A 72,089-nucleotide genomic window follows, 5' to 3' on the forward strand; every position below is an offset into this window, starting at 1 on the left:
GAAGAATATGTTTTACAAAGAGATCAGTGGAACCTTATAGTAATGCAAAATTTTATGTGATAAATTCGTAAATTAAAAATAGAATGTGCATATTTATCAGTATATAATTTTACTTTTATGCATTGACAAAAACATTTCTTTCTTCTAAGTTTGGGATTTTTAATTGCAATTTATTTAAATAATACCATAAAGAAACAAATGTAACGCGTGCTTTGTAATATTCTAGTAATATTCTAATAATAATAGTGCGAGATAATAAATGTAATAAAACCTATATATTTTCTTTCATAGAATAAAATTTATATATTTTTATACATTTTATTTATAGTTGGATTTGAGTTTTGGAAGAGATTATGCACAGAGCATGGAATCAGCCCAGAAGGAATCTTGGAAGATTATGCAATAGAGGGAACGGATAGAAAGGATGTCTTTTTTTATCAAGCAGATGATGAGCATTACGTACCACGAGCTGTGTTATTAGATTTAGAGCCCAGGGTTATTCATACTATTATAAATTTTCCATATTCAAAGGTAGTACGCATCTGGAATATGTATGTACATTTATAATTATGCATATATATGAATATGTATGTACATTTATGTTTATGCATATATATGAATATGTATGTACATTTATGTTTATGCATATATATGAATGTGTATGTACATTTATGATTATGCATATATATGAATATGTATGTACATTTATGTTTATGCATATATATGAATATGTATGTACATTTATGTTTATGCATATATATGAATATGTATGTACATTTATGTTTATGCATATATATGAATATGTATATACATTATGTTTATGCATATATATGAATATGTATGTACATTTATATGTTTATGCATATATATGAATATGTATATGTACATTTATATGTTTGTGCATATATATGAATATGTATGTACATTTATGATTATGCATATACATATATGAATATGATCATTATTGTTCAAATATGGTATAATAAATTTACAAGAAGCTATCACTGAAGCAATCATACCTATAATACAAAAATGCAGTCAATGTGGTAATGAAAATATATGTACAACTTTTAGAACAGGCGCGCATCTTTTTATAGATATTGAATTGTTACAATGGTCTAGCTACGCATATATGAATAATTATTCTGTTCGGCCTAAAACAATCATTCTTTCCGAAATTCCATTAAACATCACTTTTTTGAATTCCAATTATAAATTAATTTCAGCCATTGAATATGTCGATAAGCTTAATAATAATGACATCGATGCGTTTAGCAGTAATGAAACAGGACATTACGTTGCTTATTGCCATCGAAAAACAGGAAATTGGGAAATGTATGATGACTTAAAAAAATGTATAAATAATTGCACAACTATATCTGGTAAAGTGTTTGTGCGACAAAGAAAAATATCATTATTGGTTTTTATTAAGCAAGAGTAATATTTGGCTAATTCTTATAAATCAGTCATACTATGACTATAATCAAGATTGGACTATTTATAAGAATTTATACGTAGATTATACACCACATGTTCGATTTTAGATTTTATAAAATTGTTGGGTACATATCGAATGGTACATCACAAAAACTTTATAAGAGCGAGCATTAATATATGTATATTGTATATTTGAATCAATAAAGGGAATAATTGACTGTTCATGTAATATCAGTAAATTGATACTTATTCGCGACTACAGCCGTACATGGGAGACGCATCTTAGTTAGGTAGGATATTTACCAGGAAGAATAAGAACCTAAAATTTAACGACGATCATCGTATCTATCGTACATACGTACGTATTACGTATCTATCGCATGTGCCAAATGTGTGATCGGTAAATTTATTTTTAGTAAAAATTTACTACATACACAAAATCAGCGATGAGCTCGAAAAAGATATCGTCAAATAGAAATAATCATTTTTGACAAAAGAAAGATACATATGATTCAATGTTTTCTATGAGCTGCAAACTAAATGGTTGAGCAGAGGAAGAACTGAGACAGAGATTGTTGCTGATGCTACTTCCGGTGGTTGCAGAGTCTGGAATCCTCTGATGGAGAGCTGCAAGTTTGCATGAGCCACTGGAGGGTATCGTGCTGCCTTCAACATCCTACATAATAAATTAATATCTACAGCTTTTCAACAAATCAGATTTAATTTCATACATTGCAATGTAGCACAGCTAACGCAAAAGGTACGTATAAATCCGCTAAAATCGGTGATAACGGAGAGCCCATCGGACTGCCGAATATTTGTTCATAAAACTGTCCATCAAAGCTAAAGCTAGTTAAATCCAAAATCAATTCAATAGCATGTAAAAACTGAGCTAAATTAAATTTAGTGTTTTTTTCTATCTCATTCCATCGTTTTTTGATGGCATCGAGGACCAATTCTTTCGGGATGTTTGTAAATAATGAACTCACATCTAATGATATCATTACGTCATCATCATTAATCGGAAAGTCTCTAATGTTTTTGACAAAGGTCCAACCGTCATTAACATGTGAGTTTGGTTTTTTAATCGAATTGTATAATATGTTGTGAATGAAACTGGAAACATTGTATACCGGACTACCAATCGATGATACTATAACTCTTAATGGAAAGCCAGTTTTATGAATCGTCGGCAGACCGTAACATCGTGGCAGATTTCCGTTAGTACAATTTAGATGTTTGTAAGTAGCTTCATCAATCAAATCGTTATTACGCCAAGACTTGACTAATGTGTTTATCTTGTTTGTTAGTTGTTTTAACGGATCTTTCTTTAACAATTTATAAGTGGATTGGTCATTTAATAATAATTTCATCTTTTCATAATAATCTTTCTTATCCATGATGACAGTAGTCTGACCCTTGTCGGCTCTAGTAACCAATATATCCTTATTTTCATGTAAATATTTTTTAGAAAGTGTAAAAGACTTAAGGATGTATATCTATCTACATATTTGATGTGCTTCTGTTCACACAGAAACTTTTGAAGCAAATTTGCAACCGAAATTCTGGTTGGTTCAATAATATCTGTAAAAATATTACTGCAACTCGACTCGAATCCCTGACGTCTAAAAAACCTAATCTACAATGGCAGTAAGCAGTATAGAGTAAGCAGTAAGCAGTAAGCAGTATGAAATGGGAATTGCCCATTTCGTTACTCCCGATTTTTACATCCACTAAAAACAGTATACTCTCTATTCCTACAGCCTTGTTATTGCCATTGTATACTGTTTTTAGTGGATGTAAAAATCGGGAGTAACGAAATGGGCAATTCCCATTTCATACTGCTTACTGCTTACTGCTTACTCTATACTGCTTACTGCCATTGTAGACTAGGCTTAATACATAATTAGTCCGATTCTTTTTTTGGTGGTGTTGCAAAGGTAAAGCAAAGTTGTCACCTAAGCTTAAAAGGTCAGACACAGTATCAGGGATTTTTTTGCTACTAATATTTATCAACCATTTAGATTTGTCAATGTTTAAAAACGGATTTATACATCGATTGTATCTTTGTTTCAAATTATTGATTTTTTTTTGATTGCATTGTAAAGTTAAAGGATGTGATTCTCTAAAGCCTAGTCTACAATGGCAGTAAGCAGTATAGAGTAAGCAGTAAGCAGTAAGCAGTATGAAATGGGAATTGCCCATTTCGTTACTCCCGGTCTTTACATCCACTAAAAACAGTATACTCTCTATTCCTACAGCCTTGTTATTGCCATTGTATACTCCCGGTCTTTACATCCACTAAAAACAGTATACTCTTTATTCCTACAGCCTTGTTATTGCCATTGTATACTGTTTTTAGTGAATGTAAAGACCGGGAGTAACGAAATGGGCAATTCCCATTTCATACTGCTTACTGCTTACTGCTAACTCTATACTGCTTACTGCCATTGTAGACTAGGCTTAATGCGTGGTCTACAATGGCAGCAAGCAGTACGGAGTAAGTAGTAAGTAATAAGCAGTACGAAATCTCATTTCGTACTGCTTACAGCTTACTGCTTATTCTGTACTGCTTGCTGCCATTGTAAACCACGCATAATATAATTTACAACATGTTTTCTGAAAGTTTAATTTAGATTGATATATTAATCTTTACTGAAGATGTGCTATATAGTATATTATTGTCTACTATTATTTAATTAATTAAATATAAACAGCATATAGTAAATTATTATAAATAATTTTAGATTTAATCAAAGATCGGATTTTATTGCATTGAATTGTTGCATAAAAAATGGTGTTAACAAGTTTATATGCTTTATATAGAAGATAATAACCGTTTTTCGATAATCAATTATTACATTAAAGCCATGCATGCAAATATAAAATTCAAGTTTATAGTCACATAATTGTGAGATAATTGCTAAAATAAATGTACAAAAGTTTAAATAATTGATTTTCTGATTTTTTTCAATTATTTTTATATATTTTTCTTATAAAAATCTCTATCAATATTTTCTTATTTTATTATATACTAGCTTTGTATGATAGATATGCGTATGGGTGTGTATGGATGCACGTGTGTGTATGCATGGGTGGGTGCGTGGGTGAGGACGTAAAATTAAAAAAAAACCTCACAGCAGCCAGCCCCGAAAAATTTGGAACATTTTGGTACTAATTTCGAGAAAATCGGTCCACAAATGTGGAAGGAGTTCGCGGTCAGACAGACAGACGGACGGAACTTATATATATAGATATATAGATTTGTATAAATATTTATATATAGTATATTTTAATCTCATTTTATATGCATGGTAATTATATATGCGTATATAATATATATATGCATATATACAACATGTATTTATACATAGAAAAATAATGTTAGAATATTTTATTGGTACAGAAACATCTATTTTTTTTTAGAAATTTATATTAAAATACTACAAATATAAATTAATATATATTAAAACATATTTATTTATAAAATTCGTGCCTCGTGCACATGAATTAAAAATTCCAACGAAAAAATTAATTTCATTGGAAGCATACGTACTGACATCCACGTTTGGCTCGCATAGCCAATGTTATTTTCAACATTTATATATATATATTTATTTATATATTATATGTATATTTATATAGACATATGTTTTACAATCATATAATTTATTGTATTTATTTATTTGCATTTATTGACACACACATACACACACACACACACATATATATATATATATATATATGTCATCATGTGTAAATTATATATGTATATGTATATGTATAATATAAATTATTGAAGTTAAAATTTAAGATAGGCTTAAAATATTTCAATTCCACCATTTTTGGTCAACTTGGATCTCAGCCAATCGGCAATAGCTTACACGCCTTACACGACCAATATTTACGCACATATACATATCCAAATACACATGTATTATATGTATATAGTTATGAAAATGGCTGCCGTGGCGCTGTACTGGGTACTGGGTGCTGCTTCAATTTCACAATCGTGGAGAGTGGAAGGTGGAAGTAACGAATTGATGGCGGGAATATCAGCTCCTGCGATCGTGAAAGAGGAGCCGAGCGGAGCTGCTCCAAGCAGGACTCGCAACTCGCACCAGTTCTCCCAGAACAGGACTACAGGACGCGAACTGCGTCGAGGAGGAATACGGCGAGCAGCACATCGAGTGCACCACCGAGGGCCAGGAGAGCGAGATTCGCGCGTTCCTGTCAAGGTCCGCGTTTTACAAAGAGATCAGTGGAACTTTATAGTAATGCAAAATTTTATGTGATAAATTCGTAAATTAAAAATAGAATGTGCATATTTATATTTATCAGTATATAATTTTACTTTTATGCATTGACAAAAACATTTCTTTCTTCTAAGTTTGGGATTTTTAATTGCAATTTATTTAAATAATACCATAAAGAAACAAATGTAACGCGTGCTTTGTAATATTCTAGTAATATTCTAATAATAATAGTGCGAGATAATAAATGTAATAAAACCTATATATTTTCTTTCATAGAATAAAATTTATATATTTTTATACATTTTATTTATAGTTGGATTTGAGTTTTGGAAGAGATTATGCACAGAGCATGGAATCAGCCCAGAAGGAATCTTGGAAGATTATGCAATAGAGGGAACGGATAGAAAGGATGCCTTTTTTTATCAAGCAGATGATGAGCATTACGTACCACGAGCTGTGTTATTAGATTTAGAGCCCAGGGTTATTCATACTATTATGAATTTTCCATATTCAAAGGTAGTACGCATCTGGAATATGTATGTACATTTATAATTATGCATATATATGAATATGTATGTACATTTATGTTTATGCATATATATGAATATGTATGTACATTTATGTTTATGCATATATATGAATGTGTATGTACATTTATGATTATGCATATATATGAATATGTATGTACATTTATGTTTATGCATATATATGAATATGTATGTACATTTATGTTTATGCATATATATGAATATGTATATACATTTATGTTTATGCATATATATGAATATGTATGTACATTTATATGTTTATGCATATATATGAATATGTATATGTACATTTATATGTTTATGCATATATATGAATATGTATGTACATTTATGTTTATGCATATATATGAATATGTATGTACATTTATGTTTATGCATATATATGAATATGTATGTACATTTATGTTTATGCATATATATGAATGTGTATGTACATTTATGTTTATGCATATATATGAATATGTATGTACATTTATGTTTATGCATATATATGAATATGTATGTACATTTATGTTTATGCATATATATGAATATGTATGTACATTTATGTTTATGCATATATATGAATATGTATGTACATTTATGTTTATGCATATATATGAATATGTATGTACATTTATGTTTATGCATATATATGAATATGTATGTACATTTATGTTTATGTTCTGTTTTATGTATTTGAGTTAGAAGAATATGTTTTACAAAGAGATCAGTGGAACCTTATAGTAATGCAAAATTTTATGTGATAAATTCGTAAATTAAAAATAGAATGTGCATATTTATATTTATCAGTATATAATTTTACTTTTATGCATTGACAAAAACATTTCTTTCTTCTAAGTTTGGGATTTTTAATTGCAATTTATTTAAATAATACCATAAAGAAACAAATGTAACGCGTGCTTTGTAATATTCTAGTAATATTCTAATAATAATAGTGCGAGATAATAAATGTAATAAAACCTATATATTTTCTTTCATAGAATAAAATTTATATATTTTTATACATTTTATTTATAGTTGGATTTGAGTTTTGGAAGAGATTATGCACAGAGCATGGAATCAGCCCAGAAGGAATCTTGGAAGATTATGCAATAGAGGGAACGGATAGAAAGGACGTCTTTTTTTATCAAGCAGATGATGAGCATTACGTACCACGAGCTGTGTTATTAGATTTAGAGCCCAGGGTTATTCATACTATTATGAATTTTCCATATTCAAAGGTAGTACGCATCTGGAATATGTATGTACATTTATAATTATGCATATATATGAATATGTATGTACATTTATGTTTATGCATATATATGAATATGTATGTACATTTATGTTTATGCATATATATGAATGTGTATGTACATTTATGTTTATGCATATATATGAATATGTATGTACATTTATGTTTATGCATATATATGAATATGTATGTACATTTATGTTTATGCATATATATGAATATGTATGTACATTTATGTTTATGCATATATATGAATATGTATGTACATTTATGTTTATGTTCTGTTTTATGTATTTGAGTTAGAAGAATATGTTTTACAAAGAGATCAGTGGAACCTTATAGTAATGCAAAATTTTATGTGATAAATTCGTAAATTAAAAATAGAATGTGCATATTTATATTTATCAGTATATAATTTTACTTTTATGCATTGACAAAAACATTTCTTTCTTCTAAGTTTGGGATTTTTAATTGCAATTTATTTAAATAATACCATAAAGAAACAAATGTAACGCGTGCTTTGTAATATTCTAGTAATATTCTAATAATAATAGTGCGAGATAATAAATGTAATAAAACCTATATATTTTCTTTCATAGAATAAAATTTATATATTTTTATACATTTTATTTATAGTTGGATTTGAGTTTTGGAAGAGATTATGCACAGAGCATGGAATCAGCCCAGAAGGAATCTTGGAAGATTATGCAATAGAGGGAACGGATAGAAAGGACGTCTTTTTTTATCAAGCAGATGATGAGCATTACGTACCACGAGCTGTGTTATTAGATTTAGAGCCCAGGGTTATTCATACTATTATGAATTTTCCATATTCAAAGGTAGTACGCATCTGGAATATGTATGTACATTTATAATTATGCATATATATGAATATGTATGTACATTTATGTTTATGCATATATATGAATATGTATGTACATTTATGTTTATGCATATATATGAATGTGTATGTACATTTATGTTTATGCATATATATGAATATGTATGTACATTTATGTTTATGCATATATATGAATATGTATGTACATTTATAATTATGCATATATATGAATATGTATGTACATTTATGATTATGCATATATGAATATGTATGTACATTTATGTTTATGTTCTGTTTTATGTATTTGAGTTAGAAGAATATGTTTTACAAAGAGATCAGTGGAACCTTATAGTAATGCAAAATTTTATGTGATAAATTCGTAAATTAAAAATAGAATGTGCATATTTATATTTATCAGTATATAATTTTACTTTTATGCATTGACAAAAGCATTTCTTTCTTCTAAGTTTGGGATTTTTAATTGCAATTTATTTAAATAATACCATAAAGAAACAAATGTAACGCGTGCTTTGTAATATTCTAGTAATATTCTAATAATAATAGTGCGAGATAGTCTGTACAGACTGAAAGCATTTACTTTAAAAGGTCAAAAGAAAAAAACAATAACACTCATGATCAGCAGAAACAGTAAATCGCTGAAAGCATAACGTAAAGCACTCACTGAGCCATTTCCTCTGCTGAAAGCAGCCTATACAGTTGTGTGTGGTTTTTTCGTATCAAGAAAATAAAGTGATTTATATTTGAATTGTTAGAACGTTAAAATGCCAAGCGAGGTGATAACTTGGCCAATGTGGCAATCAAAGTATTACATGTTATTTTGTCTCATATAATATAAATCCTTTTCATGTTTTATAATTTTTTGATACAAATGCTACGATATTTCCAAACACTTGCAAATATGAAAATAACGAATATCTTTATCGTCCTTTTTTTTACATTATGCTTCAATTTTACAAACTTAAAATTTCTCTTTTATTATAATTTGTAATAAAACCTATATATTTTCATTCTTAGAATAAAATTTATATATTTTTATACATTTTATTTATAGTTGGATTTGAGTTTTGGAAGAGATTATGCACAGAGCATGGAATCAGCCCAGAAGGAATCTTGGAAGATTATGCAATAGAGGGAACGGATAGAAAGGATGTCTTTTTTTATCAAGCAGATGATGAGCATTACGTACCACGAGCTGTGTTATTAGATTTAGAGCCCAGGGTTATTCATACTATTATGAATTTTCCATATTCAAAGGTAGTACGCATCTGGAATATGTATGAATATATATGAATATGTATATATATGAATATGTATGTACATTTATGTTTATGCATATATATGAATATGTATGTACATTTATGTTTATGTTCTGTTTTATGTATTTGAGTTAGAAGAATATGTTTTACAAAGAGATCAGTGATTTCCGTTAGTACAATTTAGATGTTTGTAAGTAGCTTCATCAATCAAATCGTTATTACGCCAAGACTTGACTAATGTGTTTATCTTGTTTGTTAGTTGTTTTAACGGATCTTTCTTTAACAATTTATAAGTGGATTGGTCATTTAATAATAATTTCATCTTTTCATAATAATCTTTCTTATCCATGATGACAGTAGTCTGACCCTTGTCGGCTCTAGTAACCAATATATCCTTATTTTCATGTAAATATTTTTTAGAAAGTGTAAAAGACTTAAGGATGTATATCTATCTACATATTTGATGTGCTTCTGTTCACACAGAAACTTTTGAAGCAAATTTGCAACCGAAATTCTGGTTGGTTCAATAATATCTGTAAAAATATTACTGCAACTCGACTCGAATCCCTGACGTCTAAAAAACCTAATCTACAATGGCAGTAAGCAGTATAGAGTAAGCAGTAAGCAGTAAGCAGTATGAAATGGGAATTGCCCATTTCGTTACTCCCGATTTTTACATCCACTAAAAACAGTATACTCTCTATTTCGATTTTTACATCCACTAAAAACAGTATACTCTCTATTCCTACAGCCTTGTTATTGCCATTGTATACTGTTTTTAGTGGATGTAAAAATCGGGAGTAACGAAATGGGCAATTCCCATTTCATACTGCTTACTGCTTACTGCTTACTCTATACTGCTTACTGCCATTGTAGACTAGGCTTAATACATAATTAGTCCGATTCTTTTTTTGGTGGTGTTGCAAAGGTAAAGCAAAGTTGTCACCTAAGCTTAAAAGGTCAGACACAGTATCAGGGATTTTTTTGCTACTAATATTTATCAACCATTTAGATTTGTCAATGTTTAAAAACGGATTTATACATCGATTGTATCTTTGTTTCAAATTATTGATTTTTTTTTGATTGCATTGTAAAGTTAAAGGATGTGATTCTCTAAAGCCTAGTCTACAATGGCAGTAAGCAGTAAGCAGTATGAAATGGGAATTGCCCATTTCGTTACTCCCGGTCTTTACATCCACTAAAAACAGTATACTCTCTATTCCTACAGCCTTGTTATTGCCATTGTATACTCCCGGTCTTTACATCCACTAAAACAGTATACTCTTTATTCCTACAGCCTTGTTATTGCCATTGTATATTGTTTTTAGTGAATGTAAAGACCGGGAGTAACGAAATGGGCAATTCCCATTTCATACTGCTTACTGCTTACTGCTAACTCTATACTGCTTACTGCCATTGTAGACTAGGCTTAATGCGTGGTCTACAATGGCAGCAAGCAGTACGGAGTAAGTAGTAAGTAATAAGCAGTACGAAATCTCATTTCGTACTGCTTACAGCTTACTGCTTATTCTGTACTGCTTGCTGCCATTGTAAACCACGCATAATATAATTTACAACATGTTTTCTGAAAGTTTAATTTAGATTGATATATTAATCTTTACTGAAGATGTGCTATATAGTATATTATTGTCTACTATTATTTAATTAATTAAATATAAACAGCATATAGTAAATTATTATAAATAATTTTAGATTTAATCAAAGATCGGATTTTATTGCATTGAATTGTTGCATAAAAAATGGTGTTAACAAGTTTATATGCTTTATATAGAAGATAATAACCGTTTTTCGATAATCAATTATTACATTAAAGCCATGCATGCAAATATAAAATTCAAGTTTATAGTCACATAATTGTGAGATAATTGCTAAAATAAATGTACAAAAGTTTAAATAATTGATTTTCTGATTTTTTTCAATTATTTTTATATATTTTTCTTATAAAAATCTCTATCAATATTTTCTTATTTTATTATATACTAGCTTTGTATGATAGATATGCGTATGGGTGTGTATGGATGCACGTGTGTGTATGCATGGGTGGGTGCGTGGGTGAGGACGTAAAATTAAAAAAAAACCTCACAGCAGCCAGCCCCGAAAAATTTGGAACATTTTGGTACTAATTTCGAGAAAATCGGTCCACAAATGTGGAAGGAGTTCGCGGTCAGACAGACAGACGGACGGAACTTATATATATAGATATATAGATTTGTATAAATATTTATATATAGTATATTTTAATCTCATTTTATATGCATGGTAATTATATATGCATATATAATATATATATGCATATATACAACATGTATTTATACATAGAAAAATAATGTTAGAATATTTTATTGGTACAGAAACATCTATTTTTTTTTAGAAATTTATATTAAAATACTACAAATATAAATTAATATATATTAAAACATATTTATTTATAAAATTCGTGCCTCGTGCACATGAATTAAAAATTCCAACGAAAAAATTAATTTCATTGGAAGCATACGTACTGACATCCACGTTTGGCTCGCATAGCCAATGTTATTTTCAACATTTATATATATATATTTATTTATATATTATATGTATATTTATATAGACATATGTTTTACAATCATATAATTTATTGTATTTATTTATTTGCATTTATTGACACACACATACACACACACACACACATATATATATATATATATATATGTCATCATGTGTAAATTATATATGTATATGTATATGTATAATATAAATTATTGAAGTTAAAATTTAAGATAGGCTTAAAATATTTCAATTCCACCATTTTTGGTCAACTTGGATCTCAGCCAATCGGCAATAGCTTACACGCCTTACACGACCAATATTTACGCACATATACATATCCAAATACACATGTATTATATGTATATAGTTATGAAAATGGCTGCCGTGGCGCTGTACTGGGTACTGGGTGCTGCTTCAATTTCACAATCGTGGAGAGTGGAAGGTGGAAGTAACGAATTGATGGCGGGAATATCAGCTCTTGCGATCGTGAAAGAGGAGCCGAGCGGAGCTGCTCCAAGCAGGACTCGCAACTCGCACCAGTTCTCCCAGGACAGGACTACAGGACGCGAACTGCGTCGAGGAGGAATACGGCGAGCAGCACATCGAGTGCACCACCGAGGGCCAGGAGAGCGAGATTCGCGCGTTCCTGTCAAGGTCCGCGTTTTACAAAGAGATCAGTGGAACTTTATAGTAATGCAAAATTTTATGTGATAAATTCGTAAATTAAAAATAGAATGTGCATATTTATATTTATCAGTATATAATTTTACTTTTATGCATTGACAAAAACATTTCTTTCTTCTAAGTTTGGGATTTTTAATTGCAATTTATTTAAATAATACCAAGAAACAAATGTAACGCGTGCTTTGTAATATTCTAGTAATATTCTAATAATAATAGTGCGAGATAATAAATGTAATAAAACCTATATATTTTCTTTCATAGAATAAAATTTATATATTTTTATACATTTTATTTATAGTTGGATTTGAGTTTTGGAAGAGATTATGCACAGAGCATGGAATGCTCAGAAGGAATCTTGGAAGATTATGCAATAGAGGGAACGGATAGAAAGGATGCCTTTTTTTATCAAGCAGATGATGAGCATTACGTACCACGAGCTGTGTTATTAGATTTAGAGCCCAGGGTTATTCATACTATTATGAATTTTCCATATTCAAAGGTAGTACGCATCTGGAATATGTATGTACATTTATAATTATGCATATATATGAATATGTATGTACATTTATGTTTATGCATATATATGAATATGTATGTACATTTATGTTTATGCATATATATGAATGTGTATGTACATTTATGATTATGCATATATATGAATATGTATGTACATTTATGTTTATGCATATATATGAATATGTATGTACATTTATGTTTATGCATATATATGAATATGTATATACATTTATGTTTATGCATATATATGAATATGTATGTACATTTATATGTTTATGCATATATATGAATATGTATATGTACATTTATATGTTTATGCATATATATGAATATGTATGTACATTTATGTTTATGCATATATATGAATATGTATGTACATTTATGTTTATGCATATATATGAATATGTATGTACATTTATGTTTATGCATATATATGAATGTGTATGTACATTTATGTTTATGCATATATATGAATATGTATGTACATTTATGTTTATGCATATATATGAATATGTATGTACATTTATGTTTATGCATATATATGAATATGTATGTACATTTATGTTTATGCATATATATGAATATGTATGTACATTTATGTTTATGCATATATATGAATATGTATGTACATTTATGTTTATGTTCTGTTTTATGTATTTGAGTTAGAAGAATATGTTTTACAAAGAGATCAGTGGAACCTTATAGTAATGCAAAATTTTATGTGATAAATTCGTAAATTAAAAATAGAATGTGCATATTTATATTTATCAGTATATAATTTTACTTTTATGCATTGACAAAAACATTTCTTTCTTCTAAGTTTGGGATTTTTAATTGCAATTTATTTAAATAATACCATAAAGAAACAAATGTAACGCGTGCTTTGTAATATTCTAGTAATATTCTAATAATAATAGTGCGAGATAATAAATGTAATAAAACCTATATATTTTCTTTCATAGAATAAAATTTATATATTTTTATACATTTTATTTATAGTTGGATTTGAGTTTTGGAAGAGATTATGCACAGAGCATGGAATCAGCCCAGAAGGAATCTTGGAAGATTATGCAATAGAGGGAACGGATAGAAAGGACGTCTTTTTTTATCAAGCAGATGATGAGCATTACGTACCACGAGCTGTGTTATTAGATTTAGAGCCCAGGGTTATTCATACTATTATGAATTTTCCATATTCAAAGGTAGTACGCATCTGGAATATGTATGTACATTTATAATTATGCATATATATGAATATGTATGTACATTTATGTTTATGCATATATATGAATATGTATGTACATTTATGTTTATGCATATATATGAATGTGTATGTACATTTATGTTTATGCATATATATGAATATGTATGTACATTTATGTTTATGCATATATATGAATATGTATGTACATTTATAATTATGCATATATATGAATATGTATGTACATTTATGATTATGCATATATGAATATGTATGTACATTTATGTTTATGTTCTGTTTTATGTATTTGAGTTAGAAGAATATGTTTTACAAAGAGATCAGTGGAACCTTATAGTAATGCAAAATTTTATGTGATAAATTCGTAAATTAAAAATAGAATGTGCATATTTATATTTATCAGTATATAATTTTACTTTTATGCATTGACAAAAGCATTTCTTTCTTCTAAGTTTGGGATTTTTAATTGCAATTTATTTAAATAATACCATAAAGAAACAAATGTAACGCGTGCTTTGTAATATTCTAGTAATATTCTAATAATAATAGTGCGAGATAGTCTGTACAGACTGAAAGCATTTACTTTAAAAGGTCAAAAGAAAAAAACAATAACACTCATGATCAGCAGAAACAGTAAATCGCTGAAAGCATAACGTAAAGCACTCACTGAGCCATTTCCTCTGCTGAAAGCAGCCTATACAGTTGTGTGTGGTTTTTTCGTATCAAGAAAATAAAGTGATTTATATTTGAATTGTTAGAACGTTAAAATGCCAAGCGAGGTGATAACTTGGCCAATGTGGCAATCAAAGTATTACATGTTATTTTGTCTCATATAATATAAATCCTTTTCATGTTTTATAATTTTTTGATACAAATGCTACGATATTTCCAAACACTTGCAAATATGAAAATAACGAATATCTTTATCGTCCTTTTTTTTACATTATGCTTCAATTTTACAAACTTAAAATTTCTCTTTTATTATAATTTGTAATAAAACCTATATATTTTCTTTCTTAGAATAAAATTTATATATTTTTATACATTTTATTTATAGTTGGATTTGAGTTTTGGAAGAGATTATGCACAGAGCATGGAATCAGCCCAGAAGGAATCTTGGAAGATTATGCAATAGAGGGAACGGATAGAAAGGATGTCTTTTTTTATCAAGCAGATGATGAGCATTACGTACCACGAGCTGTGTTATTAGATTTAGAGCCCAGGGTTATTCATACTATTATGAATTTTCCATATTCAAAGGTAGTACGCATCTGGAATATGTATGAATATATATGAATATGTATATATATGAATATGTATGTACATTTATGTTTATGCATATATATGAATATGTATGTACATTTATGTTTATGTTCTGTTTTATGTATTTGAGTTAGAAGAATATGTTTTACAAAGAGATCAGTGATTTCCGTTAGTACAATTTAGATGTTTGTAAGTAGCTTCATCAATCAAATCGTTATTACGCCAAGACTTGACTAATGTGTTTATCTTGTTTGTTAGTTGTTTTAACGGATCTTTCTTTAACAATTTATAAGTGGATTGGTCATTTAATAATAATTTCATCTTTTCATAATAATCTTTCTTATCCATGATGACAGTAGTCTGACCCTTGTCGGCTCTAGTAACCAATATATTCTTATTTTCATGTAAATATTTTTTAGAAAGTGTAAAAGACTTAAGGATGTATATCTATCTACATATTTGATGTGCTTCTGTTCACACAGAAACTTTTGAAGCAAATTTGCAACCGAAATTCTGGTTGGTTCAATAATATCTGTAGAAATATTACTGCAACTCGACTCGAATTTCTGACGTCTAAAAAGCCTAATCTACAATGGCAGTAAGCAGTATAGAGTAAGCAGTAAGCAGTAAGCAGTATGAAATGGGAATTGCCCATTTCGTTACTCCCGATCTTTACATCCACTAAAAACAGTATACTCTCTATTCCTACAGCCTTGTTATTGCCATTGTATACTGTTTTTAGTTAGGATGTAAAGACCGGGAGTAACGAAATGGGCAATTCCCATTTCATACTGCTTACTGCTTACTGCTTACTCTATACTGCTTACTGCCATTGTAGACTAGGCTTAATACATAATTAGTCCGATTCTTTTTTTGGTGGTGTTGCAAAGGTAAAGCAAAGTTGTCACCTAAGCTTTAAAGGTCAGACACAGTATCAGGGATTTTTTTGCTACTAATATTTATCAACCATTTAGATTTGTGAATGTTTAAAAACGGATTTATACACCGATTGTATCTTTGTTTCAAATTATTGATTTTTTTTTGATTGCATTGTTTTTGTTTTTAAAGTTAAAGGATGTGATTCTCTAAAGCCTAGTCTACAATGGCAGTAAGCAGTATAGAGTAAGCAGTAAGCAGTAAGCAGTAAGCAGTATGAAATGGGAATTGCCCATTTCGTTACTCCCGGTCTTTACATCCACTAAAAACAGTATACTCTCTATTCCTACAGCCTTGTTATTGCCATTGTATACTCCCGGTCTTTACATCCACTAAAAACAGTATACTCTCTATTCCTACAGCCTTGTTATTGCCATTGTATACTCCCGGTCTTTACATCCACTAAAAACAGTATACTCTCTATTCCTACAGCCTTGTTATTGCCATTGTATACTGTTTTTAGTGAATGTAAAGACCGGGAGTAACGAAATGGGCAATTCCCATTTCATACTGCTTACTGCTTACTGCTAACTCTATACTGCTTACTGCCATTGTAGACTAGGCTTAATGCGTGGTCTACAATGGCAGCAAGCAGTACGGAGTAAGTAGTAAGTAGTAAGCAGTACGAAATCTCATTTCGTACTGCTTACTGCTTACTGCTTATTCTGTACTGCTTGCTGCCATTGTAAACCACGCATAATATAATTTACAACATGTTTTCTGAAAGTTTAATTTAGATTGATATATTAATCTTTACTGAAGATGTGCTATATAGTATATTATTGTCTAATTTTGGCTTTGTTGGTAGTTTTGGAACTCTTTTTTTGTAAAGAATTTTTGTATTTACAGAATTATGAATTCTGTTATATAGATGTTTCTGAAATAACAAAAATAATTTTATTATTTAATGTTAGACAAAATATTATAAATATATAGAGAAAGTTGCATAACCTATTATACAGGGTATTTTCTCTACCTTAAATATTTCACAAACTACATGTCCTTAATAATAATGTTTCAGACAAAAGTTCTAAGATTTTATGAAGGATATTAAATAGTGCTATTGGTTTGATCTTGGATAATCTTTTGAAAGTCAAATTAATAAGGTAAACTAGAATTTTTTAAATAGAACTATTTTTTATTACATATATTAATTTCACTCATCATTCTGCGCATAAAAATGTTGAGGTGTGATCATCGTAAAATAAATACTTTACGAGTTATTTTAGTTTATTCTAATACTTTTCGGCTTAAAATGAAATATCAGCGTGAAATATCTTGTAAAGTATTCATTTTACGATAATACTTTTATGCATAGATTGGCGGGAAGAATCAATTGTTAATACTAATATTTGCATATAGTTAGATTGTAATTGCAAGTTGCAGTGGAATTTTTATAACTTTTTTACATTTTCAAGATCATACTAATATCACCATTATATGTACTTCTCCTAAACCTCCGAAACCTAAAACGTTGATTTTTTCGATATTGATTAGTTTTCGAGATGAATTTTCTACTGTTGCATTTACAGTGGGGCATCTTGTATACGAGATATCTCTAGGTAAGTGCCGTTTGAAATAATTGATAAATCAAATTGCTTAATTAAGTAGAATTGGATTTATATTTGGATAATCTAATTAGGGGTGTTTGTTTTAAAATGTGCGCATATAAGTCTCATGTTTTTTACTTACTTTTCTTTAAGATGAAATTGCTTTTATGCAGTTATCATAGGGTAGATTGCACATTGGACATCTTTTATGTATTAAATTATTGCTGCAGGTGCTACACGCACATAAATGTCCGCATGGTACAAATATATATAATGCTTTTTGACTTAAGCATATAATGCAGTTACCTTCTGGTCGTGGCTCATTATTGTCGTCAATAATTTTTTGTATATCATTTTATGATATGTTATTTCAGGTGATGTAAGACTCTCATCCAAAAAGGAGTAATCATCCTCTGGTATTCTGTAAATTTCTTCATCGTCTATAAGAAAATATCAAAATATTTATAAAGATGTAAACAAAATTACTTATATGGAAGTAAATATTATTTATACATAATGTATTATGCGATAAGATATTTATATGTAAATAAGTTGGTTTGTATATGAAAATTTATCAAAATTCTAGTTCTCTATTCAACTCAATAAAAATATGCATTTGCATAAAATCTGCAATCTAGTAATTGTACAGGGTATCTGTTTTAAGTGATATAGCAAAATATGTTCTCAGTGATGCATTGTAGAAAAAAATGCTTCCAACAAAAGTTGTAGAGTATAAAGCAATATATTTAGTCATGTTAACAGTTTTATCGTGGGTTGCATCACTAACAATAAGATTAGATAAAGGTCAACTTTGATTTTTTAAATAAGAACTTTTATTTTTTATAACACAAATTTATTTTACTTGTCACTCTTCACACATGTAAAAGTATTAAAATAAAATCATTGAAAAGTGAATACTTTATAAAATATTTAATTGTGATACTTTTTAGCATAAAATGTAAAATATTTTACAAAGTACTTTTGCTTTTCGACAACCTTACTTCAATATTCTTATTATGATGGAAAGAATCAATTAATGATAAAAACAAAAATATTTTTAAAAATTCGATTGTATTTTGCAATTACATTGATCTAACTATATGCAAAAAATGTATCATCAATCGATTCCGCTTCCGCCCCATTCTATGTATAAAAGTATTAAAATAAAGGTATCGGAGTATTACTTATGAGATATTACTCATTTATATCAAAAAATATCAGAATAAAATGTGAAATATCTCATAAAGTATTTACTCTTCGATAATTATCTCAACACTTTTATATGCAGAATAATATAATGAATAGAAAAAATCAATTTGTAAAATAAAAAATAAGAGTTCCTACCCAGTCAGCAAAATGTTTACAAATTGCGCGCAAATTGGCATCAAATTGGATCAAAATTCCACACCAAATCCATAGCCATCTGTGTCCACATTAAGCTCGTAATTTGTTGACAAACTTTGCTGACATAACCTGACAGCAAATTGGTGACAAAACCCGAGCAAAGCTTGCTGACATGGTTTGATGTCAAATTGTTGGCAAAATCCGAGCAAGATCTGCACGCACAATTTGACGACAAATTGTCAACAAAAATCGAACAAACTTTGCCGTTCCAAAGCCATTTAAATTTGACGTATATATTCTACTATTATTGATCTTTTTAATTTACTTTTTTTTAAATAATTGAGATTATATAAATAAAATCTGATTTTATTTTATTAATACAAATTTTTATATAATATAAAACAATTTATACTATAAAGTATAAATATTAAAACTTATTATTAAAGTTTACAATATTTTACTAATATAAAATCGCGTTTACAATTTAAATATGTGAAATATTTACAAATAAATCATATTATACTTATATAAATATATATAATAAAAGTAGAAATATTTTAATATACAGATTCATGTTTTAAAATGAAGTGGACATATTTCGTCTTTGGAGATAAAAAACCAAAAATGCTAATTGGTTCTCTTTTTTTACATAAGCGGGAAAAGAAAATGCATTATACATTTTCGGCAGCCGGCCCTTGTGAAAAAAACCAATTGACACTTTGGTTTTTTATCTCAAAGATGAAGTATATCCACATTTGAAAATATGAATCTGTATATTAAAATATTTCTACTTCTATATTATACTTTCTACTACTAAAAAACTTTTCCCTGGTGGCAACTACTTTACGGCTTGCCTACCGGGAATTCGGGAATTGTCACAGGAACTTCCCGAAATCCAATAGCAGCTGTAGTATCTATACATTCTACGTAATCCTCTATTTTTATCCAATAACCTATCCACCTGCTAATTATGATTTCTTTTTCCTTCTTTTGTCCATCCATTGCAGGTATCCTTGACATTCGGATTTCCTAGAAATTAAAATGTTTTTATACATTAATTACAGCATTTCAAATTTTAAATATACGCATTTAATAAATGAGGTATTCCGTTAGCACACATCTTAATTGGACATTATCACTCATATCAATTAATGCTTATATATAGAGATTTTCATTACACCATGATTAAGAAATCAGGAAAATTGTATCCAATCAAAACAGAAACGGAACAAAATAGAAGACACACACATACACAAATTTGTCATTAAGTAATATCTATTGACTAACCTTAAAATTAACAATTTTTAAATATCCTCGTTAATCCTCGTTAATCCTCGTTAATCCTCGTGTGATTTTGCTCATCGTTCCATAAGTCTCGGTTGATGATTCTTTCTTCGATCGTTATTCATTGTCCGCGTGAATCATGTATCCTGTGCTTCATCTGTCTTTCGCCATTCGGAGAGCTTTTCGAAACTGTACTTGGAATTCCTAACAAGTCGGTTTTTCAAAATACTGGTTGAAACTTGAAATAGTCTCTAAAAAATAGAAAGCAAGCTACATTATTATTAATAGGATACGAAATATAATTACAACAGTTGTAAAGAAATAGAAAAGATGGTACCATAAATATTCATAATAAGGCCAGTGTTATGCAAGTGTTGTTGTCCTTCCTCACAGCTTCACTACGTAAATAATTGACCTAAAACAAGGTAAGTAAAAATTTATTTTATTTACATTATAAAAATATTATTAAGAGCATACACATTTTTTGTTTTACTTACGATGTTAGAATAATCTTTCGAATCTATTTCTGTTAAAGATGATATAATGGGAGGATATTTGGCTTTTGCAATGGATGGCTGCAATCCTGCATTTTTAAATTTTTTTCAGCAAAGTAGTAATTCTACAAACAAAGAATTAATCAATTTTCTAGAAATGTTATAACAGCGTAAGTGATGTCACATGTGTTGATAAATATGTTACATATCTGACACTTCAATTCTGCCTCCATATGTTCTACACAATTGTACGTCGTTCTGCAAAGATGAAATGTACACAGAGGTAAATATATAATACTATAATTTTTATTATTACACAACATTAAATCAATTCTTATTATCTTATATTTGTTTGTTCAGTTCTCCTCAAATCACTGATGTCTCCGACAATTGCTGATGTGATGTTCCTTCGTTTAAGACTTTTATCTAAAGAAGTCGTTTGGTTGTACAATGGTTTTGAAATTATGCGTTTCGAACGCGTTTTTATCTGCAAATCCCTGTAAATCAAAAAACATAGTAAGTGATAAATTTTATATAATATGTATAACACATGTATTTTGTGCTAGCTATACTCAAATATATGAAAAAAAGTTTTAAATACATTCATCTATAAGATTTTCTAAGAAACTTAAGTATTTTATTAATTGCTAAATTTCTAGTGTTTGAAAGAGAAGCAATATATTCATACAAATTATGAATACTATATATATATATATATAGTATTCATAATTTTTTTCTCTTCAAAAGTAGTTTATAAATGCATATATAAATATAAATATAACTTTTTTTTTTTTTTTTAAAGTCAGGAAATTCACTAGTGTTGAACACCCTCCACCTTGGGGGAGGCTTCAGGTAGTGTGAGGTTAGATGAACTCCAAAGTTCCAACCCGACTCACTAAAACCTGACTGTGGCATCCTATTGCACTACGAAGTAGTGTTCCCCACCTGAGAAACGCTTGCATATATTTTCCAGATAATATAACTTAATATATAACAGAAATATTTTATACAATAACTCTTATCGCTTTACAAGAATATTTTATGCAATAATTCTATTGTTTATCTCTTTTTGCAAATCCATGTTTACAGATTTTTGTTGCTTTAAGTAAACTTATAATCTATCTACAAAATGCTTCTCAATATCAAATGCAATTCAACAAAGAATGGATTATCAAGAGAAGTTAAAAAATAAGAAAAAAATCATACATCATAGTGAGTTATGCAGAGTATTGTGAAGAATATACAATACAATGAGATATAGATAAATATTATCTATGCAATGTAAGGAAATAAAGAAAGGTAACAAGACCATGAAAGAACTACAAAAATAAAAATAAGAATGATATAAAATTATGAAAACTATAAAACTATGAAAAGAAGATGTATAAGAAAAAGTACACATTCTGTGGCAATTCCTGTAAAAATAAAAATTAAAAGTTTATAGCATTGACACAAATTACATCTTCTCGCTATGTATAATTACAGCAACAATGTATTGCGACGTTTCCAAATTATTTTCTTCATCACTGTCGCTATCATCTGTCGAGGTGTTGTTGAAAAAAGGCATCCTATAACATTTTGCATGAACTTGATCTGGATGAACATACAATATTTCGTTGTTTAATGTAGCACACTTATATATTTGAAAAACAGAAGATACCAAGCCAGTATCATAAAAATCACGAACTTCTAAAAATTTTTTCACACCTAAACGAAAGGAGTTATTATCCTTAATAACGTAGAAGACAACACAGATTGATCCATCACGTAAAATACAACAACTGTCACGTACATCATCTATACCTAATAATATGTTTCTAATTTGAATTTTACGATATTGAAGACAATTACTATCATTATTATACGGCACAGATACATGGATAGACGAATCAACATCGTGATTATTGCTTGTTCCATGAACTTCTAGCTCCGCCATTCTATTGGAAAACTGTTGAAGAGGTAAACCTGGTTTCCTACAATACTTACGGAAAATCGACATATTATTTTCATAAGGAAATGCGGAAAATGAATCTAAACAACCAAAACGTCTTACATCGCTGGTAAGATGAAGAAGACCATGGACATTGTAAGTGTTGAATGTCGGACCATAAAGATTTTCACTTCTATGAACAAATTTTTGTAGTGCAAGTTCTGCAAAGCTTAAGTGTTGTCTTAACGATGAATTAGAAACCAAGACCCTTATTGCTGCATGTAAGAATAAAAAATGCTTGTACAATCGTTCATCTAGTATACCGTACATTACAACTGGGCCTGTATACAACAAAAATTGGCGAAATTCTGTTGCTTTATATTTGGAGCATATATCAAGAGATCTGGGGCGCCTTGCGAAATCCGAGGGACAATATTCTTTAAGATTATTTAATCTTGTACAAATAATATGGATGGATCTTCCTGACAACTTAGAGAGACGTGAATATTTACCATATACCCATGCAGACAAGAGTTTCTTCATTACACCTAAGCATACAAGATGCATGTACTCAAAAGGAACTTGCGAAACCATACCTATCGGAAGCATTGATAATGGGCTCCTACCTTCTTTATGATGATCCTCATCTAAACACCTGATATATTCTTCATCTGTGCGAAAAGAATGATTAGTGCCATTGAAAACATAACGACCTTCATGACGTATCCCAGAAACTTTACACTTGGAACAAGGCTGACAAGAAACATGGCTACGATGATTCAAAATGAAAGCTCGAGCTGGTGCATCAGCTATAAAACATCTCAAACGTATTGGTATTTTATTACCATGAAAATTAAGACCTCCACTAGATATAATTTTTATAACATCTACAATGAATTTTTCCAGGAAAATATTAGGATCGCATGGTTTTTTTACACCTTTATAAATACCAACTACTATTGGCCTTGCGTGCTGTATATTTGCAATTCTACATTGGATGGGCCAGAGTTGAATGCTACCAGATTTATCTAAACTACATCCGTCTACATTAAAATCTAGTTCCAATTGATTAACATGATGAATAGATGCGATGGAAATATGTGACAGATGTTGAATAATCTTTGTTTCTACATCAAAATGAATATACTCTCCTGGTTCTACATTTGACACAACAGTACATACACGTGGTGTATCAAGAAGTGTTCTAACGTCCTTTGGTAATATATTAAAACAGGGATGAGTTCGAAGAACAGATAATATGCTATTACCTTGTGCATGCGTAAGATTGTTATTGACAAAGCAAGCTGCTAAACTTTCGCGGAAAAATTCCATGGAAGTAATTTTACAGAATGATGAAATTACATCACTAGCATCAGAGACGGAAGAAGAAGAAACCTTATCGTCTTCCACAACATTGTCCCTATAATTGCAAGTGTCATTTATATTTGAAGTAGAGCCATAAAATTCGGTTATTGTCAGACCAGGAATATCTTGAATATCACACCGATTATTAGACTCTGTAATAGCAACAGTTTTGCATTTTAAACGATATTGCAAACGTAAATTTTTTCTAATTTCCCACATAATTCTACTTCGTTGCCTTCTGGATAAACTGGACATCGATTTTCGCGATATACTTAATTTTAACTTTCTTTCCATATTTACGTGTTTTCTCGAACGTGATACACCACACTGCTGCAAGCGACGTGTCCACTCTACAGCTCCTTATATCCTCAGTGTCCTTGAAAAAATATAACTCGATCTCTAATTTTCTTAAAAGGTATATTCTTCGTTCACCACTGCTTCACTCGTTAATATATAACCTGCTGTTACAACTGAACTCAAAATGATCAGGGCTGGCGCTCTGCCGCTCTGTGCACAATATAACGATAAATCTTCGAGCAATAACGAACAATATAGCACAGCCTTTCCGAGAATAACGTTTTGGCGGTATAATGTCTCGCCATTTTTATCTTGGCGAGATTGCGAAAACAAAAACGGATATATGGTCAGTGTTGTGAGACGGGCCGGGTTTTCTCGCGCATGCGCGGCCATAATGGCTGTTAGCAGTGATGTATCTATCTGTAGTGAAGAGGTGGTAGGAGATAGGGCGCTGACGGTTGACACTCTTGGCGGGAGAAATATGTAATATATATTTAATAATACAATATATATGTATATATATAATTGTGCATATGTATGCTGTATTATTAATTATATATTACAAATTTTTCCTTATATTACAAAAAATTTTGCAGAATTATGTGATCATGCTACATCTTTTTATCTGTACATATACCTCACTGATGCTATGTCCGCCGCGCATGCGCGAGAAAACCCGGCCCGTCTCACAACACTGGTTACAGTGTCGTGTACTAACGAACGAAGCAGTAGTGAACGAAGAATTATATATTTTAAGAGAATTAGAGATCGAGTATTTTTTCCGATACTGAAGATACAAGGAGCTGAGTGGCTACGTCGCTTGCAGTGGTATCACGTTCGAGAAAATGTAAGAAAACAATAAAATTAAAATGAGTAAGCTATGTCGCAAAAAAATCACTGTAGTTTTCACAATGGCTTAGAAAAAATTATACAAAAGTAGGAAAAATGTATGTTTGCAACATTTGTTTCACTGTAAAAATCATACAGAGTCGAATAATGATATTTAATGTTCCTGGTCGTTTTCTTCAAATATAAAAGATATGATACTTTCAATTTTATATGGATGTAGTTTAGATAAATCTGGTAGCATTCAACTCTGGCCCATCCAATGTAGAATTGCAAATATACAGCACGCAAGGCCAATAGTAGTTGGTATTTATAAAGGTGTAAAAAAGCCATGCGATCCTAATATTTTCCTGGAAAAATTCATTGTAAATATTAGAAAAATTATATCTAGTAGAGAGGTATTAATTTTCATAGTAATAAAATATAATACAATAAAGATGTTTTATAACTGACGTACCACCTCTAGCTTTCATTCTGAATCATCGTAGCCATGTCTTGTCAGCCTTTTTCCAAGTGTAAAGTTTCTGAGATGCGTCATGAAAGTTGTTATGTTAATGGCACTAGTCATACTACTCTTCGCACAGATGAAGAATACACGAAGTGTTTAAACGAGGATTACTAACAATAACTTAAGCTTTGCAGAACTTGCACTTTATAAAAATGAAAATCTTTATGGTCCAACATTCAATATTTATAACATCAACGGTTTTTCTTTATTTTACCAACAATTGTGATTGTTAAGATTTATTTTCCTCATTTTGTTATGAAGATATGTCAATTTTCAGGAAATATTATAAGAAATTAGCTTTTTCACCAGTTTTCTAATAGAATTGCAGTTAGAAATTCATAGACCAAAGTAATAATTACGACTTCGTCTATTCATGTATCTTTACATAATAATGATAGTAATTGTCTTTCATATATAAAATTCAATTTAGAAACATTTGGTATAGATATATGTGACAATTGTTGTATTTTACGTAATGGCATGATCTATATTGTCTTCAACATTGTTTTTGATTTCTTTTGTTGTACAAAAACATTTTCAGAGGTTCATGATTTTTACATTGTTGGAATGGTATTTTCTGTTTTTCAGATATATCAGTGTGCCACATTAAAAGTGAAATTTTTTTATGTTTATTCAGATCAAGTTCATGCAAAATATTACAGGATGATTTTTTTCAACAATACATCAACGGATGATAGTGACAGTGATGAAGAAAATTCGGAAACGTTGCAATACATTATCGCTGTAATTATACACAGCAAGAAGATGTAAGATATGTGTCTATGCTGTAAACTGTTAATTTTTATTTTTATAGGAATGGCCATGGGACGTGTGTTCTTTTTTCTCAATCTTTGTTATATATTTTTCTCTCGTTTGCTTTCTAATAACTTTGTCGCTCTTACATGATCTTATATGTCGTTTTCTATTACTTTTCTCCTTAAATACATATTTATCATCTGAATCTTGTTATATATTGTATGTTTCTCACCATAATCTGCTTGATAACTCACTTTGACGTTCGAATTTTTCTTCTTTAAATTATTTTGTAATATCTTTTTGATAATTCTCTTTTTTGTTAAATTGCACTTGACATTGAAAAGCATGAGACATTTTTTAGATAAATTACAGATTCATTTGAGACTATACAAATATATGTTGATTTGCAAAATTAAATGAACAATGGAGCATAAAATATTTCTGTGGAATGATGAGTTATTGCATAAAATATTTCTATTCTAATAAGATATAATATATATATATGTATGTATATATATATATATATATATATATATATATAATAAATATTGTAATGTCCCGGTATAAATTTTATTGTATATTTATATATAAATCATATATAACAATATAAAATTATATAGACGTATATAAAATTCTGTATAATATGTATAATTATATATATATATATATATAATTATACATAACTTGTACAGAATTTTATAATTTTATATTATTATATATATTACCCAGATAGCACAGTGAATTCACAAAGTATTCTTAAAATTTTCTTCTTTTCTGAATTGTAATTATTTAGGAATTCATAGAAGAATACGATAAGAATTATTGAGGAAGTTACATGCACCATAATTGGAGTTCTTGAAAATTTCTTAAAATATATATATAGTATTCTTAAAATATTCATATAGTATTCTTAAAATATTCATATAGTATTATTTTCCATTTCAACAGATGTAAACTTTATGAATTCAAGAAGAATAGTGTTTAGAACAGATAAAGAAAATTACAAAGGGTGCTTTTATTTATTCCAGCAAGGAACACAGACGGCACAGTGTGACACACTGATCTATGTTCCTTGCTGGAATAAAGTACCCTTTGTAATTTTCTTTATCTGCTCTAAACACTATTTTTTTTAATTCATAAAGTTTACATATAGCTATACATACTGTTATAATACTGTCGTCTTTCAAATAAAATACGTTTATAATTTTACCTTATCAGGAAAGATATTGTGTAAAGGAAAAATAAATACAAAAGTGTATTACTTCAATTTAGTTGTATATATTTTTATATATTATTTTATTATTACAGAATTATAAAATTTATAAAATAAAAAATATGCCTCATATGCAATATTATTCATTGTAATAATAACTGTAAATATGTAATGAATACTGTAATTTAAAATAAATTAACACTGCGGAAACTAATAAAAATTACAGTTTACAATACCATGTAATAATGTTTAAAAAAAGAAAGACTTAGGTGGCTACGGTTAAGTATATTATTACGTGCAGTTCAATAATTCTTATCAAAGTTGTGCATCTGGAATAAATTCCATATAATGTTATATACCAAAAATGATATCCTGGTAAAAAAATTATATATTTTCAGAATTTCTCATAACAATTTTTTAGATTTCTTTTTCTGAACATTTCTAGAAAATGTGTCAATTCGTATAAAAATTCTAAAACTTTCTCAGAAAATTTAGGATTTTTGATACAAGTTGACACATATATCTTTCAGAAATGTTCAGAAAAAGAAATTTAAAAAATTGTTATAAAAAATTCTGTAAATAATTTTCACCAGGGTATGTCCTCTTTATATTTTTACATTTATCATAGCATTTAAATTATTTCAAATGTACAATAAATGCGGCATATACGAATCAACTTTTGTAGCACTGAAATGTTCGAAACGTCATAATTGGAATCACTTATATACTTCTAGAGGTAAAATCGTATAAGCGATCAAGTAATTAAAATTCTAATAAATAACTCACGATGATTCTCTTTTTTTTCTGCTTTCTTTTTACGATCTGATGCGTGATTCAGCCACGACTGTATGGCATCTTCCATCATCTTCATATTCGTAGATGTATGTAGAGAAGCAACAGAATCTGTTAACAGATTAAATATTATTTTACATAGAATAAATCATTTTGCAGGGAAAAAATGTACGTGAAAAAAAGCGTTGAAGTAATAACACTATAACAAATTTTTAATTATTATAATTAGTAATTATTAATTTTGGAAAATGTGTTATGTACGTACATACAAAATTGACAAAAAAGTCTACATATATATATATATATATATATATATATATATACACACACGCATATACATATATGTATACATATAATCATATTTAAATTGTATGAATATATTATAGTTTTTATATGACTTACTTAAAATAAGTTTTGAAATAAGTAAATCTTTAAATCGAATAGTATTTTTTTGTCCACTCCAAGAATATTGCAAAGCTAAATTGTCTGTCATTATCCTCTTCATTACTCGTCTTATGTGGTCCCCAGCATTTTTTCCGCCTTCTTGTTTTATAACAATTTTCTATATAATTAAAAAATTTATTTAGGCTTTTCTAAATAAACAATTAAATGAGAAAAACGTAAAATATAGTTTTTCAATAACATCCCAGCAAACACATTTTATAATCATATTATAACGGTTACATAACTCAGTGTAACAAAACATAACAAAATTGTAACATGTAATACTCTCATTCCTTGTAATTTCCCACTCAAAGAAGGAGTAATGTTATATAAAAAATTGTTATATATTTAATATATTTAATATTATAACAATTATATAACGTAATATTTTTGTTACATTAAGAACATAATTGTAATAAAATCAAGATATAACAGCTGTTATTTTAATTTTTTATTCCAATGTTATATAATTGTTATAATGTGTTTGCTATATATTATATAGCAATAGTAAAGAGATGGTATATAACAACTATATAATAAAGATATAACGCGTTATATTTATTTTTTACTCCAAAATGTTATATAATTGTTATAATATGTGTTTGCTGGGATTGTATTAATTATACAGATTGATACTTAATTGATGAACATTATTATTAATGTAGGATTTTTTATTAGGATGTTTAAAATAATTTATTATTTTATAGAAAATAAATTTATTAGAGATCTTGTTAAATTTACAAAAAAGAAAAGGGTCTCGGATCGAAGTCGAAATCGCTCTCTAATACTCTCGCGCAATGTTTCGCTAATCGGTCTTACTCGCACGACGGCTTTTTAACGACAACGACTTTTGTTCGTATTAAATTCGGTCTCGCCTCGCAGACGCAAACGAAAAACATACCCGGTCAAAGACAACGGACGTCGTTCGGCAACTAAAAATGTATACATAAAACAGCGCGCGCGATCAACAAAGATCCTCGTTCGGAATAATAAAGTCAGAGTCAGAACGAAAAACAATTATAATATACAAAAAAAAAACGACGGGTAAATTCGAATATTAAGATATTAAATAATTCGAGAATAGAAATATCCTACATTAATGACATGTATAATATTAATATTGTATAGGTATATGTCGTTCTATCTAATCGTCGTTAATATGTTATTATGTGTTTATACTTACTAATTGTTCTTGTTTTTCTGCATCATCCACAAGTGATTTTTCTAGTGCCTCTAATTCTTCTTTTGTTTGTAGTTGTAGAAATTCAATATTTTCTTGTCTTGCATTATTTTGTTTATTAATATCTGTTGATTTCAAGATATGTAATATCATATCTAATTTTCTATTTATCTTACCTAAAAATTGCCAAAACTGATTATATATTATCTTTTAAAATTAATATAATCTTTTGTTGAAAATCAACATGAATACAAATATTTATAATTAAAAATAAATATGACTATATAAGAGTCTCTTATATAGCCATATTTATTTTTAATTATTGTTTTCAACGCGAGTCTTTACAATTATATACAAATATTTATATTACTAAAATATTTTAATATAAAAGCGTGTGTAAGTGTTTACAAATATACCTATGCAAGAACAACAATTATTCATGCATCCTAATACGTTAAATTTGTTATTAACAGTTTTTGTAGTATTTGATGTTTCCATAACTCTTCGTGATGTACCTTAAATAAATATAACTTAATATTATCATAATAATTATTAACATTTTAAAGAAATGCATACATTATTTAGAAGAATTTAATTATACAAATAATTGTGCGGATACTTTATTTAAAATAATTTGGCATTACTTGGGCCTGCTTCACAAACGTTGGGAATGTTATTTCTGTTATTGTCATCATTATTCATGTCAAATGTAATGTTCCCCGTATCTAAGATATCTAAAATTAGAAAAATATTGATATCTTATTACACTCTACTATTTTGTTTTTTTTCTTGCTCAATGTAATAAGCATATTTTTTAGATTGTTATATTACTATTCAGATATAAGTATTTCATTATTACAATTTAGCGTTAAAATATAAATTTTACTCAATTAATACATTTTACATCTTGTATATGTATTGTATAATTGCATTAAAATATTTTATAGATTGAAATAAATAAAAGCTTCGGTGAAAATCATACATCTTGTATATGTATTGTATAATTGCCTTAAAATATTTTATAGATTGAAATAAATAAAAGCTTCGGTGAAAATTATTTTCAGAATTTTTCATAACAATTTTTTAGATTTCTTTTTCTGAACATTTCTGAAACATGTGTCAATTTATATAGAAAAAATCTTAAAATTTTCTAAGAAAGTTTTAGAATTTTTATACGAATTGACACATTTTTCAGAAATGTTCAGAAAAAGAAATCTACAAAATTGCTATGAGAAATTCTGAAAATAATTTTACTTACTAGGGAGAGCTTACATTTGAGAAAGTTTATGTTTCAAAGTGTAAATTGGATCAGAATATATTTTTTAATTACTAATATTAACTTTTATTGTATTTTATTTTCAAAGTCAAGAGTATTTATTTTGCAATATATTTTATAAGTAATAATATGTTCCTATATCTGAATTACACAATATAACATTTCAGTGTTACCTCGGTCAGTAAGTGAAATAAATATCGCCGGCTGATCGTTAGTGTGCACATCAGATGTAGGCAACACTACTGTTTGTTTTTCCAAATAGAAATCGTCATCTACAAAGATTTAAACATGATGGAACATGTACAAACATAATACAGCATAATCATTTTTTTCAATATCTTAAATTAATATTATTGCATGTGCACCTTTATCAATTGTGTTATTTTTGTTACAAGCTTTTTTTGTGACACTATTAATACATTTCGAAGTTTTGTTATCGATGACATTATCAGATGTTGATGTAAGTTGTTTTGATCTTGGTACAGCAGTCATATTTGAAGTTTTTTCTGTTATCGGATCTACAAAATACGTTAATTAGAATAAGAAAATTTATATAATAATGAAAAAGTAGTCCTAAATAATTATAATCAAGGTACATATTTCTTAAACGACCAATAATAATTATATTAAATAATACCTAAATAATTATATTATTAAATTACTATTAAATTTTTTCATATCAAAAATGATAAAAAGGCAATATTAAAACAGAGAATATATTATTATATAGTTATTATATAGTTTAATTATTATATAGTTTACTTCTCTCACCAATGCATACAAAATCTGATTCCGATGGTAATGATTGTAGTTTTGATGTATTATTAGTGTATTTAGTCTTTTTTATTGGTATATCATCTGTGAATTAAGCGTACATAAAAATCATTGTGATACAAAAGATATTATAAGCAATATTTAAATAGTTACAAATTGTTTTAATACTACAAATGTAGATAAAAAATTATTGTACTTTAAATACTTGTCAATCAATTTGATAAAAATATTTAATTAATATTAAGATAAAAAAGTATTATAAATACATATTTAATAAAAAGTAATATATAAAAATAGACTTTAATAAAGATATAAAACTATTAAATAATTAAATAAATACACATGCATTTAATGCATTATAATTGTGAATATTATGTTTTACACAGTTATATATTATTTTTATAATCTTATTTGTTAAATTAAAATGTTCATTATAAAAAAACTAATGTCGATATACACGCACAAACACACACACACACACACACGCATACACACACACATATTATATATATATATATATGTATATATATTCCTGTATAACATTACCTTCAGATTCCGAAGATTGCTCATCACTATCTGTAGTTTCCTCGTATTTCGGATTTTTTTTTCGATGTCGTTTTTGGGACAACTCATTATTTTTTGTGTATTGCTCATACAATATTTCATCCTGGGAAGAATATCCTGTGCACTGCTTTTCGAAATTTTTGCAATTATTATAATCTTCTACCAAAAATTAAAAAAAATAATAATTTAGAAAAATTTATAAGACAAATTATGGAGAAGAATGCAGATTTTATAAAACCTTCGAGTTAAAAAACTTTTAAATTATTACTCACCAAATGGTCCAAACAAACAATCATAACTATATACTTTCCAATCAGATTTGCGCGGTATTTGTTTTTTTATCCACATTGTGATTACGGAATTCTTTTCATTAGGCCAATGGGCAATTTTTTTTTCTTTATCCAACCAGTTTTCTGGGGGGATCGTTTGAAACCAAGTTTCAACATGAACGACATAAAACATCTATAACCATTTGCACATTTTATAGTATCCTTATATTATGTAGATAAAATAAATATGTAGAAGAACAGGATAATATAAGAGAAAATTTCACATTTTTATTTATATCATTATTACTAAATACTTTAATAATTATTTTGTTACAAGTTTAGTTTCACTTATAAAGTAATAAAAAAACATGAAACAATAAATAAAATATCTAATGTAAGTAAAAACATCTGAATATCTCGTATATTTATTAAGATTTAATCTTGTTAGTATTAAAGAATAAATAACGGAAATATAATGAATTTTATTCATTATCAGTATTAACTGTAACAAGTTATTTTTTTTAAAGAACAGTAACAGTAATTTATAACTCTTACAAAATAATTTTTCCAATTCTGATTATCACATATATATTATATATATATATATATATATATATATATATATATAATTTGTATAAATATATTATTATATAAAAGCGCAATATATTATATACGTAATTTCTAATTTACTCTGCATTCATATAAATTCATATTCTCTTTCTTCTCACAATCAGTATAAAAACATTGTGTAAAATAAGACACAACACAACTTTCCACAATAGAATAGTAAATAATAAGAAATAATTGTTATAAGTAATAATATACGTTTAGAGATTCTTTTAATTCAACATAACATATAATGCTTGTTTAATTCAAATAAAAAATCAAAGTTTAAAAATGTAAAAATGGCAATATAAATGCGGAATTTTGTAACGTTATTTTTATACCTTTTCTTTTGATGTGATCAACTGTAAATCTCTCTAATATTTTATTTTCATTTTTTATCAAATGTACATCTAATTTATTAAACTCTAGTGGATAAAAGGGTACATCAGAAACTGTTACTTTGTATCCTACGCAGAAGATGTTTGAATTAAATGTTGCGATATATTTTACATTATATATACTGCCGTCTTGTAAATAGCATATATTATTTGGTGTTGTTGTACGTAAAGTAAACTTTTCAAATACTAACTCTTCATAAGAGCTATCATGACAAAACGGAATAGTCAATTTGGTCTTACTTTTATATTTTAATATTGGATACATTGTTTTTTCTACAGTCTCATTTGAAAGTGAGGTTTCCTCTGATATGCGTTTAAAAATTTGTGATAATGGTTTATCATGTTTACGTAGATATTTTTTTATCTTCTTCATTTCATTCTCGAATGGAAAACAACTAAAATTATCCAGTGGCATTTGAAATGTATCTACATCATCAGCAAGATGTATCAAATTGTGTATATTATATACGCAACTTTTTGTACCATACAAACTTTTAACATTCTGTACAAAGCACAGTAATAATTTAGAAGCATACTCTTTATTACGTACGCAGTTTAAAGGATCGCATAAAATTCTAATAGCGCAATGAAGAGCAAAATAAAAGGAGCTAAATATAAAAGAAAAAAACGAAATTCCGTAGCTTTCCATCTGTGAAATTCATTAAAGTCTGATCTCGGTTTTCTCGATATTTCGAAGGGTACATTTTGATTTAAACATAATCACTCGTTAAGAACTATAATTACGGCTGCTAATGCGACATTTTTTGACGCCTTTTGTCCACAATAACATTAACCTTTTCGTTACTCCAAGCAAGACTAAGTGCATGTAATCGAGTGGAAAAGCACTGACCATTCCAATTCCAAGTCTTTCAAATGGGGAAATTCCAGTATGATGATAAGGATCAAGTTTATTTTTAAAACTGTGGTCAGTTCTTCGTTCACAATTACAATCTAGAAATATTACTTTATCCTCATATTCCCCTCTTACTATACAACGTTCACATCCATTATAACCAGTAGAATATTTAATGCATTTCACAAATGAACGAGCAGGAGAGTCACATATTACTGCTCGAATTCGGACAAAATAACGCTTACTATCCCATTCAAAACCTTCATCTCGCAAAATACAGTATTCATCAACGAATTCATTCAAAAATTCTTCAACAGAAGAAGGTTTTGACATGCCATGGTAGATTCCAATAATAAAAGGCTTATCTACATTGATGAATCTACCTTGAATTGGCCATAATTGCCTGTTTGTACTTTTAGAAATTGGTAGTCCATCAATATTTATGTCAATTATTATTAAATTATTGATTAAATGAGACGTGTTTCGCTTCAAATGTTTGAGCAGAACTTTTTGAAGACCTAAATAGATAAATTCTCCATCACCGCATGTTTTAATGATACATTTTCTCGGTGTATTTAGAAACGCTCGAGCATCATTTGGAATCTCTTCATTATCATGATATTTTTTATATAATTTTAATAATTATGATAAAGCATAATTAGAAATATTATTTGTAATAGCCCAGAATTGTAATTCTGATGCAAATGTTTTATTATGCTCTACAAAATTTGTTGTGTTAATTGCCTCATAATTATTATTCACTATATTTCCGATTAATTTAATTTCTTCTTGTACATCTACATTATTAGAATGATTTGAATCGGAATATTGCAGGATATCACTAATATCTGTGCATTCAGAATGTGATTGAATACACAGATTTTCCATTTCATAATTTTCAATAATTTGTTTGTTACTTGGGATGGCTATATCTATATTTGACTTCTCTTCAACATAATTTTCAAAAATAACTGATTCGTCTATATTTAGACGTAAACGTCTATTTTGTTGCCATCTCGATAATTCATTGAATGGTTTTACTCGACGTTTCATTGTGTAAATTATAATTTAAAACATATAGAATTTACTTTTTTATTTTATTTATTCTCTAGTGTGTTGCTTTTTAATTTTCGTGCAGCTTGGCTAATTTTGATAAATCTGCAATAAAAAATATATATATATGAATAAATTATGTAACATAATTATAAAAAATGTATAGAAATATAAAAGAATATAGGAAATTTTCAATAGAGATAATAATCGACAGAACATAAGCCAAAAATATATAGACACTGCAGGAGATGTCTATATGAATTTATACACATTATTCTGATCGAATTTATCGCCGCAATTTATTGGCAGACTGCTAACAAATATTACTTACTGAACAATAAAAATAAAGAATCATACACTGCATATGATTATATGCAGTGTATGATTCGAGGTTATGTAATAAAGCAACTTATAAAAATAATATTCAATTCAATCGTATATACTTACTAATTTTGTTTACAAGATTTCTGCACTTTGGAGTTAATTATAACATACATATATTGTATTTTTTGTAGACAAAAATGCACCTTTTAACACACACTGTAACACACGTTGTACGTTGTACGCAAAACAATATGAGATAAAATTACGGATATCCGCGCATGTGCGATGGAATAGCAAAGTGTACTTCTTTATAAATTCGCAAAGTATTCACAATTCTGAGTCACAAAGTATTCATTATTATGAATTTTTTAGGAATACTTCCAAATCAACTGATTATGGTTAATTCTTCAAGAATTCTTAAGATATTCATTTCTCTAAATCCTTAAGTATTCTTTAAAATGAATTCTTTATGAACTTATATTCACCTTTGTGCTATCTGGGTATACATAAAAAATTTTTTACATGAATATATTGTAAAATAAAAGAGTAATGTATTTATAAGCTTATACTTTTGAGAGAAAAAAGTAATCATGAATATTGTAATATTGCTTCTCTTTTAAAATGCTAGAAAGTCAGTAATTAATAAATATTTAATAAGAAAATCATCTTATACATATATGAATTTATTGAAAATTTTTCATATATCTCACTATATAGCTACTAAAAATACATTTGTTACATATTACATAAAATGTATCACTTACTAATTATGTTTTTTATGTACAGAGGCTTGCAGATGGAAACCCGGCCGAAGCGCAATATTGCAAAACCGTTGCGCTATCAGACGACTTCTTCGGATGAAAGTCCAAAACGAAGGATTACATCTCAGCAAGCCAACATTGAAGATATCGATGAGGACATCGATGATTTAAGAAGAACTACGCAAACGAATATGGAAATAAATCAAACAAACTCTTTTACTCGATCACTCACACAAAATCCAACATCTCGCACACACACATACATTCCAAATCAAACAAATGAATCATACACAAACAATGAACACAATCAATCACAAGATATGTATCAAGTATACAATGAAACACACAATCAAGCACACATATCAGATATTCGATCGCACACAAAAATTGACGCACACGACATAAACAATAAAACATACACAAACCTTCAACCGCCAAAAAATACTCAAATACATAATACAGATATTCAGTCGCAGATTAAAGCACACGACATAAATAGTCAAACACACATACACAATCAACCACACTCAGACGCAAACGTTCAATTATACAACACAAACAATAATGTAACACACACAAATTTCCAACCAAACAAAACATATTCACGTACATCTCATAACACTTATGCCCGTTCCAATGTATTACAGACTAATACGTTACATACATATCCTACACACAATTATATATCACAAACAGAAACTGATGAAAGGTATGAAGGAAGTCAAGACTCAACTCATGATCGGCATTCTATGACACATATCGACGTAATAGATAATAGGTAAATTTATAGATATTTGTATAAAATAGATGTAATTATACATTTTTAATAAAAACGTATATATTTAATAAGAATTATTTATCTGATTTTATGTAATAGTATAAAAATTATAGTAATAATATTTACCTCTGTACATGCTATTTACTCTTATTTGCAGAAAGACGCACAATTGTGAACGTGTGGAGGCAGAACTGAAGTAAGTCAAATATGTATCGTATTTATCAATACATCGTATGACATCTTTGTTATAACATTTCTGTAATACTGATCTCTTGTTTGTAAAAGAATGAATACTTTGCTGCAGAAAATATTGAAATGTGTGCAGATTCGCCGTTATCCAGTGCAGAAACCAGACATCTTTCCAATATCTACTATAAGAGAGATGGAGAGATTTGAAAGGATTGATGAGGAAGATTATACTAATGTCGTAAGTGAAACAGAAAACGTATGATTTTAATAATATTATATATATATATACATAATATAAAATTTTAATTTATAATTTTTACTTACCTTGTTTTAGATCAATTATTTCAGATATATCGGCGGCTTTAATTTGAAGGAAGCTATAAATCTCTGCTTCAAAGAAGCTATTAAAGATGAAATAACGCCATCGTTCACTTGGTGGGGCCGCGAAGAAGAACAACGGCCTTTGTATAACGCTCGCCTTACTATAGCTATTTATGGTACTCTCTTTTTCATTTTTTTTCATAACTTGTAATTAAATATTGGGTGCTTTTTATTTAATGACTAAGGTCAATCAAGGTTTGCTCTTTTAGCTGTACTCCTTCCAATGTGGAAAAAGATAAACTCTGAAGTAGTGTAACTAAAAAGAACAGATCTTAGATTTGTGCTGACTTATGTCATTAAATGTAAAACACCCATTATTGCGTGTCTTAATAATAATGTAATTTACGTTCTTTTTTTCAGAGGCTGTATGTTCCAATGAGCATTTTGAAAAACCGACTCGTTCGGAGTTTCAAATGCAATTTCGAGAAGTTCTCCGAACGGCGAAAGAAAGATTAAGGCATAGAGTACGTGATCCACGTGCGCGAAATAATCGTGGAAGAAGAAATATTGACCGTGATTTATGGAGAGACGAGCGGCCAGAGGAAACGAACGAGCAGCCAGAGGAAATGGACGAGCTAGACGACGAGAATTAAATGTTTAAATAGTTATATCTATAAAATGTACAAAGTTTTTAACTTATATAATTATATAAATTATATGACAAATATAATATTACTTCAAAATAATGCTGACTTCAGTATTTATTTTAGAATAATATATTTGTCGTATAATTAATATAATATCAATAAAATGTTTGTCATTAATTTATTGTTTACTTAAATGATACAAACTTTGTACATTTTATTGATATATAATTATATTAATAATAATTGCATTTATTTATTGTATAAATACTGCGATGCGCGGAAATTTAATATTGCGATTTTTTTAATTGTATGGAACAAAAATATATTATATTTTTATATAAAATATATATTTATTATATATTTTATTAATACGAGTACATATTTTATATTGTACTTTATTTTTTGTTTAATATTTATATATAGCCTTCAAATAATGTAAACGCGAAATTTCTATTATTTTTAATAAATTTATATAATTTAATATATTATATAATATAAACTAAAATTATTGTTTTTACATAATTTCAGTTATTTCAAGAAAAAAAATTAAAAGATCAATATATATCTCGATTATTGCAGTGTAAAATGACAAATTTAAATAGCTTTGGAGCGGCAAAATTTATTCGATTTTTGTTGACAATTTGTTGTCAGATTTCTCTGCGCAGATCTTGCTCGGATTTTGCTGTCAATTTGACATCAAGTTATGCAATAAGCTTTGCTCGCTTTTTGCGCCCAATCTGTTATTGAGTCTTGTCAACAAGCTTTGCTCGGTTTTTGTTGTCAACTTGACGTCAGATTTCACGCGCACTGATCTTGCTTGGTTTTTGTCGTCAATTTGACATCAAGTCATGCAGTAAGCTTTGCTCGCTTTTTGCTGCCAATCTGTTGTCGAGTTTTGTCAGCAAGCTTCGCTCGGTTTTTGCTGCCAATCTGCTAGCTTAATCAAGTAATAATAATTCTTGTAGCCAAATTGTAGCCTTTTTGTTAACAACAATTTGTTGCAAGCATTTGACAAAATCTGTTCGAACAGACTTGGCTGACTGGGTATATTAAAGAAACCAAAGTGTGTATGTGTTGACCTTGATTTGATCTTAGTAACCTAACCTAACCTAACCCAAATTCAAAATTTTAATACGACTAACCCAGACAGCACAGTGACGTTTTAAAAACGTATTAAAAATGTACATATTGGACGTTTTGTACGTATTTATAACATCCATATTAGAGCCTTCGACATCTTTAGGACATTTTAGAAATGTCCAGTGTTACTTTTCTGGACAACCGAAACATGTCCATTTTAAGGATTAAACGAACTAAAATTGGACCTGCTTCGAACATTGAACGTATATTTTATAGTAGATAGGTATAGGTATATATGTAAATTTATATGTTTAGAGTTTAGAGTACTGAATATACCTATTTTAGTACACATACAGCATCAAAAAATTGCAGAAATCTTGTAAACATCCAAAAGAAACAAGAAAAAAAAATTGTTGAAACTGTGCAAGTTCATTTTGTTTATCCGTAATACTTAGATATTCGCGTATTATATAATCTTAATATTCAATATTTGCAAGCTTTATATATAATTCTCATAACAAATCTTAAATACGGGAAAGATAGCGCCTCGTGCGTCACATAGCGGTAAATAAAAGAACTAATGATTAATGAATACTGTTTTTATAATATTTTTGGAATGTTACAGTAATATTTCGTTTAAAATATTACAGTTACATGTTCTTATAATGTCTCTCCAATATTACGTTGCAACTTGTAAGATTATAATATTGCTGCAATGTAAATGAAATGTTCTGTGCTGTACGTAAAATGAATGTTTTTAAAACGTCTAAATATAATATACTTTGAACGTCTAATAATGGATATTCTTAAAACATTCATATTATATCCATGGACATTTGGACTAAATAAAAACCAAAACTGGACGTCCATTGGATATTCTGTGCTGTCTGGGAAATACATTACTTTATACCATGAAACTTTTGTCTAAAATTTTTTTCTAAGATATGTACATACATTATAGAAGAGGTATTTTGGTATATACCCAGCAAACACAGAACATTGCGGCAATGTTGCAATATTGCTGTAATGTTGCTACAATGTTGCAACATTGCCACAATGTTGCTGCAATGTTCTGTGTTTGCTAGGTAATTACAAATTTGGCACTTTGTATATTGCATTGCTAGTACAAGACTATTGTAACTAAGAGAATTTAATTTCTTAATTACAAAAATATAAAAATTTCTTATGTTTAAATACAAATAGCTGAGATATAGATTTAAAAATTTTTTTACTGTTAAAATATTTATGAATTTGACTTGAATTTGCAATAAATGTAAAATAAGATAATACAGCGTCAAAGAATATCTTTTATAAAATATTTAGTGGAAAAGTTATATTTATATCATGATTTACTTTAATTGTCCAATCTTTAAAATTATTCATTTTCTTTGAAATGCAATTTTACCTGAAGATTCAATGGATGGAGAAATTTCCTCTTGCCTTGATAAACTATTGCGAGAACGATGTTGTCGTCTTCGATTAAAATTTTGAGTGTGTCTAGTTTCAACTAAACATGGAATAAGATAAAAAGATTGTAATTTATTACTCAAGCTGTATCTATGTGTGTACACTATAATTGTTATACTAATTATAAGCTAGATAGTTCATATTGACCTGATTCTGGAATTCTATCTGAAAGTAAACTTGCATCTATTTCTTCATGATCATTGGCTGCAATCAATAAAGTATTACATATAATTTAAGTTTTTATAAATTCTAGAAAAAAATTAGAAGATATTTTAAAATCTATTTAAAATATGAATATACATTTTAATAAAAAAGTTATATTAATATTTACCTTCAGGCAGTAATTCTGGTTGCTGATAATGTTGATTAAAGCGTGAAAACATATGCAAAAAATGTTCTAAAGAAATATCTCCATTTATAAGAGCACTTTGTCCTTCTTTAATTTGAATATTTTTTTGTTTATTAGATCGTGTGCGTGGTCGTCTAACACGTATATTATTTCGCAAGCGAGAATAATCAATTTCTTGGTTAGTTATAATTTCCGACAAGTGTTCTACAAAACAAAATGATCACTGTACATGCAACATATGTATGTAAAAATGTGAACGCAATATAAGCAAACTGTCAAAATATATATGTATTATGCAGAAGAAAATTTTAAAAATATATATATACATATACCTAAAAATACCCATAGATTTGGATGAACTGTACCAACTTTTTGATTCACAATGTGGTGGAAACTTTCCACTAAGTTATTTGTACGAACAGGACAATTATGTACAGACACTTTGGATGCTATAGGTAACCAAGTGTTACGTAAATAAGCCATGAATAATAATACATTTGGATAAGTTGCAGAAACGCGATCTGCAACATTTTGCATAAGATTCAATGAATCCAAAAATAAAGAACTAGGTGCTAATGCCATAGATATGGCCATGGATAACAATTCGGCAGGTGCACTATTTAGCTGTAGGCGTCGCCATTTTCTATAAAGCGCCTAGAACACAGAAGAAAACATTTATTATTAACATAATGCAACATTAAACATTTGTACTTTTTTTTAATTAAATATACCTGTGAATAGTGAAACCAACAATGAATAGAAGCAGCTGGAAATTGCTGATTCATTATTGTTATAGCTGCCTTTTCATAATCCATCATAATAAATTTTAGATTTTTACTTAGACCAGGTACAAGTAAAACGATTTTTTCCCACATTGCCTTATACAGAGAAGCAGAACGTACCTCACATAACACAAAAACTACCGCTATGCCCTATATCAATAAAATAGTTTATAAAATTCACATGTTCATAGGAAGAATTCAGATAAAATTACTAACGCAATCGACTATTTGGTCGTTTGCGCTGAGCGCGAAACAAAAAAAGGAAGTAATAAAAACAAATAAAGAAGTTAAGGTAAAAGTACGAATTCCTGAATACATTTGTTCCTATTCCTGGACACTTTTGTAGTTTTAATCTTTAAATAATAACAAGATTTCTAATATACTAGAAAATAATAATAATAATACATATTCTCTTTTCTTGCATCTTAAAGTTTTAGTTATATAATTGTAAACTTGTTGTTCTTATTTAAAGATTAAAATTATACAAAAGTGTCCAAAAATAGGGATATGTTAAGAAGTTAGTACTTTTACCTTATATTATCCTATTTTCTTTTGGTGACAATGATGCTTAGCGTAAATGGTCTCTCTCAGATAGCAAACTACATTAATAACTTTATCTAGGCTTGACATACATTTTTCATACATATATTACGATTTATACATATTTCATACATATATTACGATTAAAAATTTTTTAGTAAAACATACCATATCAGCATACATGTATACTGTACAATTGAGTAATATTTGGTTTTTTTGGCACAATCTATAAATATGTACATGTATATTTGTAAATATTATAAAATAATAAAAATATATGTGATAATGTATGTATTAATTAATATATTTTATTACGTATACATATATATATATATATATATATATACACACACATATATACTATGGGTGTGTAATACTTACAGAAAATGTATCATCTACAAATATTTCACTTGCTTCAGAGAGTACATTTAATAATACATCATTACTAAAGATAAGCGCTATTTTGTTATCAATTGATATTGCACAGCCTTTATAGATACTTTGTGTAGGTTCATATATTTCTAATTGTTGGTGCAAAGAATATAAATCATTTGGAATCTTTGGGCGTGATTTTGCTCTTTCACGACTCAATACGGTTTTAATATTATTATATGAAATGTATGCACTAGCTAACAAATTAGTGCGGCAAACTGTATCAAATATAACTTTGAAAGGTTTTGTTTCTTTGCTTAATTTAATCATTTCTCTTTTCATATTGCCAATTTCTATAAAATATGGCTCTTCCGGATGATTGTGCAATACATCCAAAAATATTAATTCTCCTTCTTTCCGCAAGACCGCAGAACATTTCTCAGTTCTGCGTTTTGAGCACCGATAAATATGATCATATCTATTGTCCCTACAATAGGTATAATTCTTATAAACATACAATTGAGATCCATTTTGTTTTCCTTCTATAATTTCCATCTGGAAACATAATAAATAAAAATATAAGTACTCTGATCACGCTTAGCAAAAATTAGTGCCTAATACATTAATAATTAATTATATTTAAATTCAGCAAAAATTTAAAAGTTAGGGATCAATTACATTAATGAGTAACTAAGTGCTTATTAAAGCATTGATTTCTGCTCAATCTCCAATTATTATTTACTGAAAAAAAGATTATTTTCAATAATATCTTCTTTCTAACCCAATATTCTTAAAATGAAATATGAAAATTTTTTCATGTCGTAAAAAAATGTTCAAAACAATAATACAAGAGGTATGCCAAAAAGAACTAAAGTAAAATTAAAAAATACATATTTTAAGGGTCGGCAGGCGACCCAGGCAAACTCCGAATTGATGTTGGAGACCTCGCGCGGTGACAACGCGAAACTCCGGTTTCAGTGTTACCAACGTTGAAAAACCAATTTCAGGTTCTATGTAGTGGTGTATATCCGTACACGTACACACTATTGCATTGCTCACGCGGACGCACGGTAGAGAGACAAGAATCGATAATCACGTTATCCTTGTTCCTCTACCGTGCTAATCACGTGACATGCTACACGCGAGATACGGCCTGAAAATGCTTTCTGGCCTTCCGTAGCAGAAGGCAGGAATGTAGCAAGGCTAATAAGCACCCACTTTTTGTAAATTTTATATATGCTTATGCACATATGTGCGTATATATAACAAATAGTATCAAAAATTTATATATATGTCTCCAAATTGTACAATGATAAATAATAATGATAAAATAATAATTCGCAGATTGAACTAATATACAACAAGTAAGACACGGGCGCTTATTAGACTTGGCAATTTATTGCTTTTTTACTTCTATTTTTTTATCGATATTTTATATATCGTCAGCGCGATAGAGAGACAAGGAGAGAACGAGTATTTTAATTCTTGTCTAACATGTAGTGGCAATTGGAGATTTATAGGCTAACAAATATGTATTACTTAATTACTTTTTGATTATATTGATGTTACTGTATAAGAATACTTGCTCCATATAAATCGTGATGTAAAGAACATACGAGTAACATATTATAAATAGCTCAATGCAAGGTGTTCGGTCTGTCACCCTGAAAAAATAGGTCTTTAGCGGACAATCCTACTGATTAAGAATATTGCAAATTTAATGAGATTCATTCAGTATTTTGGCTAAAATCTGGATTATACGAATCCGTAATTCCCGGCCGGCCGAAAGGCGTCTCCACCGTGTCGCCTGCCGACCCTTAATTTTAAGTCATATAAAACAACACATTTCTCAATTTACTTCATATACAATATGCAACATATTTGCAAAAAATTGTAACAAATAAAATTTACAATAAAATAGAAGACTGGTGTTAAGTATTACAAACAAAATAATATAAACATGCATGCTTCTCATGACCCTTAAAACTATTTGCGCACAACTTATCGCACTAGGCTCTTAATTAGCATAGTACGCAAATATTTTTAAGGGTCATGAGAAGCATGCATGTTTATATCACCTATTATGCATATTTGTCTTATATATAATAAAGCAAATTTTTTCATCTATTTTACAATTATCTTTATCTAATCTATTGCTGAAGATGGTCCGAAATTAAAACCGAAACGTACAAAATAAACTAAACGTTAACAACAAAGAGATATTTGTGCACAACTTACAGCGCTAGACTTATCAGTCATCAACAGGTAAACAGAGTTTAATACTTAATGAGTGTGAAAATAAGAGAATGAGGTATACTTTAAAATCGTTTTAAGATGAGAAATTCAAAAATAGAACACAAAACACGTGTGACGCGTTCAAAATCGTCCGATCCCGTCCACGTCCACATAGTCCACAAACGGCACGAATTCATATATACAGGCCTCTGCGTCTGCGCAAGCATCATACAATCACTTTTAACAGTGTTGCCAGATGGCTAAAACTAAATTTCTCCAACTTGTTAATAAATTTTCCCAAAATTTATCATATTTTAGAAAAATTTACCAAAATATACATAATGTGTGTTTATATCTAAAAATAATATGCTTATTTTAACAAATGTCACGCTTGCTCTGGGATACACACGCACACGCACGCGCACGCACACGCACACGCACACACACACACACACACACACACACACAAAATACACGCCTACATAAGTTAATGAAGTGTAGGATCTACTAGACGCTGCAAATGCTTCGAAGCGGCGTATAGACCAATCACAGTCTTTCTTTCAATGCTTCTAAGCGTTTGTAACTTCAAATAAATCCTAAATAAATATAAAAAAATAAGGTTTTTTTTCTGAGACGGCACGCGGGGCGCGATACTCAAAGAATTGTATATAGAGCAGCCAGTACCGGCAGTAAACGAAAAATCGTTGTTATTGGCGCGTAATGTAGTGCGGTAATATATAATGCTTTAATTTATAATTATAATGTTTTAATTGGTACTCATTTTTGCATCAAGAATATATTCAAAATAAAAAAAAAGTAATACGTATATATATGTATATTTGTTTATTAATATTTTTATAATCCCATGTTATTTCAATTGTTCTGATAATAGAAAATGAACTAAAATAGAGTTAAAATAGACTTGATTAAATTTTGAGAGATCCATAGTTATAAAATTTTATATAAATAACAAGACTATTTTTTAATCAATTTTAAATGAATATGACTTGTAGCAACAGTACAGCGAAAACAATACAGAGATTTGAACAAATGAAATATATTTAATTGACGTAAACATCCTCATTTGTTTTATCCAGTTAAGATTAGTCTATATATAGACTATACAGACTATAAGCTTGGGATTCAATATGTGTGTGGTAATAAAAAATTATATAAGTATAATTATATAATATATACTATATCATAGATAAAAATCTCTCTTGAAACATTCACTCACCGTTGGATGACGTTATGGAAGCAGCTCGTAATGTTAGAAGTTCTGGTCTCACAAATCTGATTAGTTATACAGATTGGACAATTTTTATTACTCTCCTTGGGCTCTATCTTGGATATTATTTTATTATTCTCCTCTACTGTAAGATTGCATTGATTTTTTTCTACTATAACAAAAATAAATTATATAAATATATATATTATATAAATTTTTTTAAAAAGAACACTCAACATACAAAATCAATTAAAGCGAGTAATTGTTTAAAGGAGTCAGTATAAATTTTAAATTAATATTATTTTCTCTTAATTTGTTGTGTGAGATACAATTTGGGAAAATATAAATAAAAGTTACAATATAAATATTACAATATGTTTATCTTTTATGTTCATAAATTTCATTTGACAGATGTCTAAATTTTTAGTACTCACTAATATTCGTGGAACAAGTAGTTACATCTTCTTTAATCAATGATTCAATATCTTTTGACCATAATGCTGTATTTTACTGTCTTACGAACAAGTATTTTGGTTTACCAAGTGTGTGTAGTACTTTCCGCTTTACTTGACAAATTCTCCTCACTAGCTGCCATCAAAACTGTCATTCCGGTAGCTACCATTACTGAAAGTATGATATATCTTTACACAACTTATTTATAATATTACTGTAACACATTATTACAAGATTATATTTTTTAAATGATCAAAATTGAGTTTTTATAACCTTTTAGAAAAATATAGAGAGATTCTCCTAACTGACTTATCAGTTTTAAAACAGTTTTAAAGACACAATATATATTGCAGTTAAGTATATGTATCAACATATGTGATTTTGAAGAGCAATAAAAAAATCATACAATTGCTATAAGAAATACATTTTTCAATATTAAATAGACAATGGCTTAAGACCGGTGTGCCGGACATGTGCATTTACACGTGCATACCAAGCCTTTGTTCCTGACCTGCCCCGTTGCCGTGTACGTGATTGAGTTCTCTAATTAAGAACCTTACACTACTTTTATTAAGTAACTGTGATAACTTAGTCATAATATGCGTCATCTCTATGTTACGTTCTCAATTGTCCAACAATTTCTTTCGAAAGTTTTCCAAGGTAAAGTAGTGGCCATAGCGCAAGGAAACTCATATTAATTCATATTAAGTGAATAAAAATTGTTAGCCATTGTCTATTTAATATTGAAAAATGTATTTCTTATAGCAATTGTATGATTTTTTTATTGCTCTTCAAAATCATATATGTTGATACATATACTTAACTGCAATATATATTGTGTCTTTAAAACTGTTTTAAAACTGATAAGTCAGTTAGGAGAAAATCTCTATATTTTTCTAAAAGGTTATAAAAACTCAATTTTGATCATTTAAAAAATATAATCTTGTAATAATGTGTTACAGTAATATTATAAATAAGTTGTGTAAAGATATATCATACTTTCAGTAATGGTAGCTACCGGAATGACAGTTTTGATTGCAGCTAGTGAGGAGAATTTGTCAAGTAAAGCGGAAAGTACTACACACACTTGGTAAACCAAAATACTTGTTCGTAAGACAGTGAAATACAGCATTATGGTCAAAAGATATTGAATCATTGATTAAAGAAGATGTAACTACTTGTTCCACGAATATTAGTGAGTACTAAAAATTTAGACATCTGTCAAATGAAATTTATGAACATAAAAGATAAACATATTATAATATTTATATTGTAACTTTTATTTATATTTTCCCAAATTGTATCTCACACACAACAAATTAAGAGAAAATAATATTAATTTAAAATTTATACTGACTCCTTTAAACAATTACTTTAATTATCCTGATTTTGTATGTTGAGTGTTCTTTTTAAAAAAATTTATATAATATATATATTTATATAATTTATTTTTGTTACAGTAGAAAAAAATCAATGCAATCTTACAGTAGAGGAGAATAATAAAATAATATCCAAGATAGAGCCCAAGGAGAGTAATAAAAATTGTCCAATCTGTATAACTAATCAGATTTGTGAGACCAGAACTTCTAACATTACGAGCTGCTTCCATAACGTCATCCAACGGTGAGTGAATGTTTCAAGAGAGTTTATCTATGATATAGTATATATTATATAATTATACTTATATAATTTTTTATTACCACACACATATTGAATCCCAAGCTTATAGTCTGTATATAGACTAATCTTAACTGGACTCTTTCTCGAGACCTTCATGGCAACCTCGACGACCTTGATGCTCTTCCTTGAAGTCGAAGATTGATTGACGAACAATATTTTCTATGCTTCGCAGAAAGCGATGGCAGCACAGCAGCAACGACAGACAGTTACATCAACCGGCATCTTCAACCACGAGAAACACATGGCATTAAGCTCGCAGTCAAGCATCGTGTCCAAGTCTGGGGTGAGCGCATCCAAGTCCATGATCAGCGCGGCGAGTGTGGTGAATCAGCTGATGAACGGTATGCGGACGCAAACAGCCGAGGACGAGCTACTGTCTTTGCCATTGGACGATCTCGACCTGCTGTGCTCCAAGTCGAATCCGCAGGACGTGGACTGCGCGATCGCCAAGTACTGCGGCCTGGTCGACAGCTTCGTGGAGCGATTGAAGGCGAGCGCCGATGGTGGCAAGAGCTCCGGCGGTGGCAGCAAGGCGTCACAATTGCTGAATAGGGTGAACGAGATTATCCGGAAGGCTTGGGCGGTACCGACGCACGGCCACGAACTGGGTTACACCTCGTGCAACACCCTGAGGACGCGCGGCGGTCTCGATCTTCTAATGTCAAACTGCGTGGCGAACGATCACTGCAAGCTGCAGTTCTCATCGGCGAGGCTGCTGGAACAGTGTCTGACTACGGAGAATCGTGCCCACGTGGTGGAGAACGGCCTGGAGAAGGTAGTGAACGTGGCGTGCGTGTGCACGAAGAACGCCAATTCGGCAGATCACTCGCGCGTCGGCACCGGGATCCTCGAGCACCTGTTCAAGCACAGCGAAGGCACGTGCAGCGACGTGATCCGGCTGGGCGGTCTGGACGCGGTGCTGTTCGAATGCCGGAAGAACGACGTGGAGACGCTGCGACATTGCGCGGGAGCGCTCGCGAATCTGTCGCTGTACGGCGGCGCCGAGAATCAGGAGGCGATGATCAAGCGTAAGATGCCGATGTGGCTGTTTCCGCTCGCCTTCCACAACGACAACATCAAGTATTACGCCTGCCTGGCGATCGCCGTGCTGGTCGCCAACAAGGAGATCGAGGCGGCCGTGCTTAAGTCCGGTACCCTCGACCTCGTCGAGCCGTTTGTCACGTCGCACAACCCGTACGAGTTTGCTAAATCGAACCTGGCACACGCACATGGCCAGAGGAAGAATTGGCTGGAGAGGCTCGTACCGGTCTTGAGTTCGAAGCGGGAAGAGGCCCGCAATCTGGCGGCTTTTCACTTCTGCATGGAGGCAGGGATCAAGAAGCGACAGGGCAACACCGAGATATCCCGTACGATCGGCGCAATCGAGCCGCTGAAGAAGGTCGCCAGCTGTCCTAACGCGTCCAAGTACGCGGCTCAAGCGTTACGATTGATCGGCCAGGAAATTCCGCACAAACTCAGCCAACAAGTGCCTTTGTGGTCCACCGAGGATGTACGCGAGTGGGTGAAGCAGATCGGCTTTGCCGAGGTCGCCCCGAATTTTGTGGAGAGTCGAGTGGACGGCGATCTGTTGCTGCAGCTGACGGAAGAGAATCTGCGAGAGAACATCGGCTTGACGAACGGTATCATGCGCCGCAGATTCGCGCGAGAGCTGCAGAATCTGAAGAAGATAGCCGACTATAGCAGCTGCGACACCGGTAACCTGAACAGCTTTCTACAATCAATCGGCCAAGAATTCTCCATCTATACGTACAGCATGTTAAACGCCGGCGTGGACAAGGACTCGATACGCAATCTCTCGGAGGATCAGCTGTTGACTGAATGCGGTATCGCCAACAGCATTCATCGGCTCAGGATACTCGACGCCATCAAGAACATGCAGCACAATCAATTCAGCTCGTGCGAGTACGAATTTTAAGACGAGCCAAAAATTCATCGATTATACATTTTAATAGTACATTGATTACAGAATCTTTTGGTACCAAGCAGACAACAGCATACAAACTTTTTCATTTGCTATACATAAATTAAGGATGCGTCGCATAGGATCAGTGGCATAAATGTATTAATTTCTAATATTTTAAGACGAGCCAAAAATTCATCGATTATACATTTTAATAGTACATTGATTACAGAATCATTTGGTACCAAGCAGACACCAGCGTACAAATGTTTTAACTTGACATACATAAAATAAGGTTGCGTCGCATAGGGTCAGCGGTAAAAAAGTATCGATTTCTAATATTTTAAGACGAGCCAAAAATTCATCGATTATACATTTTAATAGTACATTGATTACGGAATCTTTTGTACCAAGCAGACAACAGCGTACAAACTTTTTCATTTGCTATACATAAATTAAGGATGCGTCGCATAGGGTCAGCGGTAAAAAAGTATCGATTTCTAATATTTTAAGACGAGCCAAAAATTCATCGATTATACATTTTAATAGTACATTGATTACAGAATCTTTTGGTACCAAGCAGACAACAGCGTACAAACTTTTTCATTTGCTATACATAAATTAAGGATGCGTCGCATAGGGTCCGCGTCAAAAAAGTATCGATTTATAATATTTTAAGACGAGCCAAAAATTCATCGATTATACATTTTAATAGTACATTGATTACAGAATCTTCTGGTACCATGCAGACACCAGCGTACAAATTTTTTAATACGATAAACATAAAATAAGGATGCGTCGCACAGGTTCCGCGTCAAAAAAGTATCAATTTCTAATATTTTAAGACGAGCCAAAAATTCATCCATTATACATTTTAATAGTACATTGATTACAGAATCTTTTGGTACCAAGTAGACAACAGCGTACAAACTTTTTCATTTGCTATACATAAATTAAAGATGCGTCGCATAGGATCAGCGGTAAAAAAGTATCGATTTCTAATATTTTAAAACGAGCCAAAAATTAGCCAAACAAAACGGATAGCGGTACAAACGTCTGCAGGCAATTACAAAACAGCACCCGTATGCAGAATTGAAATATCCCAAAAATGACATTATTAGTGGCACTGTCCGCTCTTAGCACCCTTCGCAAAACCTTGCGAAGGGTGAGCCCCCTCACGTCAAGGTAGCGGACAACGAGGGGGGGCTGCTGCGACCTAGGTTTGATATATTTTTATCTGTAGGGATACAAACATAACAAAAAGCGGTACAAACGTCTGCAGACGATTATAAAACAACATTCGTTTACAGAATTAAAATATCTTAAAAAATGATATTATTAGCTGTAACATCAATTATAAATTCTGTATATTTACACCTATAAAGGTACAAACAAAACGGATAGCGGTGCAAACGTCTGCAGGTAATTACAAAACAGCACCCGTATGCAAAATTGAAATATCCCAAAAATAACATTATTAGCTCTAATATCAATTTTGAACATTCGGTATATTTACATCTGTAAGGATACAAACAAAACGGAAAGCAATACAAACGTCTGCAGACGGTAACAAAACAGCGTTTACAGAATTAAAATATCTCATAAAATGACACTATTAGCTGTAACATCAATTTAAAAAATTCTGTATAATTACACCTGTATAGATACGAACAAAATGGAAAGCGGTATAAACGTCTGCAGGCAATTACAGAACATCACGCGTATGCAGAATTGAAATATCCCAAAAATGACATTATTAGTGGCACTGTCCGCTCTTAGCACCCTTCGCAAAACCTTGCGAAGGCTGAGCCCCCTCACCACGTCAAGGTGGCGGATAACGAGGGGGGGCTTCTCCGACCTAGGTTTGATATATTTTTATCTGTAGGGATACAAACATAACAAAAAGCGGTACAAACATCTGCAGACGATTATAAAACAACATTCGTTTACAGAATTAAAAAATGACACTATTAGCTGTAACATCAATATTTAAAACTCGGTGTATTTACACCTGTAGGGGTACAAACGAAACGGAAAGCGGTACAAACGTCTGCAGGCAATTACAAAACCGCACCCGTATACAAAATTGAAATATCCCAAAAATGACATTATTAGCTCTAATATCAATTTTGAACATTCGGTATATTTACACCTGTAAGGGTACAAACAAAACGGAAAGCAATACAAACGTCTGCAGACGATAACAAAACAGCACTTGTTTATAGAATTAAAATTTCTTAAAAAATGGTACTATTAGCTGTAACATCAATTTTTAAAACTCGGTGTATTTATTAATTCTGTATAATTACACCTGTATAGATACGAACAAAATGGAAAGCGGTATAAACGTCTGCAGGCAATTACAGAACATCACGCGTATGCAGAACTGAAATATCCCAAAAATGACATTATTAGTGGCACTGTCCGCTCTTAGCACCCTTCGCAAAACCTTGCGAAGGCTGAGCCCCCTCACCACGTCAAGGTGGCGGATAACGAGGGGGGGCTTCTCCGACCTAGGTTTGATATATTTTTATCTGTAGGGATACAAACATAACAAAAAGCGGTACAAACATCTGCAGACGATTATAAAACAACATTCGTTTACAGAATTAAAAAATGACACTATTAGCTGTAACATCAATATTTAAAACTCGGTGTATTTACACCTGTAGGGGTACAAACGAAACGGAAAGCGGTACAAACGTCTGCAGGCAATTACAAAACCGCACCCGTATACAAAATTGAAATATCCCAAAAATGACATTATTAGCTCTAATATCAATTTTGAACATTCGGTATATTTACACCTGTAAGGGTACAAACAAAACGGAAAGCAATACAAACGTCTGCAGACGATAACAAAACAGCACTTGTTTATAGAATTAAAATTTCTTAAAAAATGGTACTATTAGCTGTAACATCAATTTTTAAAACTCGGTGTATTTACACCTGTAGGGGTACAAACAAAACGGAAAGCAATACAAACGTCTGCAGACGTTAACAAAACAGCGTTTACAGAATTAAAATTTCTCATAAAATGACATTATTAGCTGTAACATCAATTTTAAAAATTCTGTATAATTACACCTGTATAGATACGAACAAAATGGAAAGCGGTACAAACGTCTGCAGGCAATTACAGAACATCACGCGTATGCAGAATTGAAATATCCCAAAAATGACATTATTAGCTTTAACATCAATTTTGAACATTCGGTATATTTACACCTGTAAGGGTATAAACAAAACAGAAAGCAATACAAACGTCTCGAGACGGTAACAAAACAGCACCCGTTTACAGAATTAAAATATCTTAAAAAATGATACTATTAGCTGTAACATCAATTTTAAAAATTCTGTATAATTACACCTGTATAGATACGAACAAAATGGAAAGCGGTACAAACGTCTGCAGGCAATTACAGAACATCACCCGTATGCAGAATTGAAATATCCCAAAAATGACATTATTAGTGGCACTGTCCGCTCTTAGCACCCTTCGCAAAATTGGCGAAGGGTGAGCTCCCTCACCATGTCAAGGTGGCCGTCAACGAGGGGGGGCTTCTGCGACCTAGGTTTGATATATTTTTATCTGTAGGAATACAAACATAACAAAAAACGGTACAAACGTCTGCAGACGATTACCAAACAACATTCGTTTATAGAATTAAAATATCTTAAAAATGACACTATTAGCTGTAACAACAATTTTTAAAACTCGGTGTATTTACACCATTAGGGGTACAAACGACACGGAAAGCAATACAAACGTCTGCAGACGGTAACAAAACAGCGTTTAGAGAATTAAAATTTCTTGAAAAATGACACTATTAGCTCTAACATCAATTTTAAAAATTCTGTATATTTACACCTATAAAGGTACAAACAAAACGGATAGCGGTACAAACGTCTGCAGGCAATTACAAAACAGCACCCGTATGCAGAATTGAAATATCCCAAAAATGACATTATTAATGGCACTGTCCGCTCTTAGCACCCCTTCGCAAAACCTTGCGAAGGGTGAGCCCCCTCACGTCAAGGTGTCGGACAACGAGGGGGGGCTGCTGCGACCTAGATTTGATATATTTTTATCTGTAGGGATACAAACATAACAAAAAGCGGTACAAACGTCTGCAGACGATTATAAAACAACATTCGTTTACAGAATTAAAATATCTTAAAAAATGACATTATTAGCTGTAACATCAATTTTAAAAATTCTGTTTATTTACACCTATAAAGGTACAAACAAAACGGATAGCGGTGCAAACGTCTGCAGACGATAACAAAACAGCACTTGTTTATAGAATTAAAATTTCTTAAAAAATGGTACTATTAGCTGTAACATCAATTTTTAAAACTCGGTGTATTTACACCTGTAGGGGTACAAACAAAACGGAAAGCAATACAAACGTCTGCAGACGTTAACAAAACAGCGTTTACAGAATTAAAATTTCTTAAAAAATGGTACTATTAGCTGTAACATCAATTTTTAAAACTCGGTGTATTTACACCTGTAGGGGTACAAACAAAACGGAAAGCAATACAAACGTCTGCAGACGTTAACAAAACAGCGTTTACAGAATTGAAATTTCTCATAAAATGACATTATTAGCTGTAACATCAATTTTAAAAATTCTGTATAATTACACCTGTATAGATACGAACAAAATGGAAAGCGGTACAAACGTCTGCAGGCAATTACAGAACATCACGCGTATGCAGAATTGAAATATCCCAAAAATGACATTATTAGCTTTAACATCAATTTTGAACATTCGGTATATTTACACCTGTAAGGGTATAAACAAAACAGAAAGCAATACAAACGTCTCGAGACGGTAACAAAACAGCACTCGTTTACAGAATTAAAATATCTTAAAAAATGATACTATTAGCTGTAACATCAATTTTTAAAACTCGGTGTATTTACACCTGTAGGGTTACAAACAAAACGGAAAGCAATACAAATGTCTCGAGACGGTAACAAAACAGCACCCGTTTACAGAATTAAAATATCTTAAAAAATGATACTATTAGCTGTAACATCAATTTTTAAAACTCGGTGTATTTACACCTGTAGGGTTACAAACAAAACGGAAAGCAATACAAATGTCTGCAGACGGTAACAAACCAGCGTTTACAGAATTAAAATTTCTCATAAAATGACATAATTAGCTGTAACATCAATTTTAAAAATTCTGTATAATTACACCTGTATAGATACGAACAAAATGGAAAGCGGTACAAACGTCTGCAGGCAATTACAAAACCGCACCCGTATACAAAATTGAAATATACCAAAAATGACATTATTAGCTCTAATATCAATTTTGAACATTCGGTATATTTACACCTGTAAGAGTATATACAAAACAGAAAGCAATACAAACGTCTGCAGACGGTAACAAAACAGCACCCGTTTACAGAATTAAAATATCTTAAAAAATGATACTATTAGCTGTAACATCAATTTTTAAAACTCGGTGTATTTACACCTATAGGGGTACAAACAAAACGGAAAGCAATACAAACGTCTGTAGACGATAACAAAACAGCACTTGTTTACAGAATTAAAATTTCTCAAAAAATGACACTATTAGCTGTAACATCAATTAACAAAATTCGGTATTGAAAGAGTCTGGTTATTTTAATGATCAGCATAAGGAAGGCAAAAGGATAAGCGTGGAATCGGTTCTCAAAGGAAATCGTTGAGTTTTATTATGGAAATAAGAATCACAAATACTTTTAATAACGCGCACGTCTGCACCGCCAGAGACGTTTTCAAAGACTGTTTAAAACAAGCGCCATCGCAAAGATGCCCGTTGCTAGGGACCACGCTGACCTATCGCATGAACACAGCATGCATAGCTAATACAGAGTGACTTAGAAGTAATACATGATGGCTAAGTTATAGGCCTTACAGTTCGGCCATTCTGACCTTTCATTCGTCTCGAGTGATAAAAACAATAACAAAATAATCTGTTAAGTATAAACGAAATATTAATAATAATCGTATTTAAATTAATCGAAACATAAAACTTAATCAAGAAATAAAAATTGAACTTAAAGCAGAACATTGAATATAAAATAAACATAAAAATTACGCCACAAACTAAGAATCTTAAATAATATTAGATTAAAGACAAACACAGTAAGTGAAATAACGCAGTATACAAATTACAGTAAGAGAAAATTCGCAGTATACATATCACAGAGTTATAAATTCTTTAAAAAAAACACTTTCAAAATAAGACGTAAAAGGAAAACATCAACCAAAGAAAATTTTAGAAATGCCTAAAAGACACTGCACTACATAATAAGATATTTACACAAGAAACGCTTAATATTAAAAATTTTACAATATTTATAAACAGACCATGTAGGTGAGCACCCTAGATTAATATCTGCTGCAAAAAATAAAACTAAGAAAAAATATATATAATATGTACAAAAGATTTAACAGCGCTGGACTCAGGGTTTAGCAAGACGCAAAAAATCTAAAATTATATATATAAATTACATAACTATTTACATAGGTATCGGCGGATTAGCCAATTTAATCCAGTGTTTTAAACGATCTGGCGACAAGATAGAATTATAAGGCTTGGCGGATAAATTGAAACCAGGTATGTCTTGAATGACATAACGGTTTTTATCCAAAACCTTTGAGATCATGAATGGACCTTTATAACTAGACTTGAGTTTTTTACACTCTCCCGGTTTAGCGCTAGAATCCCGAATCATCACATAATCCCCAGAGTTATATTTGGTAGGCTTCTTGTGATGCTTATCATAATAATCTTTATTATAAGATTTAATTTTATCCATAGTTTCTGAAGCTAACCGTTGCGCATCTAGCCGTACCATATCCGTAACTCAGTTTTAGCCAGATTGTTTAAAAAACGAATTAGTTTAACATCTGAATTACAACGTTGATCATATCCTAGAAACAGTTTCGAAGGCGAAACCTTTAAAGTCGAATGATACGTATTATTTATAACATATTGGGTGGCACCAAGCCATGAACACCACGAAGAAGGAGCCTCAATCAATTTCCTTAAAAATGATTTAAGAAAACGATTGATCCGCTCTACAATCCCGTTTGCCCAAGGGGCCGCAACAGCAACTAAAACATATTTAATATTGCGAGACCGAACAAAATCAGAGAACTCTTGAGAGGTAAACGACGTGCCCCGATCAGAAACTAGTACTTCCGGATTACCAAAGGTTTGAAAAAGCCAACTAAAATGCTTTATAGACTCCTTCGATGTGGTTGATTTGCATGGAAAAAGCCACGTAAATCGTGAAAAAGAGTCTACCGCTAAAAGAATGTGCTAAAAACCCTCAATTGATTCCGAAATAGGACCGAAATGATCAGTATGCAAGACACTGAAAGGAGCAGTCGGTTTATCCGTCAACTGAAGTTCACCTTCACTCGCATTAGAAGAAACATTATTTATAATACAAGTTAAGCAATTGTCGATGTAATCTTGAGTTCTCTTACGAAGGGAAGGAAACCAGTAATTTGAATTTATGCCCTGTACCGTTTTCTCAGTGCCACAATGAGCCATCTCATCATGATAAACTCTGATGATGTTGGTAACCATGGACTCAGGCACAACAAAGCGTGATTTGTCAGGGCCCTTTTTATACACAAGACCTTCGATCAGATCAAATTTATCATTATTTGAAAACTCAAGATCCTCGGCAATGCCTTTGAGTCTATCATCTTGCAGCTGACGAAACTGCAATTCTTGTTCGAGAGGCATAGGCTCATGATAAGCCACTATCCTGCTTAACGCATCTACATGCGACATTCGCCTACCCTCACGATGAATTACATTAAAACAATAGTTTTGTAAACGCAGAGTCCAACGTGCGATTCTTGGGTTTAATTGAGCTTTGTTTACCGCGTATACAAGAGCATGACAATCTGTTACCACAGTAAATTGAAGGCCATACAAATAAATATGAAATCTCTCCACAGATTTAACAACAGCCAACGTTTCTAGCTCATAGCTGTGATATTGAGCTTCTGCTTTATTAGTCGTTTGACTGAAATATGAAATTGGTGCCCACTGACCAGAATCTTGTTTCTGTAAAAGAATAGCAGCTAATGCAATCGAGCTTGCATCCGTGTGCAACTCAGTTTCAGCACGAGGATTATACAAGCGAAGTACTGGATAAGATGTCAAAGCACTTTTCAATGATTCAAAAGCATTTAAGCAATTCAGATCAAATTTATAAACAGAAGATTTACGCAACAGATCCTGAAGAGGCTTAGCCAATTTTGCATAATCCTTTATAAATTTGCGAAAATAGTTCGTTAAACCCAAAAATCGCTGTACCTCTACCAATTTTTTAGGTTTAGGAAAACTATTAATCGCATCAGTATGTCGTTTACTAAGAGTTATCCCTGAAGGGGACAAAATATACCCTAAGTACTCTAACTCTTTTTTTAAGAAAAGACATTTATTATAGTTTATTTCGAAATTAAATTGTTTGAGTAACAAGAGCACTTCTTTAATAACAGACAAATTATCCTCAATAGTAACTGATGGAATTAGAATATCATCTATATACACTAACACCCTATCCTCTCTAATTAGGGGCTGCAAAATTTGAATTAAACGCTTTTGGAATTCTGCAGGAGCCTCGCAAAACCCAAAAGGCAGACGGTTATATTCAAAATGCCCATCAGGAGTAGAAAAAGCAAAAAATTTCGTAAAATCAGGGTGAAGCTTTATCTGATGGAATCCATCTTTCAAATCTAGTAAAGTAAAAATGCTCTTATTACTCAACCGAGCCAAACAATCCTCAATGAGAGGAAAGGGATATTTTTGTTTTATCACTTTGGAATTAAGTGGACGCATATCCACACATAAACGGAGTAAACCGTTTTTCTTCCTAACAGGTACTACTCGCGCACTATATGGTGAGGAACTTTCTTTAATGATACCTCTTTTAAGTAAATCGTCCGTAATTTCTCTCATTTGCAACCGTTCCGACCATGCAAAACGACGAGGAGCATAAGCAAAAACCGACTCGTCCTTTAGAGATACTTTAACTAAATACTCATCTTTAATTGGAGGTACTTCAGTATTCTCAACCTCTAAAATAGTTGAAATTAATTGATTCTTAACATGCAAATCAAAATCTGTATCAATATTAGACAAAATTGACCTCAGGTTTTTTGCCTGTTCTTTAATAACATCTATTGAAGCTATTTCTTGAAAAAGCAAAACTCTACTCTCAAGATTCTCACCAGAAGGATTATATAAAACTGAAATTGAATTATTTTTAATAAAATCACGTCCAATAATCAAATCTAAAGAACACGAGTCATCTTTTAAAACATGCAAATCAATATTAGCAGTAAAGTTAGGCAAATCCTGAAGGACAATTGTAGTTGATAACAAACCAGAAATCTTAATTGGAACATTATTAATTGTTTTGAAACGAAATTTAGAAATAGAATCATTAGAAACACAAAAATTGAAACAATCAGAAGAACCATTTGAAAAAGAAAAGTTAGAATTAAAAAATTTTTTAAACACAGACGGACGAATGAGAGAAATCGGCGAACCCGTATCCAGGAGTGCCCACATACAACAATCATTATCATTAATTGATACAACCTTTAATCTGGAGTCATTGATTTCAATTTTACGCTCATGGGACTCCGAAACCATAGCAATAACCGATGATGATGTTAAAGATGTGACATCCTCTTGCTGCTCCACAACAGCCACAGGAGATGAAACCTTGGTAGAGGATTGACTGGAGAAGGACTTTTCCTTCTTTTTCAGCTTGTAACACTCATCCCGAGTGTGTCCTTTAGAGCGACAATAGACACAGTAAACGTCCTTTAGTTGATTCGCCTCCTTAGAAGATGGCGTAGCAACCGCCTTAGCCGCCTGATTCTTCGGAATAAAAGTCGGAGACTTCCTTTGAATATCACCAGAAGCCATAGTGATACGATGCATCTCTTCAAGAAACTCATCTATTGAAGACACCCGAAGAGCAACAGCTAACTCTCTCAAGGATCTGCTTCCAATTCCATTGATCAGTAAATGAATGGAATCCCGGTCTGGTAGTCCCTAATTCTTCATAAGAACTAATTTGTCCATGGCATAATCATGAAAAGACTCCTTCATAAAAATCCATTTACGAGCCTCTACCTTCTGCATAGCCACATGGAACAGGACTGTTCTTCTAAAGCGCCTTATAACTGCATCTCGAAAATAAGACCAAGACTCTATTAGACTGGTTATATTCAGATCTAACCACTTACGAGCTGTTTTCTTCAGTTTTCCAGTTGCCGCTAGGAGCAAAACATAATTTGAAACTCCATGTATTTGAGCAACTCGTTCAACGGTATGAACCCAAGACTCGACATCCTCATCTTCAGAGCCAGAAAAATCAGGAAAGTGTGTTGAGAGAAGCTTCACTGCTTGAGACGTGGATGCAGTCGAAAAAGAAGACTTCTGTCCAGGAAAGGATGAATCAGGAAAAAGGGTTTGAGAACCTGTAGCTGTAACTGAAGTACAAGGCCTTGCATTATTTAAGTTCATAGCCGCGAACATCTGCTGCATGAATATTTAGTCAAAAGGTCTTGTATAGTGAGTATGTACATGTTACTTGCTCGCGTAGCGGGTAGCGGTCCCATGATATCCATCGAAATTTTATCGAAACTCGCGTCGGGCGTGTCCGTTAGTACCATGGGCTGCCTAGTTTTTACGCGAACTAGCTTTTTCAGTTGACAAGGGCGGCAATTTTCGATAAATGTTTTGACGTCGGCTTTCATACCGTTCCAGTGATACCGCTTTTTTATTCGCTGAAATGTTTTCGTTATGCCTTTATGGCCGCCGATCGCGGAACTATGATTTTCGGCGATAATGTCGTTTCTCTCATCCTCCGGTGGAATGATGATTTCGTTTTTACATATGAATATTTTCATATTAGTTTCGTCACGCGCGTCAACAGTGAGTATGCTGCGTCCCAGGTAACATTGTCGATGTCGCCTTTAGCTATCGAGATAGACTGCAGCTCTAATTCTCGACGTCCAAAAGTGACCGAAATGCTTCCTTTAATATTTCTCTTTCGGTCGTTCCCGATTCTCGTTCTTTAACAACTAACGATATAATTTGGCGATTCCCGTCGCGATTTACCTTTGCTCTGGCTAGGGCGGCACCTCTAATCATGGGCAAGGATTTACTATCCTGGAGCATGCGGGCTCCACGGTCGATTGGTACGCCTTGTTGCGTCACAAAAATAACTAAATTGTCTTTTCGCATACTGAAATTATCGGGAATCGCTACCACTCGCGGTCCCGTTTGAATTCTCTGGACGAATGGTTCATTTATATTATCGAATATGTGGTCCTCGTCGTTAGAATCGGAGCTGTCGTCGCTTTCAGTGTTGGTTTCGTCTGTTTCGCTCGGTTCGTTATTTCCTTCGTCCGTGCTAAGAGATCGCGGAGTCGGTAAAGGATCTATATTATCATTTACATCTATTACTTGTCGCGGCGTTTCTTCGATTCGCCCCCCTTTTGCGTTATATAGCGATTCTTCCGAACTAGAGAGTTCTCGCGTGTGTCTAAGGGGTAACATTGTTTGCATTGTCTTGTTTCTTTTAGGTAAGGCGTTAAGTAGGATAGGATTTCGAGAGAGCGCGTCGGCGTTATTATTAATTTTCCCCGCCTTATATACTACGCAATATTCGTACTCTGCAAGTTTCAGTCGCCATCGGACGAGTCGTGAGGTGGGGTCTTTTACAGAGTGTAACCATACCAGTGGCTTGTGGTCCGTTACTAACGTGAATTTACGTCCGTACAAATAAGGACGAAAATAGTTAACGCAGTAAACGATAGCTAACAACTCCTTCTCGACTGTGGAGTAGTTCTTTTCCGCGTTGTTTAGTAAAAACGCGAGGTGTACGCGATGGGCAGATCTTTGCCGATGTCTCCCTGGCTCAGGATTCCTCCGATCGCGTGTCCTGAGGCGTCGGTTGTCACGACCAACGGTCGCGTGAAATCTGGGTATTGTAGGATGGGTTTAGAACACAACGCGTCGCGGAGTTGCGTAAAAGCTATCTCCTGTTCGTCCTTCCAGACAAATGGTTCGTCCTTCTTTAAAAGATCTGTGAGAGGTCGTGCAATCTTAGAGAATCCATGGATGAATCTACGATAATAACCGGCCAGACCCAAAAACTGTTTTATATTCTTCGCATGCTGGGGTCTGGGGAATTCTTTGACTGCGATTATTTTGGAAGGGTCTGGTTTTACCCCTTCACTACTAATTAAGTGACCTAAGTAGCCGACCTCTTTTCTCAGGAACTCGCATTTGTCCGGCTGGAGTCTTAAGTTCGCTCCTCGCAACCTTTCGGCTAATTTATTGAATTTAATGTTGTGTTCTTGTAAGGAGCTCGCGTATAGTACGATATCGTCTAGATACACGAATAGCTCTATTCCTTGTAGTCCGGTCAATACCTGATCCATGAGTCTTTGGAACGTCGCGGGTGCGTTCTTTAGTCCGAACGGCATGCGTTTAAACTCGTAATGCCCGTGCGGCGTTGAAAATGCGGTCTTTAGCACGTGAGACTCATGCATCGGTATTTGGTGAAATCCGGATGCGAGATCGAACACGCTGAAATATTTAGCGCTGCCTAGTTGGTCGAGTATTTCCACAATGTTGGGTAGGGGATAGGCGTCGCCGACTGTCTTCTCGTTCAGGGCGCGATAGTCTATTATCATACGCCAGCGCTTATTACCTTTGGAGTCGGGTTTCTTTGGCACTATCCACAAGGGGGAGTTGTAAGGTGAAGCTGACGGCTGTATAACGTCGTTTTCTATTAAGCCTTGTATTTGTGTGTTAATCTCCTCCTTGTGTATAGGCGGAAATCTATATTGTTTGGTATGGACCGGAAGATCGTCGGTCGTCGGGATAGTGTGTGAAACAGTGTCAGTGGAATGCAGTTTATCGGACGGAAGGTGGAACAGATCGTCGTGATTATTTATGAGGTTATGGACGTGTTCCGTCTCTTCTTCGTTTAAGTGCTCGAGTCGCAGCAAAGACTGTATTTCTTTGTTACGGGATTGTACGCTGTTCCCGTTTAATGTTGCGACATGTCTTGTTTGTTTAGGAGTGATCGTTTCGTGCCCTAGGGACGAGATATCGCTCTCTAAACTTTTACGACGTTTAGACAGAGGGTGGGTGTTCGGAAGAGTGCTTTTATAACTCTGTGAAGAACAAGATATGGAATTTGAGTTAGTAAGACTTTGAAGACCGGATGTAGAATATATTTCAACCTCGTGGAGCTCAATGCTCGGTAAGGTAATTTTACAGTCTTCTTCGCCCGTGTTTATCGCGCTCATATACGCCTTTCCTTCACGGTTGGTAACGACTGCATCTCCTAAGTAGATTTTGTCGTTTACGTGAATCCGCTGTACATAACCTTCGCGTACGTTAGGGTTTTTTACGCGGAGTGGGAGAACGGTGCGCGCCGGGATCGTTACGGTTTCATTGTTGACAAAGGCAATTGGTGATCCTTGCCATACGACGCAATGTTTTAGGTAATCAATTTTTCGCGTTGCGTAAAAAGTCAGATCCTAGGATTCCGCCCTGTGAGATGGGAAAGTCGTCTCGGACAACATGCAACTTAATCTTGTGACCTAAATATTCGACGTCGGTCGACCCGAGAGTTTTAATTTTACTTTTCGTTATTCCACTAAGGAATATGATAGTATTTGAATCGATATTTGTTTCGGGGTGTACTTTGCTTTGCTTAACAAGGTTCGGCGCGGCTCCAGTGTCTATCATAAAACTTGTTTCTTGCGATAAGCCATTTGCGCATATAGATACAGTGGGAGAAGTAGTCCGGAAGAGAAGGTGGTACCGAAAATTGACATGTAATCGAGAATTAGGTTTTTCTTCTTCAAGCAAAGATGATGTTTTTCACGATGCTTTTCGTCTGTCTTCAAAGAATCTGCGAAGCACAAGCATAAAATCTAAATGAAATACTTCTTATAATTATCTCTTTAACCTTTTAGCTCAATCTGTTTCAGCTTGAAATAGTTGACTTTGAATTTTATATATAGTACTATATCAGAGCTGTCCACGTTTTGCACTTTTCGGCCGATTTCCGAGGCTCACCGCCTAGCGGCCCCCACTTACGCTCGAGACCTTAGCAACTACGGTTATCGGGCCAACCGGGTAACGCGTTGCTAAGGTCTCGAGCGTAAGTGGGGGCCGCTAGGCGGTGAGCCTCGGAAATTGGCCGAAAAGTGCAAAACGTGGACAGCTCTGTACTATATTAACACTAATCTTATCTATAATATACTTTAAATTAAAATGATATGTTTTACAAGGCTTGGTGTTTTAGAGAGCGATGAGGTCTTAGAATATGAAACTGTGTATTAATGTACACAATGTTATCATTAAGTAATAAAAAAATATTTTGCTCGTTACAGATCGCCAACATGTTCAGCTGGCTAACTCGCGAAGAAAACAGCAAGCAAGATCTCTTCGAAAATGTCACTGAAGGTCTCAAGAGGATATACAAATCCAAGTTATTACCATTGGAGCAATATTATCAATTCCATGACTTTCATTCACCACAACTGGATGACCCAGATTTTGATGCAAAGCCCATGATTCTCTTAGTCGGGCAATATTCAACTGGCAAAACTACATTTATCAAATATTTATTGGAGAGAGAATTTCCTGATATAAGGATTGGACCAGAGCCTACTACAGATCGATTTATAGCAGTCATGTACGACGAGAAAGAGGGTGTTATTCCTGGAAACGCCTTAGTTGTACATCCAAATAAACAATTTAGACCACTTTCAAAATTTGGCAATGCATTCTTGAATAGATTTCAATGTTCAACTGTAGCCTCTCTTGTTTTAAAAGGCATATCTATAGTAGACACACCTGGTATATTGTCTGGTGAAAAACAACGAGTAAGTGCTCTTATATAATTTATTTAATAAAAAATATATAATATTTGATAAATATATTAAGATGTGTAAATAAAGAATGTTCTTCTTTTAGGTTGACAGAGGATACGACTTTACTGGTGTTTTAGAATGGTTTGCTGAACGTGTAGATAGAATTATATTGTTATTTGATGCTCATAAACTCGATATATCAGATGAGTTTCGAAGATCTATTGAGGCGTTACGTGGGCATGATGATAAAATTAGAATTGTTCTTAATAAAGCTGACATGATAGACCATCAACAACTTATGAGGGTATATGGTGCATTAATGTGGTCTTTGGGAAAAGTTCTACAAACTCCAGAAGTGGCTAGAGTTTATATAGGCTCATTTTGGGATCAACCATTAAGATATGATGTTAATAGAAGGTAATGCACTTTTGCGTGTCTTCTCTTTTTATATTAATTTATTTTATATTGTATTTGTCATCTGTATGAATTTTCTTTTAGATTATTTGAAGATGAAGAACAAGATTTGTTCAAAGATATGCAGTCACTTCCAAAAAATGCTGCATTACGAAAACTTAATGACTTAATCAAACGAGCACGCTTGGCAAAGGTAAAACAAAGAATTTAAAAGATTTATTAACAGTTACATATATTGAATTGTGGAGTCTGAGTATAGCAAGTTTGAAACAAATTTTGTATTTCTTAATATAATTTTAATATAATTTACAGGTGCATGCATATATAATAAGCGCCTTACGAAAAGATATGCCGAACATGTTTGGCAAAGATGCCAAGAAAAAAGAACTAATAAAGAATTTGGGACAAACTTATGAGAACAAATACAATACAAAGAGAACAACAGATATCACCTGGTGATTTTCCGGATTTAAAGAAAATGCAAGAGTGCTTAGCACATCACGATTTTAACAAATTTAATCCCGTTAAGCTTAAATTGTTAGAAGTGGTGGATAAAATGCTTGCTGAAGACATTGTAAAGCTTATGGCTATGATACCGCATGAAGAAGTCACCACAGTTTCGGAACCACTTATTAAAGGTATAATTTGTCAATGTGTATTTCAATTATTTTATCTTAAATTAAAATCTATTTTTAAAAATTACTTTAAAAAGACTCTTATTGCCATTTACTTAGTTATTTAATTTTAGATTCAAAGAGCCATATATATTATTAATTTGAAAAATTAATATCAAGAAGATGTAGTGATTGCATACTTGTTGAAAAATGTTTGTATTTTATTTATTTAATTTTAGGAGGTGAGGGTATAGAAGATCAAGTTAGTCCATTTGGATACAAAAGAGGAGAAGGAATTGATGCTGGAGCAGGTGAACCGGAATGGATTGTCAATAAGGAAAGATATAAATATGATAGCATGTTCGAATCACTTGGGCCACAAGATGGAAAGATTACGGGAGCAGGTAAATAAATAATAAATTTAATTAATAAATTTTTACAGAATTTACTCTTCTTAAAATAATATATCTTAATTTACACGATTTTTTGTATTTCTGTAGCGGCTAAATCGGAAATGGTTAAATCTAAATTGCCGAATAGCGTGCTCGGAAAGATCTGGAAAGTCTCAGACATTAATAAGGATGGGTTCTTAGATTCTGACGAATTTGCTTTAGCTATGCATTTAATTAATGTAAAGCTCGAAGGTTACGATCTTCCGGCTGAGCTGCCAGAACATCTAATACCACCATCGAAACGCGATACATAATATACTATTCTTGTATTGTAATTTATTACGTTTCACAAATGGCATGCGCGCTTGGAGCCACAAGAAACCATATACGCGCGATCGTTTGCGGCCCCTCGAATTGCGGTAAAACTAACGTGTTGATTAGTTTGATAGAAAGCCCGCACGGCGTCCGCTTTGAAAACGTGTACGTGTACTCAAAGTCACTGCAACAGCCAAAATATCAGTATCTGGAGAATTTGTTGACGTCGATCGATGAAATCGGCTATTTTACATTCTCCAATAACAGTGACGTCATTCCACCGAGCGAAGCATGTCCAAACTCGATTTTCGTTTTCGATGACGTGGCGTGTGACAAACAAAATACGATAAGAGAATACTTTTCAATGGGACGCCACTCGAACGTCGACTGCTTCTATCTCTGTCAGACATACGCAAGAATACCGAAACATCTTATACGCGACAACGCAAACCTGCTAATCTTGTTTAAACAGGATGGTACCAACTTGAAACATGTGTACAATGATCACGTGAATACTGACATGTCATACGAGGATTTCAGTGAATTATGTCGTACTTGTTGGCAGCAAAAGTATGGATTTCTAGTGATAGATAAGGATAGCTCGCTTACGAACGGCCGATACAGAAACGGATTTAACGTGTTCGCGATACCGCAAAACAATTAGTCGTTGCCGATGTTCTGTCGAGAGAGGTGAAACACGAGCGTTCGACACTCTACCGACATGGCTGAGAACGATAATATTCGCGAGCGTGAAAAGATAGCGAAGGAGATTGCGAAAACTAGTGAATCAATCCGCAAGAAACATCGCGCTTTGAAGACCGGTAAGATCGATGACGATATCGCGGTCAAGACCCATTTTAGACCTATTATTGAGCCGCTACAAAAGATTGTCGACAACTCGATCGCGGTGAAAAACGAGCCGGAAAGTACCGCAAAGATTAAAATCTTACCCATCAAGCGGTACAAGGAGGAGGAGGAAGAGGAGGAAGAGGAGAAGGATGATGCGACACCGAAAAAGAGGAAACGGTCAAACCCGAATCGCTCATCGACACAGCGTACATCGAATGCTTTACTGGATGAACCGATGATAAGCTCTACACCGTTTGCGACAACGAGAATCGTACAGCCTATGATACCCGAAACACTCGCAAACGAAAATGTTTTCGAAACCTCGGGCAGCACGCTTGAAACATCGTTTGTTCGAAACACATTACAAACGCTGGAAGGTCAAGAAATGTTGCGAAAGCACTTGGGACCACTGGGACAAGAGTACATGAGCACTCTCCTCGGTGGTGACAAAGAAAGGAAAATCGATCACGTGTACGGTGTCTATTTCGACAAGGATGAAATGCGTCTCGGTAACAAACGATTCGACATTGACAAATATGACTCTATAATTATAGACGAAGTGAGGTACATTGGTACACCAGGATTATACGAATTGATCTTCAAGAGAATTCCCGATGATGACATTTACACGGAGGATGATATGCGTAAATACAAGAGTATATTATTGGCGACGAACGCGCATAAACGCAATTATGACACACAAGGCCAATTACGAAGCAACAGGGGATACAAGTACAAACATATAATCGCACCATTGATATCGATTGAAAAGAAAAAATCTGGAAAGGGAGTATTCATGCCTCACGCGATGGCGCTAACCGACAATAAGATCGATTACATACACTGGGATGACCCCAACGAGCTAGTGGATCGGGTACGATTGCTGGACGCTTCGCGCCGAGCTGGCCACAACGCTCACGACAATGAGATCCTGTCGATCATCGAGGAACTTCGCGAAGCAGGCATTATTATAAATTGAATGGTGTCTCAACAAATCTAATCAGTCGATCAGCGTCACTCATCGGTGGAAAAAAAAAAAAATGCCTATCAACAAATTTGGATTATTCGAACCAAGAAATGATGCAACCGGCACGAGCGGTTCTTGGGATAGATTGGTGAAAAGTTACGTGCACGAAAACGCTCTATGTCGTGTCGCTACAGACTATGACGCAAGGTCGCGGAAGATTCGTCGTGTAGCGCAACCTGAGGCTGACACCGATGCCGTCAACAAACTGTATGTGGAATCCTGCGTTAAAAGATTGATGAATCAACAGAAAGAATCAGATGAGAAGCTGACTTCGTTCGAGAAGGATGTGCGGGCAATACAGATTGTGATAAACGAACTTCAACGCGCGGCTAACGCTAACTCAGAAACGGCTATCAACCTGAATGAGCAGCAGTGAACGGGTTAGGAGCGGCTATCGAACGGTTATCGAACATTTACGAAGGGTTATCGAACGGCTACGAACAATTATCGAACAGCTACGAAGGATTATCGAACTGCTATCTAACTACAATGAGTGGTAGTGAACGGCCTAGCAACAGCTGCGAACGAGGCTATGAACGGCCTAGCAACAGCGAACGAGGCTACCAACAACTCAAGCAGGGCTGCGAACGAGGCTACGAACAAGTCTTTAAAGGCTACATGCAAGGCTACAAACAACTCAAGCAGGGCTGCGAACGGGTCAGTAACGGCTGCGAACGGGTCAGGAAAGGCTACGAACGGGTTAGAAACGACTGTGAACAAGGCAGCGAACGAATCAAGAACGATTTTCGAATGGGTCAAGAACGGAAGTAAACAACACAAGAACGACTCAGGAACGGCTACGAACGGGTCAGGAACGGCTACGAACGGGTCAGGAACGGCTACGAACGGCTCAAGAACGGGTCAGGAACGGCTACGAACGGGTCAGGAACGGCTCAAGAACGGGTCAGGAACGGCTCAAGAACGGGTCAGGAACGGCTCAAGAACGGGTCAGGAACGGCTACGAACGGGTCAGGAACGGCTACGAACGGCTCAAGAACGGGTCAGGAACGGCTATTGAAGAACGACAAACGAAAATGAATCATAAAACGAGCGGCAAACGGCGATCGAGAAAAACCGACGAAGCGATGAAACAACATAGTTTGGAGAAACGGCAGTTGGTGAACGAACTGCACGCGCCGGCAAGGAAAAATTTTCCCCGAAGACACGTCATAGTGCGGGGATACGATGACCTGTGGCAAGCTGACATCGTCGAGATGCGTCCGTACTCTCGTTTCAACAGAGGTTACCACTACATACTCACCGTCATCGATGTGTTGAGCAAGTACGCGTGGGCCATACCACTCAAGAGTAAAGCTGGAAGCGAGACGGCTGACGCTATCGCCGAGATAATTCGAGATAGCAAGAGATGTCCGAGAAACATGCAAACCGATATGGGGAAAGAATTTTATAACGCCGACGTGCAACGGCTTATACGGAAACATAACATCAATCACTATTCTACATATTCGGTATTGAAGGCATCGGTTGTGGAGCGATTCAATCGCACGCTGAAGAACGACATGTGGAAGATGTTTACGTTGAACGGAACTTACAAGTGGATCGACGCGTTGGCGGAACTCGTATCGGATTACAACGCGCGCAAGCATCGAACGATCGGCATGCGACCCGTCGACGTCACCCCCGCGATCGCTGATAAACTTTTAAAAACGGTATATAGTAACATAAAGATTGCCGCTCCGGCAAAGTTCAAAGTAGGTGACCCGGTACGCGTTAGCAAGTACAAGAAACTTTTCGAGAAGGGTTACACACCAAATTGGACAACCGAAGTGTTTAAAATTGTTGAAGTGCAGCGTACTAATCCCGTAACCTATCTA

General features: G+C 32.1%; 4 protein-coding genes, 1 long non-coding RNA gene and 3 pseudogenes across 13 annotated transcripts; 4 read left to right on the forward strand and 4 right to left on the reverse strand.

Moving 5' to 3' along the window:
* Nucleotides 1–12,421: 12,421 nt before the first annotated feature.
* On the forward strand, nt 12,422–18,720 carry LOC145946732 (uncharacterized). Its single transcript, XM_083056485.1, has 6 exons — nt 12,422–12,836; nt 13,129–13,329; nt 16,311–16,426; nt 17,322–17,365; nt 18,183–18,326; nt 18,689–18,720. Exons 1-6 carry the CDS (start codon nt 12,495–12,497, stop codon nt 18,718–18,720), a joined length of 879 nt encoding a protein of 292 aa, XP_082912611.1. The 5' UTR covers nt 12,422–12,494.
* A 1,416-nt stretch (nt 18,721–20,136) lies between these two features.
* LOC145946719 (uncharacterized) lies at nt 20,137–37,741 on the reverse strand. The gene is made up of 5 exons (XR_014427069.1): nt 37,649–37,741; nt 21,440–21,933; nt 21,280–21,357; nt 20,946–21,193; nt 20,137–20,687 (listed from the first exon to the last, which is right to left on the reverse strand). It is a non-coding gene; the product is annotated as an uncharacterized LOC145946719 (long non-coding RNA).
* LOC145946717 (uncharacterized) lies at nt 22,838–25,419 on the reverse strand. Its single transcript, XM_083056466.1, has one exon. It carries the CDS (start codon nt 25,023–25,025, stop codon nt 22,893–22,895), a length of 2,133 nt encoding a protein of 710 aa, XP_082912592.1. The 5' UTR covers nt 25,026–25,419; the 3' UTR covers nt 22,838–22,892.
* On the forward strand, nt 25,631–39,890 carry LOC145946718 (uncharacterized). 3 transcript variants are annotated; one of them, XM_083056469.1, is made up of 7 exons: nt 25,631–25,875; nt 27,020–27,149; nt 37,671–38,423; nt 38,581–38,619; nt 38,709–38,850; nt 38,947–39,077; nt 39,354–39,506. In XM_083056469.1, exons 2-7 carry the CDS (start codon nt 27,046–27,048, stop codon nt 39,370–39,372), a joined length of 1,188 nt encoding a protein of 395 aa, XP_082912595.1. In that variant the 5' UTR covers nt 25,631–25,875; nt 27,020–27,045; the 3' UTR covers nt 39,373–39,506. The 3 variants fall into 3 exon arrangements, with proteins under 3 accessions (XP_082912595.1, XP_082912593.1, XP_082912594.1); XM_083056467.1 differs by having other exon boundaries at nt 25,644–25,875; nt 38,947–39,109; nt 39,354–39,890; XM_083056468.1 differs by lacking the exon at nt 27,020–27,149 and having other exon boundaries at nt 25,646–25,875; nt 38,947–39,109; nt 39,354–39,890.
* Nucleotides 28,484–37,385, reverse strand: LOC145946723 (uncharacterized). Of its 6 annotated transcripts, none has more exons than XM_083056476.1 (13): nt 37,008–37,210; nt 36,596–36,665; nt 33,654–33,843; nt 33,364–33,540; nt 32,815–32,901; nt 32,409–32,561; nt 32,217–32,315; nt 31,412–31,501; nt 31,184–31,282; nt 30,771–30,943; nt 29,546–29,705; nt 29,138–29,254; nt 28,484–28,680 (listed from the first exon to the last, which is right to left on the reverse strand). In XM_083056476.1, the coding sequence occupies exons 3-13, from the start codon at nt 33,841–33,843 to the stop codon at nt 28,667–28,669; spliced, it is 1,359 nt and encodes a 452-aa protein (XP_082912602.1). In that variant the 5' UTR covers nt 36,596–36,665; nt 37,008–37,210; the 3' UTR covers nt 28,484–28,666. The 6 variants fall into 6 exon arrangements, with proteins under 6 accessions (XP_082912602.1, XP_082912603.1, XP_082912604.1 ...); XM_083056473.1 differs by lacking the exons at nt 28,484–28,680; nt 37,008–37,210 and adding exons at nt 28,866–29,038; nt 37,370–37,385; XM_083056472.1 differs by lacking the exon at nt 28,484–28,680 and adding an exon at nt 28,866–29,038 and having other exon boundaries at nt 37,008–37,211.
* Nucleotides 39,891–40,227: 337 nt separating the features above from the next.
* On the reverse strand, nt 40,228–44,314 carry LOC145946733 (uncharacterized; annotated as a pseudogene).
* A 5,552-nt stretch (nt 44,315–49,866) lies between these two features.
* LOC145946734 (NAD(+) hydrolase sarm1 pseudogene) lies at nt 49,867–51,702 on the forward strand (annotated as a pseudogene).
* Nucleotides 51,703–66,098: 14,396 nt separating this feature from the next.
* On the forward strand, nt 66,099–68,440 carry LOC145946715 (EH domain-containing protein 3-like; annotated as a pseudogene). The gene is made up of 6 exons (XR_014427068.1): nt 66,099–66,655; nt 66,747–67,060; nt 67,142–67,250; nt 67,370–67,695; nt 67,911–68,075; nt 68,172–68,440. The product of XR_014427068.1 is annotated as an EH domain-containing protein 3-like (transcript).
* The last annotated feature ends 3,649 nt before the right edge of the window (nt 68,441–72,089 follow it).

Source organism: Prenolepis imparis, unplaced genomic scaffold (genome assembly GCF_030444845.1).
Source record: "Prenolepis imparis isolate NDT839.2.m4 unplaced genomic scaffold, iyPreImpa1.0 SCAF_19, whole genome shotgun sequence".
In the NCBI taxonomy this organism is placed as follows: Eukaryota; Metazoa; Arthropoda; class Insecta; order Hymenoptera; family Formicidae; genus Prenolepis; species Prenolepis imparis.

What these genes read in the sequence shown, in the direction of transcription:
- LOC145946732 (XM_083056485.1), top strand. Translation starts at nt 12,495, where the DNA reads ATGTATTATATGTATATAGTTATGAAAATGGCTGCCGTGGCGCTGTAC. An exon ending in GAGATCAGTGGAACTTTATA is followed by an intron (nt 12,837 to 13,128) that starts GTAATGCAAAAT and finishes TTTTATTTATAG; the next exon opens with TTGGATTTGAGTTTTGGAAG. An exon ending in ATGGCAGCAAGCAGTACGGA is followed by an intron (nt 17,366 to 18,182) that starts GTAAGTAGTAAG and finishes TACATTTTCAAG; the next exon opens with ATCATACTAATATCACCATT.
- LOC145946717 (XM_083056466.1), bottom strand. Translation starts at nt 25,025, where the DNA reads ATGGAAAGAAAGTTAAAATTAAGTATATCGCGAAAATCGATGTCCAGT.
- LOC145946718 (XM_083056467.1), top strand. Translation starts at nt 27,046, where the DNA reads ATGATTTTTTTCAACAATACATCAACGGATGATAGTGACAGTGATGAA. An exon ending in ATCGACGTAATAGATAATAG is followed by an intron (nt 38,424 to 38,580) that starts GTAAATTTATAG and finishes TCTTATTTGCAG; the next exon opens with AAAGACGCACAATTGTGAAC. An exon ending in CCTTACTATAGCTATTTATG is followed by an intron (nt 39,110 to 39,353) that starts GTACTCTCTTTT and finishes TCTTTTTTTCAG; the next exon opens with AGGCTGTATGTTCCAATGAG.
- LOC145946723 (XM_083056473.1), bottom strand. Translation starts at nt 33,843, where the DNA reads ATGTTTTATGTCGTTCATGTTGAAACTTGGTTTCAAACGATCCCCCCA. An exon ending in CGTTTGTGAAGCAGGCCCAA is followed by an intron (nt 31,283 to 31,411) that starts GTAATGCCAAAT and finishes TATTTATTTAAG; the next exon opens with GTACATCACGAAGAGTTATG. An exon ending in AGAAAAAAAAGAGAATCATC is followed by an intron (nt 29,039 to 29,137) that starts GTGAGTTATTTA and finishes CGAACATTTCAG; the next exon opens with TGCTACAAAAGTTGATTCGT.